Source organism: Oncorhynchus masou, chromosome 11 (assembly GCF_036934945.1).
Source record: "Oncorhynchus masou masou isolate Uvic2021 chromosome 11, UVic_Omas_1.1, whole genome shotgun sequence".
In the NCBI taxonomy this organism is placed as follows: domain Eukaryota; kingdom Metazoa; phylum Chordata; class Actinopteri; order Salmoniformes; family Salmonidae; genus Oncorhynchus; species Oncorhynchus masou.
Genome location: NC_088222.1, coordinates 58426476 through 58488241, shown reverse-complemented (window position 1 = coordinate 58488241; position 61766 = coordinate 58426476). Strand labels below are relative to the sequence as shown.

Here is a 61766-nt window from a genome sequence, read left to right as displayed (position 1 = left end):
AGGAACAGAGTAAATGTAATGTCGTCAAACATATGGAAAGTATGTGTTTGATACCATTCCACTCCAGCCATTACCACAAGCCCGTCCTCCCCAATTAAAGCGTCACCAACCTCCTGTGTTTCAGTCCCACTAAGGTGCCTCATTGTGTTGCGTGTGATTGCCCTCTGTTGGTCTCGGAGAGAACATTATCCTTTAATTTGTTTGGAATGTGGCAGCCTGGTCTCATATCAATTTGTGTGGTTTTTGTTGTTACTCTAGTAGATATCTGACTATAGAAGTTGGCTATAAAGCACAAACAGATCTGGTACCAGGCTAGGAACGTGGGAGGAAAGGAACATCAGTTTATTGAGATGAACCTTAAGTGGCATTCTCTCCTTCATCTGCACTGATATGAAAAGACAGGCTAGGTGGAAACTATACAACAAATGATGCCTGCCGGAAACTAGCTTTCACTTGTCCAGTTCTTTCTTATCAGTTAGACTAGAGATTAGAGTGTAGATGCACCCAGAGAGTGAAACAGAGACCAGGGGTGCATTCAATTAGGTCAGGGGTGGGAAAACTACAGCTCGGATCCAGCCCGCAAGCCCATTTAATACATGGGAGATTGGAGTGGGGGGGGTTATTATTTTGGGACTCCAGGCAACACTTGAACCTCTATAATTTCTACATACTTTCTATATAGTTTTAATGGACCTATATATTTTCAATTCAAATAACTGCCCTTTTTTTCTGGCCTGCAAATAGGTTTTGGCCCCCCCCCCAAAAAAAAAATTGGGTCTCCAAAGAATCTGTGCAGCCCTCCTTTTAATTTTTACATCCCGACATGGGCTTCAAGCCAAAATAATTTCCCACCTCTGAGTTAGGTTCAACATTAGCTACTTGCTTGAAGGTTTGTACTGAATGGCATGTTCTCCCAAAACTGTGCACCGCGTTCATCAACAGCTTTTGAAGAATGTTTGCTCCCATTGGGTGGGTGTAGCCTGATCAAAATGGGTGTGAACATGTGCTTCATGAGAACACCATACACAATCACCCTCTGGGCCACCAGAATCACTCCGTTCTTCAAAATAGTTGTTCAGTACAGTACCCTTTCCGTTAAATTAAACGTTGAACAACGTTCTGTCGTACTGAACGCACCTCTGGGTGGTGTTCATTGGGACCATAGCAAAACGGGAAACAAAATATCTTCTTAGACAACAGATTGAAAACAGGAGGTTCTCTCCGTTTTCCGTGATTCCCTCTGAGAATTCTCTTCGATTTCGTGCCTACTGCAGACAAGTGTTCTCAGAAAATTGAGGCAGAGGCATGTACAGCAATTAACACAGATTCTGGTTTAAAAGGATTCATCAAATCAGTTTTATTTGTCTTTATGGGGTGTCTTTTACAAGTTGCAACAAAATAATTCCTCTCAATCAATGTTTAGGTTACTTAAAGAGCCCATTCGTTTCTCAGATAAGAAATTCCTCAAAAAAGGGCACACTACAAACAAACAAAAACCTTATATATATATATATGTATATATCAAAATCAGATATATAAATATATATGAAAAAATCAGATAATGTTATCAAAATTAACAGGAGGCAGGGAGTGTTGAAGGTAGTGAATAAGCTGCATTTAGTAAATTACACAGCCAAAAGGTGACAGACAGGAGGATGGAAGTCCGAGTCGGGACAGAGAACGTTAACAGTACACCGTGTCCTGTCATAGAGTCTAAATCCACAAAAAAACAAAGCACAGCAAACAAATTCGGAACTTGAGTATATAAAAACTAACCGTGATGGAAGAGAGAAGCACATTGGAAGACCCCCCCAAAGGAGTTGACAAACACCCCGTCTTAAAAAAATATAAGGCCTCCCGAGTGGCGCAGCGCTCTAAGGCGGCGTCACTACAGACTCGGATTTGATCCCAGGCTGTGTCACAACCGTCCGTAACTGGGAGTCCCATTGTGCGATGCCCTATTAGCCTAGGGTTGTCCGAGTTAGGGGAGGGTTTAGCCATGGGGGGCTTTACTTGGCTCATCGCGCTCTAGGGACTCCTTGTGGCGGGCCGGGCGCCTACAGGCTGGTCGTCAGTTGAACTGTTTCCTACGACACATAGGTGCAGCTGGCTTCCGGGTTAAGCGGGCGCATGTTAAAAAGAGCGGTTTGGCGGGTCATGTTTCAGAGGACGCATGACTCGACCTTTGCATCTCCCTCACCCGGAGAGTTGCAGCGATGAGACAAGATCGTAATTGGATATCACGAAATTGGGGAGGAAAACGGGGTAAAAAATAGTATGGGGGATTTTTGAAAAGAAGACGTGTACAGTAGTATTGTACAAAGAGGACAGCGGAAATACAACGGATAAAACGTTTTATTAGCCCAGTTATAGAAATGTAACCCAATTCAGTTTTAACTTGAATCCAGTGGCCAGCCAGTCAGTGGGCCATACCCTCGACACCTACCAGGTCCCTGTGAGTCCCTTGATAAGAGGGACCGGCCCTGTGTGGATATGTGTGAAATCAAAGCAGCAAAACGACTGGAAAAGTAAGCCTAGGGGGCACTGCCCCCAGACCCCAGCTAAATGTTCCACCTCTGCACAGCCATTAATTCTGATCACACTGATAATGCACAACTCAAGCTTCACTGTGCCGAGGCCCCTACATAGACTAGATATGGATGGATGCCGACCTGGGATAAGGGTTGCGTTAGTGGGAAGGGGAGACACTGCCCCATGCAGTCGGGGGGGGGGTTGACTAAAGTGCCTGACAATCTTTGGTCTACCAACCCTACAGGTTGCAATACCACAAGCCATGTCAAAATGAATTTGGAAGAAATCAAAGAAAACAATGGCACAAGCAGGAGAAAACCGCATGCCATTCCAGGTATTTGATATTTCAGAATCCATTGTTTTCATCGTAACTCGTTTCACAATTTTAAAACAAATCTAAGTTATACAGTTATATGTTAACATCTTCATCAAACCCTGAGCAAAGAGAGGAGCCTCCAAGAAGGCCGAACATAAGACTTCATATATTATAACAAAACAAATCTGTCCGGATTAAGAATGAAAATAAAGATGATTAACAGGATATGTGTTTTGCATGCAGACCCTTGAACCCTATGCATGATTAGAAGGCTCTGGATTGGATGGCAGGGTAGGGGGCGGGGGATTTAGCGACACGTCAAGATGCCCTGAGTGTCAAAGTGTCCGAGACCACTAGCTCTCTATAATCCGCCTCATGCCTCACGACGACGTCGACCGTGACCTTGGGGGAAAATGTCTCTGAAATGTCGACGTCAACCACATAAGGTTCCCAAAAGTGGTTGTCCTGTATTGTGAGGTGATTGGTTGTGAGGACATTTGTGACTTTACTTGGGGTACACATTTCAAGATAGTCAAGGACATCTTGCATTAAAAGTAGGCCTACATAAAATCAAGTGCAGTACATAAAATAGGGCTCTGGTCGAATGTAGTGCACTATATAGGGAATAGGGTGCCAGTTGGGAGGGAATAAGGGTGCCAGTTGGGAGGGAATAAGGGTGCCAGTTGGGAGGGAATAAGGGTGCCAGTTGGGAGGGAATAAGGGTGCCAGTTGGGAGGGAACAGGGTGCCAGTTGGGAGGGAACAGGGTGCCAGTTGGGAGGGAACAGGGTGCCAGTTGGGAGGGAACAGGGTGCCAGTTGGGAGGGAACAGGGTGCCAGTTGGGAGGGAACCCTTGTGAAGAGATGGAGAGTCTGTCCTTTAGCCATCACTGTGAGCAGCACATCCAGAGAGCCTTTTTAAAGCCATGATGGCTTGATTGGCCTTGTTAGGAAATGGCCCTGTAGCCTAATTAACCCTGTGTTCCCTGGACTCTTGAGCTGCTGAGTGGAGAGACTAGACACCTGATGCCAGCAACGGCTCATCTAGATCAGTGGTTCCCAAACTCTGGGGCGGCATAATTCTTTTAAGGAACACAGTCCAGCTTTAACAACTTACTCTTGAGAGCTGTAATAGCAGAATGCTAACATTTTTTTAGCTCATAGATATTGTTGTAATTTTTTTGTCACTCAATATCACATGAACACACATTAGACATGGCAAAATGTATAGAACTGCAAAAACATTTGTATTAAAACTGCAAAATTTTCTTTGCACCCCATGACATTTTTTTTTTAAATTAACATAAATAAATAAATTACAATGAATTAATTAATAATAATATATATTTTTTGGAGGGGGACAGAATTGCAGGAAATAAGATTTAAACCTGCATTCTCTCCACCAACAAGAGAGGTGTGAACAGTTAGTCATGAACAGTGCTTGTGCCCATAGAAACAGACGTGGCGCATACGCGGGACATTCCCCAATGCGGGTAAACGTAAAGTAAGGGTACGAGGAGTGAGTGAGAAAGATGGAGACAGGAAGGGAGAGAGAGAAATAGGGAGGACAAGAGAGTGAGAGCGCACAATTAGAAGGCCTGGGATGTTTCTGTATGGAGATCTGTGGTCGCATCAGTCAGACAGACAGACAGACAGATGAGGCATATTGATAAAGCTGGACTCTTTGCCTCTGTCTCGGGGTCCGGGCCAAACCAGACAAACAAGCCCATCGTTTAAAAGCAGCAGTACTCAGCTTCGCTTCCTCCCTTCCCCAGCCTTCTGCCTGCTCTGCTCTTTGCTCCAGCGCCACCCCGGAAGCAGTGGCCTGGTTTGGTCCTTTCCCGGACTGGAGTGTTTCTCAGCAGAAAATGGCTGAGTCTCCACAATGCAGGGGTCTACGGAGTACAGCACTGTCACCACAATGCAACCGTCCACTGGAGAGGAGAGCAGATTCCCTACCATGCCGCAGTTTCCTAAAGAGAGCAGAGTCCCCACAATGCATCAGTCACCAACAGAGAGCAGTCTCCACAATGCAGGGGTCTCCTACAGAGGACAGCAGAATCCCTAAAATGCAACCTAACATGCAGACAGAACGTCAGCGGACAGGGCCACGTTGACAAAACTGATGCAAAGGTGCATCCTGGGGCCCAATACTAAAATAGCCTCTAAGACCAGATAACGTTGATTAAATACATGATGATTTGCTCAAGCTAAAATGTGGTCAGGGCATGTAGGTTTGAAGCAAAGTTGTTTTGGTCCTCGCACAAACACTTCCCTCCATTCTCAAATGTATCCCATTGCCAAGGGCAGCCTTCTTAAGTCTGGTCAGTGATAACTGGAATAATGTGTTGAGTTTCAGCAGAAATAGTGTGTGTGATATTCATGTACCTCTCATGGTTTCAAAGTGTTCAAAGTGCTAACAGAATCTATAGAAGCTTCTCATTATCAAGATTGTATTTCATTTAAAATAAATGTGCATGTGGTAGTGCATTCTCTAAAAACAAACATATTTAGTTATTATTATCCTGTATTTACAGCTATGCGATTGGTGCTCCATGTGAGCAGCACTGATGCCAACAAGCGTCAGTTCCTCCTTGCCACTATAAAACACATGCCGTGGATGGGCACTCTGGCTAAAATAACCAGCACTTCAATTTACTAGTAAATTAGTCAGAATTATCTACAAGTTAACGGTGTTTAATTTATACAGAACTATTGCCTTCATATTTGAAGGCTACGGACAAGTAGGTTAAAAGACGACATAAAACTCTGGGAAAGTATTCAAGGTATTATTGGTTTGTGGACAATATGATAAGATGTATCACATTTAAAGTAACTGGCCAGTGTCCAGATTTCTATGAAATATGACCTATAATTAATTACAATGACTGGAATTGTTTCTTCTCCCCAAAAATGTAATTATGTTAAAAAGCATATTTTCTGTTTTGGAATGGTGTGGGCGGACCCAAACAGCCGAATGGTGTGGGCGGACCCAAACAGCCGAATGGTGTGGGCGGACCCAAACAGCCGAATGGTGTGGGCGGACCCAAACAGCCGAATGGTGTGGGCGGACCCAAACAGCCGAATGGTGTGGGCGGACCCAAACAGCCGAATGGTGTGGGCGGACCCAAACAGCCGAATGGTGTGGGCGGACCCAAACAGCCGAATGGTGTGGGCGTCGACCAGTCAAAAAATATGAATGTGAGTTGGCTGCTGGGATGACATCATCCTCTATGTGGAAATAGCATTTTTTAAACTGTCTGTAGAGCTGGGCGATATGGACAAAAACCCATATCATGATAATGTACAACAAACACACAAAAAAAAATCACAAAAAATGCTCCAATGATAATTCTGCGCTAAATTATAGAAATAAAAATTGGGAGGTGCTCGAGCTGGGCGATATGGACAAAAAGTACTATTGCAATAAATGTAACAATATTGCTCGATAACAAATACAATGATACATTTTTTTTACATTTTTTTTTAATGGACAGTTACTTTACATTAGCGGCAGGGCTCTCGATAATTTATTTTTCAGTGCCAAGTGACACTTGGCAGCCTGACTCAAAAAGTAAGCCATTTCATCTAACATATCCAGGAAATGCATGAGATATCTCGATTTGTAACCTATTAAAATATGATCCAATATTAGCAGGTGTATTTTTGACAACATCTTTGTGCAGATTGGCCTAAAGGCTATATTATTCACCACCTGAGGAAGTGGGAACTCAAAACAGCTAGATTGCTAACTCAAAATAGGATATGGTTGCTTTGTAGAATAAATAATTAGCCTACATGGCTATCAGTAAACGTAGGCAAATGTCCTACAGAACCTTCCCACCGCTCGGCCTAGGCTACATGATGTAGGCATATTAACTGCAAATGGGGCTCTGCTCATCTCCGCTGCATCGAAACCATACTAACTACAGCCTATTCTGGTTGTAAAGTGTTTCCATGAACTCAATTGAGGTGATAAATACATGATATACTCACAGAAAGCTGTGTCTCCTCTCTAACTAGAACAAAAGTAGTTGCTTTGAAAACGGTACCCCCCAATAGCATTTTGAGCAGCGGCCATATGCTTGTGCTTCTCAGAATGCATCTCTCTCTGTGTGCAGTTGGTGTCAGCAGCCAACAGCGAAACAGGGACAAGCAGGGATCAACATAATGCATAGGCTATCACTGTTGACCAAATAATGATTTTAGGACAAACGACAGAATCATTGTTTAGCAAAATACAGAAAATTCCTGGTGTATGCAAAATGCTTCGGTGAGGGGAAGGTAATGTCGATAATTTTCTGCTTATCGTCCCAGCTCTAGATACAATTTTGGGGTGTTTTTCCCCCTCCAATTTATGCTTTGGCCACAAATACAACTATAGGATGAGTCAACATTTGGGTACGAGTTATTAACAGAATATGAACTTTTAAAAGTGATATTTTCACTGGACAGTTACTGAAAAATAAAAAACGGTGGTTGTTTCCTGCTTGCTGACCTGTTCTAAGGAGCCAACCAAGTCGGGGAAAACTCATAATTAATCCCCAGAAAAGGCAATCATGAGTAAAAGTAGAATACATGAAATGAGTGTATGGCCACCATCAAGCCTTTCTTATTCTATTCGACAGTCTTCTGTTTGAAAATAGAGTATAATTTTGGAGCAGGGCCGCATGCAGCTGTGTAATCATCCTGCTCCAGCATCATGCTAGGAACATTACTGGTTTTTAAGTCTAAACATCAGGTTCATCTCTACTACATGGGGTTTTAAATTGTCCTCGCCATTTTCAACCCCGTCTGTTTTATTGCACCAACTGGCACCTACTGGGCCGGTCCCTGGAGAACACAATGTGACCTTAAAAAGGGATGCCCAGTGGTATACAAGCCCCTCCCATGTGGCCACCAGAGGGCAGCATTGACCTAACAGAATCACCTCATCACTCCCACCCCGCAAACTTGACGTCGAGTGACCGTAAAGTCTTGTCTCCACCCATTAAAAGCAGCTTCAGCTGTTGCAATGGAGTCGAACCCGGGAATAAACAAGCCCATTCCTTCTAATGCTGCTACAGCGCTCCCAGAGAAGTCTTGTGTATGTAAACATACGGACAAAGCTTTTGCTAAGCCACCCCCTTTAGGTAGGGAGGACACAGCACATAATATAGAGAGAGGCTCCTAGCTTGTGATGCCCCACCCTGTGTGACACTGAGGGGTGTGGGTTTAGAGAATTCATGTAAACAGACACAGCAGGGCAGCACACCCTGTTGGGCCGTAAACAACAAAGGAGGAAGACGAGCGCGCTGCAGGCACACCGATTGGCCAGCGGCGGCAGCCATGGAGAACTGTGAATGAGGAAACGGGACAATGGGGAGGCGCTCAGGTGGATAAAGGAGGGTGGAGTTCCACAATCCAATCACATTAAATGGGTTTTTGTGTAGCTATGCTGGTGCAAAGAGCTTGGTGCAAACATTTCTCATTTTCTCCTTCAAATGTAGATGAGGTGACACCCGTACCTATCTTAGTTTGTAAACACGCCATTCCACCCACCATCCAGCCTTGTCACCATTACTATCTCCATGCCAAGTGCCCTCTCCCACTCCTCCTCCTCCTCTCCCGCCGGCGGTCTTTTAAAGACTGGGTGGGTGGACAAACACTTCAGAAAATGTGAATCTTCAAGACTTGACATAAAAACCATTGACAAAACAAAATAAATCTACACATTCATCTACACTAACTGATCTTCCAATCAGCAGAGCAAGTAATAGATGAAGTGGAGGGGCCGGGAAGTGTATCAGCCCGCCCCCTCCGAAAAAAGCAAGGACCTCCATTCTCGGTCTTCTTCATATCTTTTAGGGAAGCTCCAGTGTACCACTACAAATATAACCCCTGTCCAATCACTCTAATCCAAGCACACAAGCACACACACAAAAAATGTTTTGAGTAGAGCTTGGACTGGCCATGGAGCGATCAGTAGTATCGAAGCAAAAGGGAAGCATGGGGGAGGAGGAGCAGTAGCAGTACTAGTGGAATCATAGTAGTAACGGTATTTGTGGAGACTGTGGTATGTAGCCGAAGTGCTTCTGCAGTAGAAGTGGTAGTCGATGGTGGATCATTTTCATATAGAGTAGAGAGAACCGAGGAAGAACAGAGAGAGCGCGGTGGTGACGGAGAGAGCTCTCCAGCTCTAATGGTTTCCCTTGGGTTGGTTGTCCGTGAGGGAGGGGGGGCTCGGTGGGGGCAGGGGGAGGAGTGACACTGGCGCTGGTAGAGCCGCCAGCCCTTGCGGCAGAGCAGCACGAACCAGTAGACCTGCGGCGCCAGGATACACAGGCTGCCCAGGTTGACCGACAGTGTCAGGTGGAACGGCACGCCGTAGACAGGGATGCCGTAGTGACGGCCGTAGACCCAGTGCATGTAGGGAAAGAGGGCGATTCGACACAGGAAGAAGCTGAGCAACACCATGCCCCCATTGGCCTTATGGATCCAGCAGTCCTGCAGACCCAGCTGTGAGAAACGATAGGAGAGGAGGAGGATGGAGGGAGAGATGTGTTGGGAGAATATTGAAAGGAGACAAAGAGAGAGAAAAATAAGGTCATTATATGGTCAAACAGTCTTGAAATTCTAAGTGAGCAAAACAGGGCTGGAATCCCTGGACCTGTTCGAATACATTGAAAATACATTCTTCCTTCCATGATGTAATCACTGATCTGAAGACTGGACTGGTGAAAGCTATGAAGTGGTACCCATGCATCATGGTAGATCTGTTGATAGATACACTATTACAGGAAGTGAAGGAGGCATTCTGACAGTGCTCATTTGTGGTCTTGTGTGTTTGGACAGTGGCTCTGCAGTACCCGTCCAGTCCACCAGAGGACACTAAGCAAGAGAGCAGCCCTACTGAATGAAGAGTCAGAAGTCAGCAGAAAGTGAGCTGGAGACCAAGCAGGCTCACTGCTCTTTTAGTGAAACATAAACCAGGAGTGTTTATTAGTGAGTATCTGTATGGATACAAGTACCTGCCAAAATAAAGGAAACATCAACATAAAGCGTCTTCATAGGGCGTGGCCACCATGAGCTGCCAGATCAGCTTCAACACACCCATAGATTCTACAAGTGTCTGGAACTTTATTGGAGGGATGCAACACCATTCTTCCACAAGAAAATCCACAATTTGATGTTTTGTTGATGGAACACGCAGGTCTCAGGCACTGCCGAATCTCAATTGGGTGGAAATCCGATGACAGACACACAGAGGCCGAGACACAGACACACCGAGTTCAGAGACCGACACACCGAGACGCGCGCACACACACCGAGACAGAGACGCGCGCACACACACCGAGACGCGCGCACACACACACCGAGACACACAGACACCGAGGCAGGCAGACACACAGACACCGAGGCAGGCAGACACACAGACACCGAGGCAGACACACACACAGACACCGAGGCAGACACACACACCGAGACAAACAGACACACCGACACCGAGGCAGACACCGACACCGAGGCAGACACCGACACCGAGGCACACACAGACACCGACACCGAGGCACACACAGACACCGAGGCAGGCACACACAGACACCGAGGCAGACACACACACAGACACCGAGGCAGACACACACACCGACGCAGACACCGAGGCAGACACACACACCGACGCAGACACCGACACCGAGGCAGACACCGACACCGAGGCAGACACCGACACCGAGGCAGACACCGACACCGAGGCAGACACCGACACCGAGGCAGACACAGACGCGCGCACACACACCGAGACGCACGCACACACACCGAGACGCACACACACACCGAGACGCACACACACACCGAGACGCACACACACCGAGACAGGCACCGACACCAAGACAGGCACACAGACAGACACCGAGCCAGGCACACAGACAGACACCGAGCCAGGCACACAGACAGACACCGAGCCAGACACCGAGCCAGACAGACAACGAGACAGACAGACAGACAGACAGACACCGAGACAGACACCGAGACAGACAGACACCGAGACAGACAGACACCGAGACAGACAGACAGACACTGAGCCAGGCACACAGACAGACACCGAGCCAGGCACACAGACAGACACCGAGCCAGACACCGAGACAGACACCGAGCCAGACACCGAGCCAGACACCGAGCCAGACACCGAGCCAGACACCGAGACAGACACCGAGACAGACACCGAGACAGACACCGAGACAGACAGACAACGAGACAGACAGACAACGAGACAGACAGACACCGAGACAGACAGACAACGAGACAGACAGACACCAAGACAGACAGACACCGAGACAGACACCGAGACAGACAGACAGACACCGAGACAGACAGACAGACAGACACCGAGACAGACACCGAGACAGACAGACACCGAGACAGACAGACACCGAGACAGACAGACACCGAGACAGACAGACACCGAGACAGACAGACACCGAGACAGACAGACACCGAGACAGACAGACACCGAGACAGACAGACACCGAGACAGACAGACACCGAGACAGACAGACAGACACCGAGACAGACAGACAGACACCGAGACGCGCGCACACACACACCGAGACACACAGACACCGAGGCAGGCAGACACACAGACACCGAGGCAGGCAGACACACAGACACCGAGGCAGGCAGACACACAGACACCGAGGCAGACACACACACAGACACCGAGGCAGACACACACACCGAGACAAACAGACACACCGACACCGAGGCAGACACCGACACCGAGGCAGACACCGAGGCAGACACCGACACCGAGGCAGGCACACACAGACACCGAGGCAGACACACACACAGACACCGAGGCAGACACACACACAGACACCGAGGCAGACACACACACCGACGCAGACACCGACACCGAGGCAGACACCGACACCGAGGCAGACACCGACACCGAGGCAGACACCGACACCGAGGCAGACACAGATGCGCGCACACACACCGAGACGCACACACACACCGAGACGCACACACACACCGAGACGCACACACACCGAGACAGGCACCGACACCGAGACAGGCACACAGACAGACACCGAGCCAGGCACACAGACAGACACCGAGCCAGGCACACAGACAGACACCGAGCCAGACACCGAGACAGACAGACAACGAGACAGACAGACACCGAGACAGACAGACAACGAGACAGACAGACACCGAGACAGACAGACACCGAGACAGACAGACACCGAGACAGACAGACAGACACTGAGCCAGGCACACAGACAGACACCGAGCCAGGCACACAGACAGACACCGAGCCAGACACCGAGCCAGACACCGAGCCAGACACCGAGACAGACACCGAGACAGACACCGAGACACACAACCGAGACAGACAGACACCGAGACAGACAGACACCGAGACAGACAGACACCGAGACAGACAGACACCGAGACAGACAGACACCGAGACAGACAGACACCGAGACAGACAGACACCGAGACAGACAGACACCGAGACAGACAGACACCGAGACAGACAGACACCGAGACAGACAGACACCGAGACAGACAGACACCGAGACAGACAGACACCGAGACAGACAGACACCGAGACAGACAGACACCGAGACAGACAGACACCGAGACAGACAGACACCGAGACAGACAGACACCGAGACAGACAGACACCGAGACAGACAGACACCGAGACAGACAGACACCGAGACAGACAGACACCGAGACAGACACCGAGACAGACACCGAGACAGACCCACCCTTTGAACCCTCTATGCTCCTTTGAGACCTCTCTTCCAAAGTCACTTCGATCACTTCTAGCCATGATAGCCAAAATAATGAGCAACTGGCCATTTTTATACATGACCCTAAACATAAACAATTGCCTCATGGATATGGTCCGATTCTTGGAAAACCTACTTTGAAGCAAGGTAAGACATGTCTCATAATATGTAGTAAAAGGTTCAAGTTTCAAACTATTAAGTAGCTTTATGTTTTCAAAATGCATACTGCCTCCAGCTCATTGCACAGTGGTGCGTGACGCACTGATGAAGCCATCCGATTTTCCACTCCTCTGTATCTGTACGTGTGTGATAAACAAGATTCATAACAAATATACTGTACACGCACCAATTTCATTTCACAACATCATGCAAATTTACCTACAGACTGATATTACCATCAATGAACAGTGTAGATTTGTTTTATTAGCCTGTAATAGCCAGCTATTGGCCAACGAAAACCTTGGTGTGTATACATGGTTGTTATAAGTGGTGATTAGGGTGTTCTAGTGTGTGTGTGCATCTCTCTCACCTGGATGAGGATCTTCCCTAAGGAGACGAAGGGCGTGCTGAGCTCTGTGAGGAACAGGCAGCCAATGAAGTAGTCACCCTGGTCCCTCCTGAAGAACTGAAAGGCACAGGAAGGGAGAAGGCACACAGTTACAAAAATCTGAAACAAGACCATGCACACACAGAAACACACCCACCCAAAATGGTCCTCGGTACTATAGGACTTGTAGGCAAATTGACTTTCCCTAGGGCTGCACATACAAAAACACAAGTCAGGACACAGCTCAATAACACCAACAAGGCTACAAACCAACTTGGCCAACAGAGGTCAAACCAGGCCCAGGGTCATGTTCATCAGGCAACAAACAGAAGAAAATGGACTGAAACTGGGAGGAACTACCTGGACTTTTCCAACAAGAAACACTCACATTTCGTAGCAAAAGGTTTCCGTTGCATGCAACAATGAACAAGACCCAGACTTATGCCATAAGACCAGACGTTAACCTCTTGAGACTAGGGGGCAGTATTTTGATGTTTGGATGAAAAACGTACCCAAATAAAACTGCCTATTTCTCAGGCCCAGAAGCTAGAATATGCATATAATTGCAGATTAGGATAGAAAACACTAAAGTTTCCAAAACTGTCAAAATATTGTCTGTGAGTATAACAGAACTGATATTGCAGGCAAAAACCTGAGGAAAATCCAACCAGGAAGTGCTGCTTTCCTGAAACCTCTCTGTTCCATTACATGCCTTCCCTCCATTTAAAGGGATATCAACCAGATTCCTTTCCCTATGGCTTCCACATGGTGTGAACAGTCTTCAGACATAGTTTCAGGGTTTTATTCTGAGAAATGAGTGAGAATGATCACATCGCGTCAGTGGATAGCTGGGTGTCCTTAGATTTTTGCATGCGCGAGCAGCTTGGAGCAGACCTTTTCTCTCTCTCTCTCTCTCTGTCCTATTGAAAAAGCTACCGTCCGGTTGAAATATTATCGATTATTTATTGTCAAAACAACCTGAGGTTGATTATAAAAAAACATTTGACATGTTTCTACGAATTTTACGGATACTATTTGGAATTTTCATCTGCCCGGGGTGACCTGCACGAGCCTGTGGATTAGTGAACAAAACGTGCCGACCAAATGGAGGTTTTTGGATATAAAAATAACCTTTATGGAACAAAACAAACATTTATTGTGTAACTGGGAGTCTCGTGAGTGCAAACATCCGAAGATCAAAGGTAAGCGATTCATTTTATTGCTTTTCTGACTTTCGTGACCAATCTACTTTGATGCTAGCGGTTTGTAATGTTTTGTCTGCTTTCGCTGTAAAGATTTTTTTAAATCTGACACACCAGGTGGATTAACAACAAGCTACGCTGTGCTTTGGTATATTGCACTTGTGATTTCATGAAAATTAAATATTTTTAGTAATTTAATTTGATTTTGGCGCTCTGCAATTCAGTGGATGTTGATAAAAATGATCCCGCTAAAGGGATCGGTGCGCCAAGAAGTTTAAGGTAAGGGAATAGATCACAATGAGTAAACGAGTAAACGTATGGAGGAGCATTGATGGAAGCTGCAGACAGGGAGGATGCCAAACAGTGTGTTATGTGATGATGAATAAACCAGTAGTGTGTGGGGCTGAGACACCAGTTCTGCCATCTGCCCAATGGAAGAATGACCTGCAGCACAAACTGCTGCCATGTAACACTACACCTACCTACCCCCTGTACCTGCCTGCTGGACCCAGTGTGTGTGTGTGTGTGTTACCTGACTGTGTGGGAGGGAAACGAAGCAGGGAGCAAGGGAGGAGGAGTAGGAGAAGAGGATCACAGCAGCTGGAGCCTGAATAATGGAGGTGTAGGGTAAGGTGATCTCATATCACCATTGAAAGCCACTGAAAACTAAAGATGCCAGGTTTCCAATGCACTTGACCTTCTCTCTACATGAAATGGACACAATTTCTAATTTTACCTTTATTTAACTAGGCAAGTCAGTTATGAACAAATTCTTATTTTCAATGACAGCCTAGGAACAGTGGGTTAACTGCCTGTTCAGGGGCAAGAACGACCTATTTTTACCTTGTCAGCTCAGGGATTCGATCTTGCAACCGTTCGGTTACAGGCCCAACACTCTAACCGCTAGGTTACCTGCCACTAATACGACGTGTGTGTGTGTGTGTGTGTGAGTGAGAGAAAGAGAGTGTGATGGAGCAAGCTAGCGAGATCTCAGGGTTTTCTTTAGCGGGCAATTGCCGGCTTTAGGCCCCCAAGAATAAAATGAAAAGCCTATAAATAAAACTGTTGCCGGAAAAACACATCCCATTGCAAACTAATGCTTTTTAGTAATTGATGGAAATACCAGTTGATGTAAATGCATTTGACCTTCAGGCTTATCGGTATATAGGTTAATTTGCATAATTTAGTGGAATTACTTTAGACTGTATTTTCGTTAGCCATCATGTATCTTATTTATTAACTAACATATCTAACATAACTAACATATCACACAGCATTCAGAGACTATTTTGAGTGGGATTTCTCCTGCAGCTGGAATAAAACATGTGCTTTTAAAAGCCAATTAATTTTCACAACAATTCTAAATGCAACCACGTGCTGAAAACTGTTTTGGTGCAACATTTTTCAAAATAGCTATTATTTTTATTTCTCAACTGGTTATTAAAGCTTGCCTCTCATTCAAGCGCAGGCAACAGGCTATCAGCACATCACTTTACAATGGGGAGCTGGAGGCAGTATGCATTTTAATTTTAATTTTTTGAAATCAGAATGTTTTATTTAATACTACGAGGAATGTCTTACTCTGCTTCAAAGTTACCTATTGGCAAAATCTGACTATGGGAGCAATTATTACTTCATTGGCAGAGCATGAGTTTCAAGTTATGGGGAAGCTTAGAATTTATCCTACCAATCTGTGTGCCAGTTGTGCATTTCTCAAAATCATTGTCACGTGGTCAATCATAAAATTTGGAACTAATGTGAGCTCACACATTACTAATGTGTCCCTCACTAATGTGAGGGACACATTGATACGTGATCCATTGGCGGCTAAAGAAAGATTTTTTCAAATAGTATACTTTGAATTATAGCTTTAACATCGCTCACATTAGATGTTAACCCATATGAGTCTAAGTCCCTGAGGTTCTACTATGGAATTGTTTTACGGTTATACCAAGGACCATTAAGCTCATTGATTTAGAATTTTAAGACCCCTTGAAGTATATATATATATATATTTTTTTTAAATGTATAAAAAATATTTGATAAATTATTTTTGGCCTTACTGCTATTAGCACATACAAATGCATTGAATAACAGATTCACTACATGGAACATCCTATAGTACCAACAAAAATATCAAAAAGTTGTTTTGAAGTGTTTTTTCTATGTTTCCGAGAGATATAAGAACAGGAAACATATACACACACTTTTTGTCTTCACATTTATGTATTTAACCCCAGTAAGACAAGTCTTCTGACACTTGTGGAGAAAACCATTCTGTTTGTAAGAATCTCATCTTTCCATGGAGGGATTACATTAGTAATCAGGGATTGTATTAGTCGTTTAGGCCAAACCGTTTGGACGCTACAGACGATTTTGTAAGAAGGCCGATTTTCGGGATGTTTCATGGTCTGACGAACACCCCTCTTGCTCTGTCACCTTTCACCGCAGATGCGGAAGTGCGACATAGAAAAACAGAGATCTCTAGCTTACATTTACGGATTCTCATGGGGATTTGTGTATTATGCTAATTAGATGGCCACGCTCCCCCAACATTATCAGGACAGAGAAAAACAGAGATCTCTAGCTTACATTTACGGATTCTCATGGGGATTTTGTGTATTATGCTAATTAGATGGCCACGCTCCCCCAACATTATCAGGACAGAGAAAAACAGAGATCTCTAGCTTACATTTACGGATTCTCATGGGGATTGTGTATTATGCTAATTAGATGGCCACGCTCCCCCAATATTATCAGGACAGAGAAAAACAGAGATCTCTAGCTTACATTTACGGATTCTCATGGGGATTTGTGTATTATGCTAATTAGATGGCCACGCTCCCCCAATATTATCAGGACAGAGAAAAACAACAGCAGAATGGTCAGCAGGGAATCTCACCCCTCTCCTCTCTGTTCTCTTGCACGAGAGTGACAGGCAGCAGAATGGTCAGAAGGGAATCTCACCCCCCTCCTCTCTGTTCTCTTGCACAAGAGTGACAGGCAGCAGAATGGTCAGAAGGGAATCTCACCCCCCTCCTCTCTGTTCTCTTGCACGAGAGTGACAGGCAGCAGAATGGTCAGAAGGGAATCTCACCCCTCTCCTCTCTGTTCTCTTGCACGAGAGTGACAGGCAGCAGAATGGTCAGAAGGGAATCTCACCCCCCTCCTCTCTGTTCTCTTGCACGAGAGTGACAGGCAGCAGAATGGTCAGAAGGGAATCTCATCCCCCTCCTCTCTGTTCTCTTGCACGAGAGTGACAGGCAGCAGAATGGTCAGAAGGGAATCTCACCCCCCTCCTCTCTGTTCTCTTGCACGAGAGTGACAGGCAGCAGAATGGTCAGAAGGGAATCTCACCCCCCTCCTCTTGGTTCTCTTGCACGAGAGTGACAGGCAGCAGAATGGTCAGAAGGGTCATATCACTTTATCACTCTCTCCTCCTCTCCCTAATCAGTGACAGGCAGCAGAATGGTCAGCAGGGACTCCAAAACCTGATAAGTTTTCCTGGTCAATAAGTACTGTGCCATTTCGGCACAAACCAAGGTAGTGTGTGTGTGTGTTACTGACCAGGGTGACGGGCAGCAGGATGGTGAGCAGCGCGATGTGGTGGAGCACCAGCAGGAACTCTCGGCGGACAAACGAGTTGACTGTGGTCAACGAGTGCTCCTTATACTCCTCGTGACCCTTGACCCGGAAGCGGTAGTAGTGGCTGAGATACATGGCGTAGATATCGTATGTCATGTAGGGCACGCCGTACCAGATGACAAAGTAGGTGGCCAGCCAGTACCTGAGGGAAAGGGAGGGTTCATTATTTCACACCATTATGCAATGAAAACAAGAGTTTCTTATTTGACGAGTTCAGTGAGTAGCTAAGTTGGCAAGGTCATGGGTTCAATTAATTCCCACAGGGATGACACACATATACAGCGCATTCATTGTACTGTAAATCACTTGGAATAGTGTCAAGTGTTTGTGGCATACATTTTATAACATTACCTCTAGCTAAATGTGGGAATTAAAAAATGTGGAGAGGGTGAAACGCATGACACACACACTACCCCCCCCCCCCCCCGGTCCAATTGGTCGATTACAGCACATTAGTTGTCACACGTGTGTTGTAATGTTACAGGCAAGTGGTAACTCATGCACGCTGGCTCTACACTGCGCTGTGGGGGGGGGGGGGATTAGCAGAACACTGATGCTGGGTTAGGTCAGAAGGTAGCCAGGGCATTGTACTGACTACAGCTGGGCCAGGGTTGGAGGCTGCCCTGAGTCAGTGTAGTCTGACCTAACCCAGCATCAGTGCTCTGCATCAGACTATTAGCATTAGTGTAAATATAATGCCAAGTAGCACTGGCTGAGCCAAGATAGAGATACAGGGATAAGGACGCTAAATGATGCTAGGTTATGCTATGCTAGGCACTGGCTGAGACAGGACAAGGACTCTAATCGAAAATGATGCTGTTAAAACTCAACTGCCCCTGAGAACCAACTTCTCCTGGTTTAAAACTGCCTGTGTGACATTGATGAGTCAGAAGTGTAAATAGGGCCTTCCGAGTGGCGCAGTGGTCTAAGGCACTGAATCGCAGGGCTAGCTGGGTCACTAGAAATTCTGGGTTAGAGTCGCAGCTGGCCGAGACCGGGAGACCCAGCGTCATCTGGGTTAGGGGAGGGTTTGGTCGGCAGGAATGTCCTTGTCCCATCGCGCACTAGCAACTCCTGTGGCGGGTCGGGCGCAGTGCTCGCTGACACGGTCGCCAGGTGTACGGCGTTTCCTCCATACATAGGATAATTTTGTAAGGGAGTTCGTCATGAGTTACTGGATGGTTGAGTTACTTACGAATAAGGCCCAGAAACAACACATTGTGGTCCGCCCCCCGGCCGCCATGTGAACACCAGTCGTCAGGTCTGCAACGCACATTTCACTCAGCAAAGAGGTGTGAAAATGGGCTTCCATAAAGATGGTACACACTTCCAATGCATTTCAACAATATGGAAAGATGCCCAGGAATGGAATCCAACACGGCTGCCTGTCAACAGTCAAACCACTGGTGTTGTTGAGTATGTTAGCCAAGTTGATAGCTGGTACTAGCAAGCTAACAGCTACTTTTCGTTATACAACATGTGATATAGCTAGCCTGGCTCGCTAGCACTATGTTAAGGGAATTTTTATCTATAATGACTAATTATGTATACATTTCAATCAGGATGTACTAATCAGAACACAACATGTTACTGTATATGTATGAATTTTCTTATCTGATCCCAGTACTGAAGTGAATGTGGTCAAGAGTTTAGTAACAATGACGGTCTGTTCCTTGGTACAAATGAATCAGACTGGCTAGAATGCTTATCCACACAAGAAAACCTTGACTCGTAAATTACATTAAATTGGTAGGGAGGCGGATGTGGGACGGCTTGAGACACAGCCTTGGTACTGGAACGGAGATGGCACGGGGTAGTGTTAGAACTAATGACGTCATTTTCAGTTAATAACCTGTGGTAACCTGTATTGTGGCAGTACTCTCTTGAATAAAGGCTGTTACTTGACTTTAAGACCATGGCTCTGTCCATTCCTATAAAATAAGGGTCTTACAAATTCTTATGAATGGACAGTGATTAATTTTAATTGGGAATTTTTTGAACCAACTTTCAAATGAATGAATCCTTTTTGGAGCAGCCACAGCAGTTCCCCCATTTGTTTGTAAACAATTAACAAGCTAGTTAACTACTACATGTTCTTGTCAAACTGTCAGAGTTCAAGCAATATGCCAAGTAAGTCTAAAAAACACTTGAGGGCAAATTATTCTGATTTGACCGTTCAGACACATGGCCAGGGATGATATGTCTTCAACTTCAAACCAACTAGAAATGGAGTTTGAAATGTCACATTCAATGTGCTCATTGGCTGTCCAGACTGCAGGAAAAATAACCAATTCGAATATGCAAATAAATAGGATTAGAGTCACTTCAAACTGCCAATGTGAACACGGCTTTAGTTTACGCCTGTTGTTTATGAAGCATGCAACACATGACATTTGATAAGGTGATTACTAATTAGACAGTACATCACAAGTGTTTAGTAATATGACCCTTCAATAAATGTCACTCTTCCTCGTTTTTCTACAGATGGCCAGAAGAGACCCTGTGTATTCTTCAAACATGTAAGGGAGCCAACGTTTGGCTACCCAGGCTATTTGCATTAAACTCCTTTTTTGTTTTTTGACTCAAATACACACTCACTACCCACACACACATGCATTCAGAAAGCATTAAGACACACACACACACACACACACACACACACACACACAGAAAGCATTAACACACACACTCACTACCCACACACACATGCATTCAGAAAGCATTAAGACACACACACACACACCCATTCAGAAAGCATTAACACACACACTCACTACCCACACACACATGCATTCAGAAAGCATTAAGACACGCACACACACACACACGCACACACATTCAGAAAGCATTAAGACACGCACACACACACACACACACACACACACGACACACCTCCTCTGTTTATCATCCTGATTTCCTAGTCACTTTTATCCCTAGTTTTATTTATGTTCAGTTGAAGTCAGAAGTGTACATACACCTTAGCCAAATACATTTAAACTCAGTTTTTCACAATTCCTGACATTTAATCCAAGTAAAAATTCCCTGTCTTGGGTCATTTAGGATCACTACTTTATTATAGGAATGTGAAATGTCAGAATAATAGTGGAGAGAATGATTTATTTCAGCTTTTATTTCTTATCACATTCCCAGTGGGTCAGAAGTTTACATACACTCAATTAGTATTTGGCAGCATTGCCTTTAAATTGTTTAACTTGGGTCAAATGTTTCAAGTAGCCTTCCACAAGCTTCCCACAATAAGTTGGGTGAATTTTGGCCCATTCCTCCCGGCAGAGCAGGTGTAACTGAGTCTGGTTGTTAGGCCTCCTTGCCCAAACATTTTCTATAGTATTGAGGTCAGGACTGTGTGATGGCCACTCCAATACCTAGACCTGAAGACATTTTGCCACAACTTTGGAAGTATGCTTGGGGTCATTGTCCATTTGGAAGACCAATTAGCGACCAAGCTTTAACATCCTGACTGATGTCTTGAGATGTTGCTTCAATATATCCACATAATTTTCCTCCCTCATGATGCCATCTATTTTGTGAAGTGCACCAGTCCCTCCTGCAGCAAAGGACCCCCACAACATGATGCTGCCACCCCGTGCTTTCAGGGTGTCGATATAGGACTCGTTTTACTGTGGATATGGATACTTTTGTACCTGTTCCCCCAGCATCTTCACAAAGTCATTTGCTGTTGTTCTGGGATAGATTCGCACCAAAGTACGTTCTTCTCTAGGATACTCAACACGTCTCCTTCCTGAGCGGTATGATGGTGTTTATATTTGCGTACTATTGTTTGTACAGATGAACGTGGTACCTTCAGGCATTTGGAAATTGCTCCCAAGGATGAACCAGACTTGTAGAGGTCTACCATTTTTTTCTGAGGTCTTGGCTGATTTCTGTTGATTTTCCCATGATGTCAAGCAAAGAGGCACTGAGTTTCAAGGTATGCCTTGAAATACATCCATATGTACACCTCTAATTGACTGATGATGTTAATTAGCCTATCAGAAGCTTCTAAAGCCATGACATAATCTTCTGGAATTTTCCAAGCTGTTTAAAGGCACAGTCAACTTAGTGTCTGTAAACTTCTGACCCACTGGAATTGTGATATATTATTTCACTTAAAATTCAATGTGTCTGGAAACAATTGTTGAAAAAATTGCTTGTGATGCACAAAGTAGATGTCCTAACCGACTTGCCAAAACTATAGTTTGTTACAAGAAATGTGTGGAGTGGTTGAAAAACTAGTTTTAATGACTCCAACATATGTAAACTTCCGACTTCAACTGTACAGTGTCCTCAAATTATTCATACCCCATTCTAAAATGGATTACATGACACATAATACCACATCTACCAAGAGATGTCCTCCTTTGCTATTCTCTGCTCGACTTAGGGACCTTACAGTGTGGGTAAAGAGATGAGATTGTCGTTCAAAAATCATGTTAAAACACCATTATTGCACAGAGTGAGTCCATGCAATTTGCGAACTTGAACTGAACTTAATTTGCCATAAAGGGATCGAATACTTATTGACTCAAGACATTTAATATTTTTTATTTGTCAATATTTATAAAAACATAAATCCACTTCAACAATATGGGGTATTTATGGCTAACACAATTGTAGGAAAAGTCAAGGGATGTGAATACACTCTAAAGGCCCTGTACCTCACACCTACTATACTGACACTCCAACACACACACACTCTAAAGGCCCTGTACCTCACACCTACTATACTGACACTCCAACACACACACTGTCTATTATTCATCTTGACTGCCTGATCACTTTTATCCCTACTTACATGTACATATTACCTCATATTACATGTACATATTACCTCAACTACCTCGTACCCCTGCACATCGTCTCTGTACTGGTACTCCTTGTATATAACCTTGTTATTGTTATTTTATTGTGTGATCATTTATTTAGCAAATGTTTCTTACTTATCTCTGCATTGTTGGAAAAGGGCTTCTAAGTAAGCATTTCACTGTAAAGTCTACACCTTGTGTATTCGGCACCTGTGACAAATCAAATTTGATAGTTTGATTAACTTACGTATTAATTCGGGTTCACAGTGTGGACCGAACAGAGGTCACCACACCGAACGGTTTGGTACGAATGTGTACAGTTACAACTAATATTTGCACATTGTTATATTAGCATAACACTGCTTCCAGATCATTATGTGAAGTATGGTTTATTCTACATAGAACTGTTACACTTTAAAGTTACCAAAACACTCTAAACTATCTACATAAGTTCAGCAATTGCACTAGTCTCAAATGACTCTTTAGGCTACTGACCGATGCAAAGCTTCCTCCTGAGCGGTATGAGAAGAGTGCCATCCTCCTGCATCTCACATCTGCTTGTAGTTATTGAACTCTGCCTGCTGGAACCAAGGGTTGAGGCAAACTCTGTCCTATCCAGGATGGAGTGTCATGCACTTCACCTCCCTGCCGTGTAACTGCACCCTTCTATAACCTGTAATACATTACATAGATGAAAGGGACTTCATCACCCACTGGAGACATGAAGACAGAACCACACCCAGAGAGCTGTGCATGTCAGTGTGTGCTTAGACAGCCAAATCCTTAGATTCGCCCAAATAGACTAATAGAATGCCATTCTAGTTCTGGTTAGACAGCTGAAGTTGTGCTCTACATACAACTGATTTTTATTTGCTTGGTAAGTGTAGACATACTGGTCTATATTGACATCAATATGATAGTTGCAACATAAAAATGTGTCTTTGTAACAAACACACGGATACATTTTTAGTTGATAAATGGATCTACACTAAAGCTGGGCGATGTTTGTGCAATGTCCACATGTAACCTACACCTGTAGAGATACTAATGCTGGGATTTGTCCCCCGGGAAAGATCTAACGGCGGACATAAGGGGAGATGAGACAAAACTAGCCAGTTATAGAACATTGTGATGTAGGACAGCTGAGCTGACTCAAGACTGGGCATTCAACTCACAGTTGACACGGTTTCAATGGTAACATGTATTTACATGACGAAACGTTAAAACTAAGTTGCAAGCTAATTTTATAGCAAGGTGTTGTAGAACAAGTGTCTTATGAAACACATTCCAAACACTGGCTCCTGCCATAACTGATTTGACAGAAATATCAGCTAGATAAGATAGCGTGGTGATATCTGTAGCTGGCTATGCTAGCTGGCTATGCTAGCTGGCTGCTGTCAGCTTGGCTAAACACAAGGTCAGTGCAGGCTTTAGCTGACACGTCATTCTCTAGATGGTCAGCTGAATACACGACCTGGTAATCCATCTGGCTCTGGGGACTTGTGAATGCTAACCTATTTAAAAAGGTCTTACTCCCATTGGCTACGGCGACATGATCACACAGTCATCGAGAACAGCTGGTGCTCTCACGCATGGTTCAGTGTTGATTGCCTCGAAGCGAGCATAGAAAGCATTTAGCTCGTCTGGTAGGCTTGCGTCACATGGCAGCTCACTGCTGGGTTTCCTTTTGTAATCCGTGATAGTTGTCAAGCCCTGGAACATCCAACGAGCGTCAGAGCCGGTGAAGTAGGATTCGATCTTACTCCAGTATTGACGCTTTACCTCTGATGGCGTCGGAAGTCATAGGCAGATTTCTTATTGGAGTCCCGCTCCTTGAATGCGGCAGCTCTAGCCTTTAGCTCAGTGCGGATACTTCCTGTAATCCATGGCTTATGGTTGGGATATGTACGTACGACGTCATTGATGCACTTATTAATGAAGCCGGTAACTAATGTGATAAACTCTTCAATGCCATCAGATAGAACATATTCCAGTCTGTGCTAGCAACACAGTCCTGTAGTTTAGCACCATCTTTTTAATTGACCACTGGTACTTTCTGTTTAGGTTTTAGCTTGTAATCAGGAGGATCGATTTATGGTCAGATTTGCGAAATGGATTACTTTGTATGAGCCTATGTGTGTGGATTAAATATGATCTAGAGTTTTGCCTCTAGCTGCACATGGCATGCTGGTAGAAATGAGTTTATCATTAGTTATTCTAACTCAGGCGAGCAGAACCTTGATACTTCCCTAATATTAGATATTGCGCACCAGCTGTTAACAGACACACACCACCCAAGGTAGAGCCTGAGTGAGTTCACTCAACCACTGATAAGGGGCGGCAATTAAGCCCACTATAAGCTCTGTGGAAAACCGAGGTGATTTGTTCAGACCACAACTTACCGTTGTCATTAGGTATGAAGAAACGGCAAGATGATAAGTGAGGGAGGTCAGGGTGTGTTCATTATGCACTTATCCAATAAGAAGCTCTTGCTTTTGTGGTCCTGATACTGCTTGCATGAAGCATTGCCGTGTAGCGTAAAAAAACAACTATGCAGACAGAAAGAAAACATGACTTCTTCGGCCGCACTGATTGGAGCACCCGAGTCGAGGAACTCGTCTCCCTGTCTGTTACTGGCTGACCTACCTGTCAGTCATGACGTCACCGCTGCATGCCAACACGACGATGACTCCTGCCGTGGTGGCCATGATGGCGTGGATGGAGGACACCAGCCTGAGAAGGATAAGAAATGTTTCAAAATAGAATGTTACACATTTTAGGAGAAGCTTTAGATTCACTGCAATTAACAGCTTGTTCATCAAATCAAATGTTATTGGTCAAATATACAGGGTTTGCAGATGTTAATGCGAGTGTAGCAAAATTATTATGCTTCTAGTTCCGACAGTGCAGTAAAATCTAACAAGAAATCTCACAATTCCCCAACGACTACATTATACACACAAATGTAAAGGGATGAAGAAGAATATGTACATATAAATATATGGATAAGCGATGGCCGCGCGGCATAGGCAAGATGGTATAGAATACAGTATATACATATGAGATGAGTAATGTAGGATATGTAAACATTACTAAAGTGGCGTTATTTAAAGTGACTAGCGATACCTTTATTAAATCAGTTCATTAAAGAGGCTAGAGATTTGAGTCAGTATGTTGTCAGCAGCCACTCAATGTTAGTGATGGCTGTTTAACAGTCTAATGACCTTGAGACTGAAAAAGAGCTTCTGTCTCTCGGTCCCAGCTTTGATGCAACTGTAATGACCTCGCCTTCTGGATGATAGCAGGGTGAACAGGCAGTGGCTTGGGTGGTTGTTGTCCTTGATGACCTTTTGGCCTTCCTGCTGTAGTTGTCCTGGAGGGCAGGTTGTTTGCCCCCGGTGACGCATTGTGCAGACAGCACTACCCTATATACTGTGCAGTTGCCGTACCAGGCTGCTACCCTAAAGAGAGCCTTGCGGTTGAAGGTTGTGCAGTTGCCGTACCAGGCTGCTACCCTAAAGAGAGCCTTGCGGTTGAAGGATGTGCAGTTGCAGGCTGATACCCTAAAGCCTTGCGGTTGAAGGTTGTGCAGTTGCCGTACCAGGCTGCTACCCTAAAGAGAGCCTTGCGGTTGAAGGCTGTGCAGTTGCCGTACCAGGCTGCTACCCTAAAGGGAGCCTTGCGGTTGAAGGCTGTGCAGTTGCCGTACCAGGCTGCTACCCTAAAGCCTTGCGGTTGAAGGTTGTGCAGTTGCCGTAGGCTGCTACCCTAAAGAGAGCCTTGCGGTTGAAGGCTGTGCAGTTGCCGTACCAGGCTGCTACCCTAAAGAGAGCCTTGCGGTTGAAGGCTGTGCAGTTGCCGTACCAGGCTGCTACCCTAAAGAGAGCCTTGCGGTTGAAGGTTGTGCAGTTGCCGTACCAGGCTGCTACCCTAAAGAGAGCCTTGCGGTTGAAGGCTGTGCAGTTGCCGTACCAGGCTGATACCCTAAAGAGAGCCTTGCGGTTGAAGGCTGTGCAGTTGCCGTACCAGGCTGCTACCCTAAAGAGAGCCTTGCGGTTGAAGGCTGTGCAGTTGCCGTACCAGGCTGCTACCCTAAAGAGAGCCTTGCGGTTGAAGGCTGTGCAGTTGCCGTACCAGGCTGATACCCTAAAGAGAGCCTTGCGGTTGAAGGTTGTGCAGTTGCCGTACCAGGCTGCTACCCTAAAGAGAGCCTTGCGGTTGAAGGTTGTGCAGTTGCCGTACCAGGCTGCTACCCTAAAGAGAGCCTTGCGGTTGAAGGTTGTGCAGTTGCCGTACCAGGCTGCTGCTAAGGTTGTGCAGTAAAAAGAGAGCCTTGCGGTTGAAGGCTGTGCAGTTGCCGTACCAGGCTGCTACCCTAAAGAGAGCCTTGCGGTTGAAGGCTGTGCAGTTGCCGTACCAGGCTGTGATACGACAGTATATCCTTAATTGTGCATCTGTAAAAGTTTAGTGTTTTAGGTGACAGCCTCCTGAGGATGAAGAGGCTCTGTTGCGCACCGTTCTGAGTGGGTAGACCATTTCAGTTAGTCGGTGATCTACTGTCCCGTCAATGTGAATGGGGGGGTGCTCCCCCCTCTGCCGTTGCCGGAAGTCCACGATCATCTTCTTTATTTTGTTGATGTTGAGCGAGAGGTTATTTTCCTGACACCACACTCCGAGGGTCCTCTGAGCTCCTAGGATAGGGCAGTGTGCAGGTGATTGCGTCATCTGTGGACCTATTGGGGTGGTAAGCAAATTGGAGTGGGTCTAGGATATCATAATTTTGCACGACCAATTTTTCAGTTTTTGATTTGTTAAAAAAGTTTGAAATATCCAATAAATGTCATTCCACTTCATGATTGTGTCCCACTTGTTGTTGATTCTTCAAAAAAAACAACAGTTTTATGTCTTTATGTTTGAAGCCTGAAATGTGGCAAAAGGTCGCAAAGTTCAAGGGGGCCGAATACTTTCGCAAGGCACTGTATTTCAAACTTTTTCCAATTTTTAAATCATACATTTAAATGAAGTGCTGAATTGGGTGACATTAATTCGAATAGACACTAACCCTGTCTCTCTATTGACAGCGCTAAAACAGCACATCGTTTCTTAGAGGACAACGATTGGACCGGTTACTTTCTAGACTGTCCAACTGCCCCCCTATTGGAGCAGCTCTAGACTTAATCCTTATAGTGAAGGAAATAAAATGCTAGTAAAACATAGCGACATTCAGTTTGGACTCCAGGCCAATTCAATGGGAACATAACGGGCAGGTGTGACTGACAGGCACTGCAGAGACTTGATATGGATCACCCATCACAAATCTAACCACCATTCATTCTGCACAAATTCAAGGATCAAAACACCAAATAATTCTGTTTCATATGGGCTGCGACCAAAATTGCACCATTATGGGCCCTGGTAAAAATCTAACCACCATTCATTCTGCATAAATTCAAAATGCCCTGGTAAAAAGTAGTACACTAAAGGGAATAGGGTACTATTTCAGACACAACCAAGGAGTTCGCCTTTAAAATGTGGACGAAGGGCTTGTTCAACCAGGCACTCAACTTCCGGCTTAGTATGACAGATCTTGGCATCACTGGCAATATGCAGCTTGAAATCACATTCCTTCACCCTTACCCACAGCCACTCGCTATTCACGCCTTTTATGAATCGCTCAATTTCCAAATTAATAAAGGTGATTGTATTTAGCAGTACAGTAGTCTCACTCCAGGCTAGGTCAAAAGAGGGAGAAGGCACACAGAGCCATTTCCTGTTGAGACCTGCTGCTCCGGAGGCTCGCACCCTTCTCCACAGACCTTCGTTTCATATTGCAGCTTTAATAGGCCTATCATTTCTTTCCTATGGACAATAAAGTATCTATCCATCTATCTAGTATTTATTAGTGTTGTCACAATACCAGAATTTTGACTTCGATACCATGACGATACTCGCTACCACGGCAACAAAATAAGACATATCAGCCTAAGTCACAGAATGGCACTTGACCCAGCCAGAAACTCAGCTACTGCTCTGTTTAATCATTGGCTATCTTTTTTAAAAATTACGTCAACATTTTTCAAAGACAGCAATGTATTCATTAAAAATCTATTTGACTTTGGTAAAAGCAATCTAACAACATAAATGGTAATCCTTTATTTGAATGGTAACTCTATTGATAGCCCAAATTCAGTGTTCAGATAACGGTTTCAATACAGCCCATTCCTGAATCTCTCTGCAATTATCAGTGGTTTGGGAGAATGTCCTTTTAAGGTAGCCACAATTTCATCATATGATTTATCCCTAGGTTTTTCAGGTGGTACTAGGCTGCACAGTAGATTGAATGTTTTTCCTCCCATAACAGTCAAAAATGTTGACACAACGACTTCTGCTAGAATTTAATTTGCCAACACAAAGTACTCAAAACATTCTGTGTAAGAACTCCATTGTTCCACAGATTCATCAAATGTTCCTATATTTCCAACCAAGGCAGACATTTTTGGTTTATTTTTCTTTCTCACACTTTTCAGACGGTCCCTTACTCCGAGACCCCTTTTTTTCTTATTTTAACTCATGATGACTTCACTTTCTTCCGCAGCTTAACTCTTCCTATCCATTGAGGCTCTCGTTGCTGGGACATCACAAGCTAGCTAGCATCACTTGACTGGCTAGCTCCACGTTTTGTTTGCGTATTTCTACAGCGGGAAAAAACTCAGACTTTGACAAAGATAATGAGCCCAAACGTGAGAACGTTTCTTCCTTGTCGCCAGTTTTGTTGTGTGGCACACTGTATAACTTATACAACTAATATATGGACAGGACATGAGTAGAAATTAACGTGGGCATTGTTTAATGTGTTTAACAGTTAGAACATTCCATGCATTTCAACGTAGGTAAGCAAGGGGGGTTTACAGGTGCCCTAAAGGGACAAAACTAGAATATCAATACACAACAAAGGGATATATCTGTTCCTGGTTCATTTTTTTTGGAATGGGGCATGCTTATTTAAGATGGTGAGGAAAGCACTTAAAGAATAACCAGGCATCCTCTACTCTACTGGAAGATGATTTAACAAAGGAGCATTTGTGAAAAAAGCACAATCGTTGCACGACTGTGCCTAACCATAAACACCAATGCCTTTCTTAAAATCAATACACAGAAGTATATATCTTTAAACCTGCTTATTTAGCTAAAAGAAATCCAGATTAGCAGTCAATATTAACCAAGGTGAAATTGTGTCACTTCTCTTCCGTTAATTGCACGCAGAGTCAGTGTATATGCAACAGTTTGGGCAGCCTGGCTCATTGCGAACTAATTTGTCAGAATTTTATGTAATTATGACATAACATTGAAGGTTGTGCAATGTAACAGGAATATTTAGACTTAGGGATGCCACCCGTTAGATAAAATACCGAACGGTTCTGCATTTCACTGAAAGAATAAACGTTTTGTTTTTGAGATGATAGTTTACGGATTCGACCATATTAATGACCAAAGGCTAATATTTCTGTGTGTTATGTTATAATTAAGTCTGATTTGATAGAGCAGTCTGACTGAGCGGTGGTAGGCAGCAGCAGGCCCGTAATCATTCATTCAAACAGCACTTACGTACGCTTTGACAGCAGCTCTTCGCAAGCACAGCGTTGTTTATGACTTCAAGCCTATCAACTCCCGAGATTAGGCTGGTGTAACCGATGTGAAATGGCTTGCTAATTAGCGAGGTGAGCGCTAATAGCGTTTCAAACGTCACTCGCTCTAAGACTTGGAGTAGTTGTTCCCCTTGCTCTGCATAGGTAACGCTGCTTCGAGGGTGGCTGTTGATGTGTTCCTGGTTCGAGCCCAGGTAGGAGTGAGGAGAGGGACGGAAGGTATGCTGTTACACTGGCAATACTAAAGTGCCTATAAGAACATCCAATAGTCAAAGGTATATGAAATACAAATGGTAGAGAGAGAAATAGTCCTATAATTCCTATAATAACTACAAGCTAAAGCTTCTAACCTGGGAATATTGAAAACTCATGTTAAAAGGAACCACCAACTTTCATATGTTCTCATGTTCTGAGCAAGGAACTTAAACATTAGTTTTTTTACATGGCACATATTGCACTTTTACAACACTTTGTTTTTGCATTATTTAAACCAAATTGAACATGTTTCATCATTTATTTGAGGCTACATTTATTTTATTGATGTATTATATTATGGTAAAATAAGTGTTAATTCAGTATTGTTGTAACTATCATTATTACAAATGAATAAAAAAAATTGACCGATTAATCGGTATCGGCTTTTTTGGTCCTCCAATAATCGGTATCGGCGTTGAAAAATCATAATCGGTCGACCTCTAGCTTGTAAGCATGCATTTCACGGTAAGGTTGTATTCGGCGCATGTGACAAATAAAATGTAATTTGATTAAGCATTTTTGTTAACTGTAATTTTGTTAGTTATGCTCCAACTTTCCCTCCACCTTGTGCTAACATCAGTTCTTAATAAGTATTGGTTCTAATAGTTGAAGAGAACTGTCATTCTAACAGCAGAAATGGGGCAGCTGAAGCAACCAAGATAAATGCCTTCTGATGTGACCATGGCTCTCTCAATCACTGTGGAGGGAACAATCCCCGAATCAACTCAGTGATTTCTAAACAAATGTGAAAATGGCCCAAGAGAGTGTGGTTCAGTTGGTTGGAGGAGCATGGGGCTTGGAATAGCAGAGCTGTGGGTTTGAATTAGTTGTTGTATTAGCCACATTTCAAATATCATTTTATTTGTTACATGATTCGTAAACACGTAACAGTGAAGTACTTAGACCCTTCCCTTCCCAACAATGCAGAGAGAAAGAAAATAGAGAAATAGAAAGTAAAAGACAAAAAGTAATAATAGATACATATTAGGGCTGCATTGACAGGGACCTCAAGATACGAAATTATCACGATACCATAGAATCGCAATACGTATATGTATTGTTATTCAATACTGCGATTTTATTGCTATTTGATCTTCCAAACATATTGCTTACTACGCTGAACAAAAATATAAAGTGCAACATGTAAAGTGTTGGTCCTCATGTTTCATGAGCTGATTTATTTTTTTAATCCCTGAAAATTTCCATACAATCCGCTTATTTCTCTCTATTTTTTCACAAATTTGTTTACATCCATATTGGTGAGCATTTATCCTTTTCCAAGATAATCCATCCACCTGAAAGGTGTGGCATATCAAGAAGCTAATTAAACAGTATGATCATTACACAGGTGCACCTTGTGCTGGGGACAATCAAAGTCCACTTTAAATACGCCGTTTTGTCACAACATAATGCCACAGATGTCTCAAGTGTTGAGGAAGTATGCAATTGGCATGCTGACTGCAGGAATGTCCACCAGATAATGTAATGTTAATTTCTCTACCATAAGCTGCCTCCAACGTTGTTTTAAATAATTTGGCAGTATGTCCAACCGGCCTCACAACCGCAGACCACGTTTCCATGCCAGCCGAGGACTTCCACATCAAGCTATTTCACCTGTGGGATCGTCTTGATGGGGAGGGTGTTGTAACACAGTCAAATATTTTGTTGCATGTTGGTACAGCTACAGCTGACTAGCACTAGCTAACGCTACCAAGCAACAACAAAAATTGATTATTTTTACAAATCAAAGTACCAATATAATATCATCCAAAATAATAGCATGATATGCAACTATCGATTTCTTCCCCCATCACTACCATATATAGCTTAATAAATACGTCTCAACTGTATGTTTCATTGAATACAAGTGTTCACAAAAGAACCATTTTATTAGAACTATATTATTCCTGCATTGGCCAATAGCCACATATTGTGGAGCACGAGCTCCAAGTGTGTAATAATGTTTAGATTTGATAAATGGTTGTACAAAAGGACCTATAATGGAGCGAGCAGGTTGCATCTATGGTAACTAAGTGCAGCAAAACACTTTTCCCCCCCATACTCTTACCTTAAAAGAGTCAATGCGCCACAAGACCTGATGAACATTAACACCGGCTACATATGCCCCACCCTGCAATATGCCGCAGCTCATGGACCCAGGCCTAGTCTGGTGACCCGGAGCATATTCAGAAGAGAGCATGCATGCCGCATCATCCTAGGAGGATACTCCAGTTATACTGAGGCACTACTGACCCTGTCTCTACCCAGGCTTCTTGAAAAGGAGGACACAGCTCTGCAGACTTCGCTGTCAGCCTCCTCAACTCTCCATTCAGAGACTATCTACCCCCTGACCGAAACACAGCAACAGGTAGGAACACCCGCTGCCAAAATCAACTGACAATCCAAAAGTCAACAATACAGAAGGTCACCTATCCCATACCTCTGTTCATTAATTAGTCACTAAGATCGCTGGACCTCAATTAATAATTGTATAATTTCTATACATTTTTGTATTTTGTCAACCTCTTAAATCATCCATATTTTGTATGCGCAATGATTTCAGTTTGTATTGACTGCTATGAGTATATCATTCTTTTTACTTTACTGAACACACTCACATGACCAAATGTATGTGGACACCCCTACACCATTGCTGACAGGTGTATAAAAATCTAGCACACAGCCCTGCAATCTCCATAGACAAACATTAGCAGTAGAATGGCCTTACTGAGCCCAGTGACTTTCAACATGGCACCATCACAGGAAGCCATCTTTCCAACATGTCCGTTCGTCAAATTTCTGCCCTGCTAGAGCTGCCTGGTCAGGTGTAAGTGCTGTCATTGTGAAGTGAAAATGACGCGAAGTGGTAGGCCACAGAAATGGGAACACTGAGTGCTGAAGCGTGAAGAAATCATCTGTCCTCGGTTACAACACTAGCTAACAAGTTCCCAACGGCGTCTGGAAGCAACAAGCCCATGATTTTGGAAAGAGATGTTCGACGAGCAGGTGTCCACATACTTTCGGTCAGTATCTATCCATCTTTAACTGTATGTTTCAGTGGATAAGCATGTTGACAAAATAACCATATTATAATTCATATGAAGCCTATATTATTATGTTAAGCATGGCTACGAACAGTGTGGCTACATAGGTGATCTTATGTTCTTCCCATGATGGAAAGACCTGGGCCTATCCTGCCTGAACACACCAATAGGAGGAGGCCTTCACATCAGTCCCACACACATGGTGCACTGCAGGTGGAGATACGGTCATTTCCATGTAAAGGGACCCATGAGCACCAACATGTGAAAATGGGTTTCAAATTTAAGCTAAGAGTCTATATAGAAAGTCTACATCTCCATTAACTTATTTTTTTAAAACATTTTTGTTGCATTACAAGGTGGGATTGAACAATTTAATTGTATTTTTTTGTCATCGATCTACACAAAATACTCCCTAATGTACATAATCTAACTTTTGACAAATGAATACTAATTTAATAACTCAAATAGTAGTTGCATAAGTATTCACCCATTTTGCTTAGGCAAGGCTAAATTAGTTCTGAAATAAACTTTGTCATAACAAATCACATAACTGTGTGAAATAATAGGACTTTTTTTGTCCCCCATACATACAACAACTGTAAGGTCCCCCAGTCAAGTACTGAATTTAAAGCACATATTCAACTACAAAAGGCCAGGGAGCTTTTCGAAAGCCTCAAAGAGGGGCAGTGATCAGGAGATGGGTAACAATAACAAATCAGACACAGACTATATCTTTAAGCATGGTCAAGTTAATAATTACATTGTGGATTATGTATTAAGCCACCCAGACACATCAAAGATGCTGTAGTCTTTCTGAACTGAGCTACAGGACAGGAATGAAACTGCTTATGGATGTCACCATGAGGTCATTGGTGATATAAAAATGTCTAGAGTTCAATGGCTGTGATGCGAGAAAGCTGAGGATGGATCAACAACATTGTAAAAAAAATGGTTCGGCATACATTTTAAGTGAAATCAGTCTCACCACAATGAAATTGTCCACAAAACACCACTTTACCCACGTGACACAAACCCCGACGAATGCTGTTCACAACGGTCTTGAGGGGAGTTGGGGCAAATGAGAATAAAACTGTTATTGTTCATTACAAATGTCAGTACCATTCTTCTACTTAACATTATAGAGGGGATATATACTACATGACCTTCTGAGAAAGCTTTCCACTAGATGTTGGAACATTGCTGCAGGGACTTGCTTCCATTCAGCCATGAGCCTTAGTGAGGTCGGGCACTGAGGATGGGCGATTAGACCTTGCTCGCAGTGTTCGCGGTGTTCCAATTCATCGCAAAGGTGTTCGATTGGGTTGAGGTCAAGGCTCTGTGCAGGCCAGTCAAGTTCAAGTCTAGCAGGGCAGAAATTTGACAAACTGACTTGTTGGAAAGGTGGCATCCTACGACTGTGCCACGTTGAAAGTCACTAGGCTCTTCAGTAAGGCCATCATATTGACAATGATTGCATGGCTGTGTGCTAAATTTTATACACCTGTCAGCAACAGGTGTATCTGAAATAGACAAATCGAATCATTTCAAGGGGTGTCCACATACACTATATATATGAAAGTATGTGGAACGAGAAATGGTCTGGTCTAATCTTGTTATAGAATCTGTATTTTTGAAAATGCCACTGCCTAAAATACCGCCAGAAGGAGCAGCACACTGCAGCTTTTCCAGATGCTCACTGACCCTTTAACGGGCAGGTAAAACAAATACAACACATACAGTAGCAGGCCAAGAGATCGTTAAAAAAAACGTATATGAATTAACTATCAATTAGGTTGCTGATGGGCATTCATGATAACATTTGTTGTCTTTTTGTAACCTAGTCTACGTTATTGCAGCCAGATAATGCCCGATAGCTTCTCCCGCTATCGGGATATGTGACATAATCAAACTGGTAAGGCATTCAAGGCTGACTTGACGGGGTTACTGAGCTAGCTATTTAGATATGTATCCCCCGAGGCATCAACACATGCGTTTAAGAAAAGCATTTTCCGTTAGATGAGCATTAGCGAATTAATAGGAGCGTGATTAAGGCCAAGCGATCGGCTCAGTATACTGTAGTTCAGCACTTTACATTGCATAACTCAGCCACCACAGCGATCGAGTTTGAAGGGGAATGATCAACGAGCTAGAGAGTGACATGGTACAAATGAGCATCGAACTCACCCCTGCGCATGTGATTGTGTAATTTTGACCAAGACGCAGCAATATTCCCATGGTATTACTATGTTGTAATTCACAGGGCTAGCCACCACCGTTATGATAACGCAGCCTACAATAACATTATCGGGTACGACAATGGCCATGACGACATATCAAATGTACAAATGCATAATTTCTAATCTAATATCTTTCAGCACTGTTTGAAATAGCAACGGTGGCTAATTCGGTTAAAACCCACGGCAAGCCAGAGACTCAGCAATTTGGTGTATCAGCTTGCATGGTCGTACTAGCTAGCATAGCCTCCTAGGGCCAGCTACTGCTTGACCAGCTATGTCCAGGATTAAACGTTTACCATCTGGGAAAAAAATAATAATAATTACCTCTCGCTGACCAGTACAACGTCTGCATCGGTCCACTGTTTGAAAATGGACGGGAGTACCCTCCGAAAGACGAAGAAGAGTCCGGGAAAAACTACGACGCCGCAAGCCAGCACTTGCAACATCCTTGCGCTTCTCCCACTATCGACCTATCTATTATTATAATATGGGTCGAGGGCTGCAAGATGTATTTTACACACCGCGTTTCACACCGGCGACTGGGATTCGCCGTGTTTGCTAGACAGCATTAGTGCTCACGCCACAAGATCCAGTCACCGGTGACCGCTGCGTTTTTTCCCTTGCCTCAGCAACACCACACTGTACACACAACCTAGCTAGCGAAGGTACCCGGTGATTGATTGGTCTTCACTCCTGGCGCAAAGCCGGTAACGTTAGACAGCACGCTAACTACATGCCGCGGAATACAATTTAATATCGAGGTTTGGGAATATTCTACCAGAAAAAAACTGGGGGAAAAATAATACATATGTGAATTAAACCGAGGCAAGGTTTGACCTACGCGTCGGTTTCTCCGAGTTGGGGTACCTTGCTATGCGAACTATCAACGACTCCACAAGCGCTCTCTTATCAAAGATGTGGATAACTTAACCAAGACAGACCACAGCCTGTCGTTTCAAATGAGTCATAGTGGGCAGAACAAGCAAGGAGGTGGGCAGAGTCAAGCACGAGCTAGCAAGATCCTATTGGCGCGTTTTAGCTGTATTTGCATATTTCCGATAGGGAACGCCTTCTCCATGCGTGTGTGCAATATATCAATTCCCTTTGCACTTCTAAACAACGCAATTTAAAAAAACTTCAGCAAAAGGTAAAGTCTAGAAAACTTAGTCCACTGTTTGTAACAAATTATACAAACAGTGACAAAATGTGCTATATCAGCCAAAATCCATCTTGTTCCATCTTTCCCACTTCTGGCCACTGGACTTCCTCTCACTAACATGTTTGGTAGTGTGTGAAAACGCCAAGCGGATGCTTCACATTTACACTTCCGCTGAAATATCTGTGTAATTGTTCCATCTGTGCGGTTATTCATGACGGTGCAGAGATCCGACAAGCAATGTGGACAAGGCGCATTCCGCAAGACAGCGCCATCTAGGCAGTAGCGGACCTGTGCTGCCCATATAGGCATAGTTCACCCTGATCATTTTTAATTTACTGTAATTTTGTTTTAGAAGCCTACTCTTACTGTACACATAATTAGGCTAGGCAATGTTGCAAAATTATTCATTTTTGCAAAAACACGCAATTTAAAGAGGACATGTACAAGAGGACATGTACATTAGTGTCCAGTTTGAGAAACAGACACCCCACAAGTCCTCAACTGGCAGCTTCATTAAATAGTACCCGCAAAACACCAGCCTCAACGTCAACAGTAAAGAGGCGACTCCGGGATGCTGGCCTTCTTTTGCCCACGTTAATCTTTTATTTTTATAGGCCAGTCTGAGATTAGGCTTTTTCTTTGGAACTGCCTAGAAATTCAGCATCCCGGAGTCGCCTCTTCACCGTTGATGTTGAGACTGGTGTTTTGTGGGTACTATTTAATGAAGCTGCCAGTTGAGGACTTGTGAGGCATCTGTTTCTCAAACTAGGCACTCTAATGTACTTGTCCTCTTGCTCAGTTGTGCACTGGGGCATCCCACTCCTCTTTCTATTCTGGTTCGAGACAGTTTGCCCTGTTCTGTGAAGGGAGCAGTACACAGTGTTGTACGAGATCAGTTTCTTGGCAATTTCTCGCATGGAATAGCCTTAATTTCTCAGAACAATAATAGACTGACGAGTTTCAGAAGAAAGACCTTTATTTCTGTCCATTTTGAGCCTGTAATCGAACCCACAAATGCTGATGCTTCATATATTCAACTAGTCTAAAGAAGGCCAGTTTTATTGCTTCTTTAATCAGACCAACATTTTTCAGCTGTGTTAGCATAATTGCAAAATAGTTTTCTAATGATCAACTAGCCTTTTAAAATGATACACTTGGAATAGCTAACAAAATGTACCATTGGAACACAGGAGTGATGGTTGCTGAAAATGGGCCTTTGTACTAGAGGTCGCCGATATCGATTATTAGAGGACCAAAAAAAGCCAATATCGATTAATCGGACGATTTTTTTATTTTTTTCATTTTGTTATTTTGTTTTTGTTTTTTTGTTTGTTTTTGTAATAATGACAATTTCAACAATACTGAATGAACACTTGTTTTAACTTAATATAATACATCAATAAAATCTATTTGGCCTCAAATCAATAATGAAACATGTTCAATTTGGTTTAAATAATGCCAAAATGAAGTGTTGGAGAAGAAAGTAAAAGTTCAATATGTGCCATGTAAGAAAGCTAACGTTGAAGTTCCTTGCTCAAAACATGAGAACATATGAAAGCTGGTGGTTCCTTTTAACATGAGTCATCAATATTCCCAGGTAAGAAGTTTTAGGTTGCAGTTATTATAGGAATTATAGGACTATTTCTCTCTATACCATTTGTATTTTATATACCTTTGACTATTGGATGTTCTCATAGACACTTTAGTATTGCCAGTGTAACAGTATAGCTTCCGTCCTTCTCATCGCCCCTACCTGGGCTCAAACAAGGTACACATCGACAACTGCCACCCTCGACGCAGCGTTACCCATGCAGATCAAGGGGAACAACTACTCCAAGTCTCCCGTTAACTAGCTTGCCATTTCACATCGGTTACACCAGCCTAATCTCAGGAGTTGATAGGCTTGAAGTCATGAACAGCTCAATGCTTGAAGAATTGCGAAGAGCTGCTGGCATAACGCACGAGAGTGCTGTTTGAATGAATGCATACGAGCCTGCTGGTGCCTACCATTGCTCAGTCAGACTGCTCTATCAAATCATAGACTTAATTATAACATAATAACACACAGAAATATGAGCCTTAGGTCATTAATATGGTCGAATCTGTAAACTATCATCTCAAAAACAAAACGTTTATTCTTTCAGTGAAATGCAGAACCGTTCCGTATTTTATCTAACGGGTGGCATCCATAAGTCTAAATATTTCTGTTACATTGCACAACCTTCAATGTTATGTCATAATTACGTAAAATTCTGGCAAAGTAGTTCGCAGCGAGCCAGGCTGCCCAAACTGTTGCATATACCCTGACTCTGCGTGCAATGAACGCAAGAGAAGTGACACAATTTCACCTGGTTAATATTGCCTGCTAACCTGGATTTCTTTTAGCTAAATATGCAGGTTTAAAAATATATACTTCTGTGTATTGATTTTAAGAAAGGCATTGATGTTAATGGTTAGGTACAGTCGTGCAATGATTGTGCTCTTTTAGCAAATGTGCTTTTGTTAAATCATCCCCCGTTTGGCGAAGTTGGCTGTCTTTGTTAGGAAGAAATAGTCTTCACACAGTTCGCAACGAGCCAGGCGGCCCAAACTGCCGCATATACCCTGACTCTGTTGCAAGAGAAGTGACACCATTTCCCTAGTTAAAATACATTCATGTTAGCAGGCAATATTAACTAAATATGCAGGTTTAAAAATATATACTTGTGTATTGATTTTAAGAAAGGCATTGATGTTTATGGTTAGGTACACGTTGGAGCAACGCCAATCCTTTTTCACGAATGCGCACAGCATAGATTATGTGCAACGCAGGACACGCTAGATAAACTAGTAATATCATCAACCATGTGTCGTTAATTAGTGATTATGATTGAGTGATTTATTGTTTTTTACAAGATAAGTTTAATGCTAGCTAGCAACTTACCTTGGCTTCTTACTGCACTCAGTTTTTCACAATTCCTGACATTTAATCCTAGTAGAAATTCCCTGTCTTAAGTCAGTTACAATCACCACCTTATTTCAAGAATGTGAAATATCAGAATAATAGTAGAGAGAATGATTTATTTCAGCTTTTATTTCTTTTATCACATTCCCAGTGGGTCAGAAATTTACATACACTCAAATAGTATTTGGTAGCATTGCCTTTAAATTGTTTAACTTGGGTCACATTTTTCAGGTAGCCTTCCACAAGCTTCCCACAATAAGTTGGGTGAATTTTAGCCCATTCTTCCTGACAGAGCTGGTGTAACCGAGTCAGGTTTGTAGGCCTCCTTGCTCGCACACGCTTTTTCAGTTCTGCCCACACATTTTCTAAAGGATTGAGGTCAGGGCTTTGTGATGGCCACTCCAATACCTTGACTTTGTTGTCCTTAAGCCATTTTGCCACAACTTTGGAAGTATGATTGGGGTAATTGTCCATTTGGAAGACCCATTTGCAACCAAGCTTCAACTTCCTGACTGATGTCTTGAGATGTTGCTTCAATATATCCACATAATTTTCCTGCCTCATTATGCCATCTATTTTGTGAAGTGCACCAGTCCCTGCTGCAGCAAAGCACCAACACAACATGATGCTACCCCCGTGCTTTACGGTTGGGATGGTGCTCTTCTGTCTTGCAAGCCTCCCCCTTTTTCCTCCAAACATAACGATGGTCATTATGGCCAAACAGTTCTATTTTTGTTTCATTAGATCAGAGGACATTACTCCAAAAAGTACAATCTTTGTCCCCGTGTGCAGTTGGAAACAGTAGTCTGGCTTTTTTATGGTGGGTTTGGAGCAGTGGCTTCTTCCTTGCTGAGCGGCCTTTCAGGTTATGTCGGTATAGGACTCGTTTTACTGTGGATATATATATTTGTGTACCTGTTTCCTCCAGCATCTTCACAAGGTCCTTTGCTGTTGTTCTGGGATTGATTTGCACCTTTCGCACCAAAGTATGTTCATCTCTAGGAGACAGAACGCGTCTATTATTTGTACAGTTGAACGTGGTACCTTCAGGCATTTGGAATTTGCTCCCAAGGATGAATCAGACTTGTGGAGGTCTACAATTTTTTTTCTGAGGTCTTGGCTGATTTCTTTAGATTTTCCCATGATGTCAAGCAGAGGCACTGAGTTTGAAGGTAGGCCTTGAGATACATCCACAGGTACACCTCCAATTGACTCACATGATGTCAATTAGCCTATCAGTAGCTTCTAAAGCTATGACATAATTTTCTGGAATTTTCCAAGCTGTTGAAAGGCACAGTCAACTTAGTGTATGTAAACTTCTGACCCACTGGAATTGTGATACAGTGAAATAATGTGTCTGTAAACAATTGTTGGAAAAATATTACTTGTGTCATGCACAAAGTAGATGTCCTAACCGACTTGCCAAAACTATAGTTGGTTAACAAGAAATTTGTAGAGTGTTTGAAAAACGAGTTTTAATGACTCCAACATAAGTGTCTGTAAACTTCCAACCTCAACTGTATCTTACATTACACATATCACATGTATATACTCTATTTTATACCATCTACTGCACCTTGCCTTTGCCGCTCAGCCATCACTCATCCATATACTTAAATCTCTTTCACCCCTTTAGATGTGTGTGTATTAGGTAGTTGTTAACATCTGCTAACCGTGTGTAAGTGACCAATAAAATTTGATTTGATTGCATGCGATGGAGGGCAGTAGTGAGTGGAGATTTGCATGCCCAGGGGGTGGGTACGGTGGGGTGGGGACAGGGTTGCGTTAGTTGCGTTCCGGCTGTGGCGCTCACTGAGTGGGGAAGGGCCCGTGGTGTGACCCACAGGTCACCCAATGCTGCTGAGTCCACACAGGATTCCCTTTGTTCTCCAGTCTGCAGTGCTTGGGATGTCACAGCCCCTAATCCTGCCCCTGCCCCACTCGCACCCACACACACACACAGTCGTGGTGTGATCATAACAATAACAACATACATATCCTGAGGATGCATTTATTGTAGCTGTGGATTTTAACAAAGCTAATCTGAAAACATGGCTCCCTAAATTTTATCAGCATATTGAATGTGCGACACGGCTGGCAGCATTCTGGACCATTGCTACTCTAACTTCCGTGATGAATATAAAGCCCTCCCCTGCCCTCCTTTTGGCAAATCTGGCCAAGACGCCATTTTGTTGCTCTATTAAAACCTTCCCCAACCAGAAACCGTGGATAGATGCAGCATTCGCGCAAAACTGAAAGCGCGAACCACTGCTTTCAATCATGGCAAGGCGACCAGAAACATGACTGAATACAAACAATGTAGCTATTGCCTCTGCAAGGCAACCAAACAAGCTAAGCGTCAGTATAGAGACAAAGGAGAGTCGCAATTCAACGGCTCAGACACGAGACATATGTGGCAGGGTCTACAGTCAACCACAGATTACAAAAAGAAAACCAGTCCCATCACGGACACCGACGTCTTGCTCCCAGACAAACTAAACAACTTCTTTGCTCGCTTTGAGGACAATACAGTGCCACTGACATAGCCTGCTACCAAAACCTGCGGGCTCTCCTTCACTGTAGCCAACATCAGTAAAACATTTAAACGATGGGCCAGCAATGCTGCTGGCCCAGACGGCATCCCTAGCCGCATCCTCAGAGCATGCGCAGACCAGCTGGCTGGTGTGTTTACGGACATATTCAATCAATCCCTATCCCAGTCTGCTGTTCCCACATGCTTCAAGAGGGCCACCATTGTTCCTGTTCCCAAGAAAGGTAAGGTAACTGAGCTTAACAACTATCGCCTCTTAGCACTCACTTCTGTCATCGTGAAGTGCTTTGAGAGACTAGTCAAGGATCATATCACCTCCACCCTACTTGACACCTTAGACTCACTCCAATTTGCTTACTGCCCCAATAGGTCCACAGATGACGCAATCGAAATCACACTGCACACTGCCCTAACCCATCTGGACAAGAGGAATACCTATGCAAGAATGCTGTTCATCGATTACAGCTCAGCATTTAACTCCATAGTACCTTCCAAACACATCATTAAGCTGTGCAACTGGGTCCTGGACTTCCTGACGGGCCGCCCCCAGGTGGTGAGGGTAGGAAACAACATCTCCACCCCGCTGATCCTCAACACTGGGGCCCCACAGTTCTCAGCCCTCTCCTGTACTCCCTGTTCACCCACGACTGCGTGGCCATGCACGCCTCCAACTCAATCATCAAGTTTGCAGAGGACACTACAGTGGTAGGCTTGATTACCAACAACGACGAGACTGCCTACAGGGAGGAGGTGAGGCCCATTGGAGTGTGGTGTCAGGAAAATAACCTCACACTCAACGTCAACAAAACAAAGGAGATGAAAGGAAACAGCAGAGGAAGCACCCCCTTATCCACATCAACGGGACAGTAGCGGAGAAGGTGGAAAGTTTTTAGTTCCTCGGTGTACACATCACGGACAAACTGAAATGGTCCACACACACAGACAGCGTGGTGAAGAGGGCGCAACAGCTCTTCATCCTCAGGAGGCTGAAGAACTTTGGCTTGTCACCAAAAACACTCTCAAACTTTTACAGATGCACAATCGAGAGCGTCCTATCGGGCTGTATCACCGCCTGGTACGGCAACTGCTGTAAGGCTCTCCAGAGGGTAGTGAGGTCTGCACAACGCATGCCCTCCAGGACACCTACACCACCCGATGTCACAGGAAGGCCAAAGAGATCAACAAGGACAACAACCACCCGAGCCACTGCCTGTTCACCCTGCTATCATCCAGAAGGTGAGGTCAGTACAAGTGCGTCAAAGCTGGAGAGACAGAAGCTATTTTTCAATCTCCAGGTCATCAGACTGTTAAACAGCCATCACTAACATTGAGTAGCTGCTGCCAACATACTGATTCAAATCTCTAGCTACATTAATAATAAAAAAATGGATGTAATAAATATCACTAGTCACTTTAAATAATGCCACTTTATATAATGTTTACACACCCTACATTACTCATCTCATATGTATATACTGTGCTCGATACCATCTACTGCATCTTGCCTATGTCGCACGGCCATCGCTCGTCCACATATTTTTATGTATGTTGTGAAATAGTTAGATTACTTGTTAGATGTAACTGCACGGTCAGAACTAGAAGCACAAGCATTTCGCTACACTTGCATTAACATCTGCTAACCATGTGTATGTGACCAATAAAATATGATTTGATTGGATTGACACACACACAAACAGGCATATACACACAGATGAGGGCTATGTCTCTGTCACGTCTAATCAAGGTGGGTGGAATCAGGCGCAGAGAGCAGATAGCGATATAAAGTTTTATTCTCCGGTGAACAAAATAAACAACGGTCAACCCAAATACAGACAGGGTGAATATATCCAACACAGGATAAAGACTAACCGGAGAATAACAAACAGCAAACACCGACAGACAAAACGAAATGACAAAATAAACAATCCTGCACAAAACAAGGGCGGGACAACCTACATTAAATACAGACACTAATTAACTAAACAACACACAGGTGAAACCAATTAGACAAAACCAACAGATACACGAAAAAGGGATCGGAGTGGCTAATAGGACGGTGACGACGACCGCCGAGCACCACCCAAACGGGCAGGAAGTCGTGACAGTCTCTCTCTCCCCAATTTCATTTAATTACATTTCAATATAAGGGGCCTTATTGGCATGGGAAACATATGTTATATTTAAAGTACAAAAGTGTAAATAAATAAACATAAATAGGGGTTGTATTTAAAATTGTGTTTTTTCTTCACTGGTTGCACTATTCTTGTGGCAACAGGTCACAAATCTTGCTGCTGTGATTGCACACTGTAGTATTTCACCCAATAGATATGGGAGTTTATCAAAATTGTATTTGTTTTCAAGTTCTTTGTGGGTCTGTGTAATCTGAGGGAAATAATTATGTGTCTCTAATATAGCCATACATTTGTCAGGAGGTTAGGAAGTGCAGCTCAGTTTCCACCTCATTTTGTGGGCACATATTATTTCTCTTGAGAGACAGGTCTGCCCATGGCAGCCTTTCTCATTAGCAAGACTTTGCTCACTGAGTCTGTACATAGTCAAAGCTTTACTTAATTTTGGGTCAGTCAGTGTTCAGGTATTCTGCCAGTGTTTCTCTCTGTTTAGGGCCAAATAGCATTCCAGTTTGCTCAGTTTTTTGGTAATTCTTTCCATGTAGTCCTTGAACTCAGGTGGCAGCTGCACGTCGATATTTCCTTGGGCACTCATATCCGTGCTGAACCAAGCAGGCAGTAGAGGAAGATGGCTCAAGCGATGATAATCTGTCTCACTGTCGATTGCTGGATCCTGAACCGATGGGCCAAATCCTTCTGCTTCAGACCCAGCGACAGATGAGTAATAAACAAGAAGAACTCGTCGATTGATGGCAGGGTTTGAACATAAAGAAAACAGTTTTAGTACAATAAAGTCCTTACATTCGGTACATAGCACAAAAAGTAAATAATGTTGAACAGTTACAGTAAGATCAAATAGCATTCTCTATTAAGTACTGCATTTAATGAAGTTGTCCCGTACTGGTTTTCTTCAAGTAATACTTGTTTCAGATGGATTGGTGCTTGTGACTCTTATAAACTTGGTCTCTGCTGCCCGCTCAATCAAGTGCCAGAAGGCCATCAGGTGGGTGTAGTTTGCAAATCTAAAGACAGACCCAGAGTATTTGAATACCAAAAAAGCTCATCACTATTTTTGCCCATTTTCTCTAAGTATTAAGTAGCACTAGACATGACCTAGCTGCTATTGTAGCCTGTTTTTCTTATTAGTGCAATTCGTACTGGATTTCACAGCAGCTATCATCACAGCAGTGAATTTGTTTTAAATTGTCCTTATTTTTTAACCTGGGAAGTGGACTAAGAACCAAATCTTATTTGCAGCAATGACCTGGGGGTTAACTGAAAACTAATGTAAAGACAATATACATTCAATGTGCCTACTTATGCTAAGATATGCTAGCCAAGTTTTAAATAACAATGAACATGTTCTTTAAGGTAACATGGACTTTGGAATAATAATAATTCATAATAAACAATAGTAATGCAGGATAATAAATCATTAATGTACCTTGTGTAAAAACGTATATCCTCGTCAGAACCAGCAAATCGCTGTAGACCAAAGCCGGGTTGTGCGGTCAGTTTCTCCAGCTTGGCTCGAAGCTCCTCAATTTCTCTTATGTACTCATGGTTTGCCAGTAGGGCCATGTTCGGGGACTGCACAGTAATCATATGTCTGGACCAGATCAAGACGGCACAGTCCATAGGCAGCGCACCTTGTTCTTCATCCTCCTCAGTCGGCGCAGGAGGTTTCAGTCTTCATTCCCAAACACCAGGTCTCTTTTGAATGTGCCTGTTCCACTCGAAAACTGTAGGAACAACACCTCTTTTTAGGTATTGTCGCCACACAATTTTTCCCTCAACAAAGTCACTCTTGACGAAATGTGTACTACACACCTTTGCGCGTTTGGTGACAGTAAAGTAGTCACGACGTTCTGCCCCCAACCTCCGCTTCCTGAGCTCTACATCGACTGGGAAACTACGGAAGCTCACAATACCATTACATTTTGAAGAACCTGAACACAGACGCACTGAACAATGTTCATTAGCACGTCCTTCGCGGGGCTGTCATTTGAACGTAGGCATAGCAAACTATTTCAGTCACAAATGCATCGACGACTGTTAGCTAGCTAATAAGCTAACGGTAAAAACAATAGCGTAAATCGCTCCGGAAGTCAGCAACCCGGTAGGAAGTAAAATAGAATGTGGGAGGCGCTATAATGCATAGAGCCTATTAGGATCTGGCTAAAAATAATTCAATAAGTTAAAGAACCCATTGCCTTTCATGGTTGTGAGGTCTGGGGTCCGCTCACCAACCAAAAATTCACAAAATGGGACAAACACCAAATTCAAATAAAATCAAAGTTTATTTGTCATGTGTGCAGAATACAACAGGTGTAGACCTTACAGTAAAATGCTTACTTACAGGCCATAACCAACAGTGTGATTTTTAAGTTTAACTAAAAAGGTATTAGGTGAACAATTGATAAGTAAAGAAATAAAAACAATAGTAAAAAGACAGTGAAAAATAACAGTAGTGAGGCTATATACAGGGCTAAATGAGGTAGGTGGTGGGTGGCAGGACACAATGCAGATAGTCCAGGTAGCCAGAGTGAGGTGTTTTCTTCCTACAAGTCACACTGTACCTTTAAGGGCATGTTGGGAATGTCACCACATGGAGCTGTCACTTATGTGTCATCGTTGTATGCTGAATCTGTGAGTGACGAGGAGATCTTCAAGTAGTCTGGAATTATTTCCTTACTCACCCCTGACATCGGCGTTATGGTTAGAAAAGGGCTTTCTCGTAGATGATATTGTTCCGTGCAAGGTCTACCAGCCAGCCTTTCTGTCAAGACACACACAGATACCAGCGCATGAGGTTAGGGAGACCCAATCCATTGCCAGGCTGAGAGTGCATGTTGAATGAATGATCCACAGAGTAAAGGAGCATAAGCTGTTTGACACAGTCATCCCCCTGACCATCTCAGGCAGCATCAACCAATTATTTGCAGTGGCGTGCCTGTTATCTTGGGTCAGAGCATAGGCCAAGCCAGTGTAAATGTACATGTGTTTATTTGCTAGCAGCAAAATAATAATTTGTTTATCCATGACATGTATCAATAATTTGTATTGTAGTGAATATCTGTTTGTGTGGATCTTGTATTGGCTTTAATTAGGCAGAGTTTAGGGGTGGGGGAAAGAAATAATTTAAACACAGAATAGCCAGAATGAAAGTTTGAATAAAATATTAGAGGTGTAATTGATTAACTGAACTGTTGAACATTTGCTGAAATACATTTACATCTATTCTACTGTAGTTTTCTTCACAAGAACATCAAAACGTATTTTTCATGATAGCACTAAACTTGGCACACATTCAGGTGCGAGAGACACTTCTGAAAGTGGTGGTCAAAAGAAAAGTGATCAACCTTCTCTCAAAGTTTTTGAAACCTGTAGATCTTTATATATCCTTTCAACTTGGATGTCCTCATGTGCATAGATGACAGTCACACCACCTACAACCTGTGAGAAGGATTTGACTTTGCACCTACCAGTAGTAAGCATGAGATCACTTCAACTTCAGCTCTCCATTCTATATCTTCAGGTAAGGACATCAGCTCTCCATTCTGTACAGTGCCTTGCGAAAGTATTCGACCCCCTTGAACTTTGCGACCTTTTGCCACATTTCAGGCTTCAAAGAATCAACAACAAGTGGGACACAATCATGAAGTGGAACGACATTTATTGGATGTTTCAAACTTTTTTAACAAATCAAAAACTGAAAAATTGGGCGTGCAAAATTAAAAAGAAGCTCCGCTTCTGGGGGAGCATTCATTTGTTTAAAGTTGGTTGAGAACTTGGTGCCTAAATCAGTCTGTGATGGTAAATAGACGGCTGTGAAAAATATAGATCGGTAGATAGTGTGGTCTACAGCTTGTCATAAGGTACTCTCCCTCATGCGAGCAATACCTCAAGACTTCTTTAATACTAGACATCACGCACCAGCTGTTATTGACACAAAGACACACAGCCCCAACCCTTGTCTTACCAGACGTAGCATCTCTGTTCTGCCGGTGCATTGAAAATCCCTCCAGCTCTATATTATCCGTTTCGTCGTTCAGCCACAACTCGGTGAAACATAAGCTATTACAGTTCTTAATGTTCTGATGGTAGGATAATTGTAATCGTAGGTCATCCATTTTATTTTCCAATGATTGCATGTTAACAAGTAGAATTGATGGCAGTGGGAGTTTAGTCGCTCGTCACGGATTCTCAAAAGGCAGCCCGATCTGCGTCCTCTTTTCCTCCGTCTTTTCTTCATGCAAATGTATCTGGGCCTGTTCCCGGGAGTATTTCTTTCTTGTCTGAAATGTTAAAGGAAAAATCTTATTCCAGTTCGTGGAGAGTAAACCTAGTTCTGATGTCCATAAGTTATTTTCGGTCATAAGAGATGGTAGAAGCAACAATATATACAAAATAAGTTTAAAAAATAATTTATAAACAATGCATAAAAACGAACAAAATATCACAATTGGTTACGGATTGTAAAATGCATACAGTTGAAGTCGGAAGTTTGGATACACCTTAGCCAAATACATTTAAACATTTAAACTAATCCTAGTAAAGATTCATTGTCTTAGGTCAGTTAGGATCACCACTTTATTTTAAGAATGTGAAATGTCAGAATAATAGAAGATAATTATTTATTTAAGCTTTTATTTCTTTCATCACATTCCCAGTGGTTTAGAAGTTTACATAAACTCAATTAGTATTTGGTAGCATTGCCTTTAAATTGTTTAATTTGGGTCAACCGTTTTGGGTAGCCTTCCACAAGCTTCCCACAATAAGTTGGGTGAATTTTGGCCAGAGTTGGTGTAACTGAAGTTAGGTTTTGTAGGCCTCCTTGCTCGCACACGAGTTTTCAGTTCTGCCCACAAATTGTCTATAGGATTGAGATCAGGGCTTTATGATGGCCACTCAAATACCTTGACTTTGTTGTCCTTAAGCCATTTTGCCACAACTTTGGAAGTATGCTTGGGGTCATTGTCCATTTGGAAGACCCATTTGTGACCAAGCTTTAACTTCCTGACTGATGTCTTGAGATGTTGCTTCAATATATCCACATCATTTTCCTGCCTCATTATGCCATCTATTTTGTGAAGTGCACCAGTCCCTTCTGCAGCAAAGCACCCCCACAACATGATGCTGCCACCCCCGTGCTTCACGGTTGGGATGGTGTTCTGTCTTGCAAGCCTCCCCTTTTTCCTCCAAACATAATGATGGTCATTATGGCCAAACAGTTCAATTTTTGTTTCATCAGACCAGAGGACATTTCTCCAAAAAGCACCATCTTTGTCCCCATGTGCATTTGCAAACCGTAGTCTGTTATTTTTATGGCCATTTTGTAGCAGTGGCTTCTTCCTTGCTGAGCGGCCTTTCAGGTTATGTCGATATAGGACTCGTTTTACTGTGGATATATATATTTGTGTACCTGTTTCCTCCAGCATCTTCACAAGGTCCTTTGCTGTTGTTCTGGGATTGATTTTTCATCTCTAGGAGACAGAATGCGTCTCTTTCCTGAGTGGTATGATGGCTGCGTGGTCCTATGGTGTTTATATTTGCGTACTATTGTTTGTACAGTTGAAGGTGGTACCTTCAGGCGTTTGGAAATTGCTCCCAAGGATGAACCAGACTTGTGGAGGTCTACAATTTCTTTTTCTGAGGTCTTGGCTGATTTCTTTTGATTTTGCCATGATGTCAGGCAAAGAGGCACTGAGTTTGAAGGTAGGCCTTGAAATACATCCACATGTACACCTCTAATTTATTTTACCTTTATTTTACTAGGCAAGTCAGTTAAGAACAAATTCTTATTTTCAATGACGGCCTAGGAACAGTGGGTTAACTGCCTGTTCAGGGGCAGAACGACAGATTTTGTACCTTGTCAGCTCGGGGATTTGAACTTGCAACCTTTCGGTTACTCGTCCAATGCTCTAACCACTAGGCGACACTGCTGCCCCAATTGACTCAAATGATGTCAATTGTAAGTAAGAATTTCACGGTAAGGTCTGTTGTATTCAGCGCATGTGTCAACTAACATCTTATTTTATTTGAATTGAATTGTTCTGAGAGCAAAAGCAACTCAATATTAGAAAGATATACCACATTTTTTGCACACTCAGTGTATAAAAACAAATGAGCATTGAGTAGTGAATTTAGTGTGATTTATTTGAAGGTGCTTATGTGGTAGGTGTGAGCAATTGTGACTGTTAACTCTTTCCTCTTCTTTTATCGTCAGCCATTCTCTATGCATACATTCTCCTGGACCTGCGGAAAACACACCCACCCCAACAACACCACCTACGAACCCAGAGGCTACTAGTACCGATGTGTCCAGCTTCGCATCTTCCACTGCTGATACTTACACCTCTACTCCAGTGACCGACACAACATCTAACCCCACAGAGGCCACCCCCACATCCACCCAGGCCAACGAGGGAGCCCCAGAGCCAGTATTGTCAACTGGCCAGACAGTGAGTGCAACGCACACAGACACACACACACAGACACACACTTTATCTATTCATTAACAGAACAGAGGAAGGGGGAACCCAATATTGAACCATGAAAAGTGATAACACACTGGTTTATTGGCCATCATGTTTGTGTGTAACCAAATTAATTCAAATGCTACTATTCAAATTACTCTATTAGGCGGGAGCAGCAGTCCCAACTGCCAAATCAGAGGACAAAGTAGGTAAATAGATACAAAATGATGTAAAAGCGAAATAAAGTACAAATAAAACAGACAAACAAGGAGACATACATCTGTCAATGAAAATGCCTGCTCCAGGCTACTCTGGCAACTGCAATCGTTTTTAAAATATTTTTTATAAAAAAGTCCAAGTAGTCCTCCCTCATTCAGCCATTTACTTCCATTTGGTTCTTATTTGACCTGGTTGTACTGTAGGTACAGTGCATTTGGAATGTATTCAGACCCCTTGACTTTTTCCACATTTTGTTATGTTATAGCCTTCTACTGAAATTGATTAAATCGTTTTCTCCCTCAATCTACACACAATGCCCCATAATGACAAAAAAACAAAAAAAATTAGAAATATTTATTAAAAAACTGAAATATCACATTTACATAAGTATTCAGACCCTTTTCTAAATACTTTGTTGAAGCACCTTTGGCAGTGATTACAGCCTCGAGTCTTCCTGGGTATGACGCTACAAGCTTGGCACCTGTATTTTGGGAGTTTCTCCCATTCTTCTCTGCAGATCCTCAAGCTTTGTTCAGTTGGATGGGGAGCTTTGCTGCACAGCTATTTTCAGGTCTCTCCAGAGATGTTGGATTGGGTTCAAGTCCGGGCTCTGGCTGGGCCCCTCAAGGACATTCAGAGACTTGTCCCAAAGCCACTCCTGCATTGCCTTGGCTGTCTGCTTAGGGTTGTTGTCCTGTTGGAAGGTAAACCTTTGCCCCAGTCTGAGGTCCTGAGTGCTCTGGAGCAGGTTTTTATCAAGAATCTCTCTGTACTAGTCTCCTAGTACCTGCTGCTGTAAAACATCCCCACTGTATGATGCTGCCACTACCATGCTTCACCATAGGGATGGTGCCAGGTTTCCTCCAGACGTGAAGCTTGGTATTCGGGCCAAATAGTTCTATCTTGGTTTCATCAGACCAGAGATAGTGTCGTATGTTTTTTTCCCTCAACACCACGTTCCATCAATTTGTGTAGCAGACCCTCATGCCAAATTGAGTCAAAAGCTTTTTTAAATCAACAAAGCATGACAAGACTTTGCCTTTGTTTTGGTTTGTTTCTTTGTCAACTAAGGTGTGCAGGGTCATTACATGGTCTGTCATAAGAACAAGGCTTCCCTGCTAAAAAGGGTTGGAACCCAGTGTAAATCAATGATGTCTCTAGCCTCCCATGTGGTGCAATGGTCTAAGTCACTGCATCGCAGTTTCCAGTGCTTGAGGCGTCACTCCAGACACGGGTTCGATCCCAGGTTGTGTCACAGCTGGCCATAACCCGGAGACCCATAAGGCGTCTTCCTGATAGGCGAGGGTTTGGCTGGCTGGGATTTCCTTGTCACGTGTCGCTCTAGTGACTAAAGCTGGAGAGTGTTTCCTCCGACACGATGAGACAAGACTAACTACCACAATGGGGAGAAAAAGTGGTAAAAATATAAAATAATTCAGTTCAACACATCAAACTAATCAAATGTCTTGCTTTGGTGGAGGTGCTCACTAGATTAGTGTCGTAGGTGCAACAGTGCGTGAGGATGGTTCTGAAAGATGTGCCAGGGCTGTCTCGATCTCCTCAAGTACCAAAAGAAAGCACGGAGAGTCCAGCGAGACAAGGCCTATTTCATGGACCCTGGCTCAGCAACAGACTCCACACAAGTCCTCAACTGGCAGCTTCATTAAATAGACCCTGCTGAACACCAGTCTCAACGTCAACAGTGAAGAGGCGACTTCGGTTCCTCTGTCCAGTGTCTGTGCTCTTTTGCCCATCTTAATCTTTTATTTTTATTGGCCAGTCTGAGATATGGCTTTTTCTTTGCAACTCTGCCAAGGTCAGCATCCCGGAGTCGCCTCTTCACTGTTGATGTTGAGACTGGTGTTTTGTAAAGTACACAGCGTTGTACGAGATCTTCCGTTTCTTGGCAATTTCTCACATGGAATAGCTTTCATTTCTCAGAACAAGAATAGACTGATGAGTTTCAAAAGAAAGTTATTTGTTTCTGGCCATTTGAGCCTGTAATCGAACCCACAAATGCTGATGCTCCAGATACTCAACTAGCCAGTTTTATTGCTTCTTTTTAATCAGAACAACAGTTTTCATCTGTGCTAACATAATTGCAAAGGGGTTTTCTAATGATCAGTTAGCATTTTAAAATGATAAACTTGGATTAGCTAACACAACGTGCCATTGGAACACAGGAGTGATGGTAGCTGATAATGGGCCGCTGTACACCTATGTAGATGTTCCATTTAAAAAATCTACCGTTTCCAGCTACAATAGCCATTTACAACATTAACAATGTCTACACTGTATTTCTGATCAATTTGATGCCATTTTAACGGACAAAAATGTAGGAATGAATTTGCTGCATCATTGGATGTAAGTGACAACAACGAAAGCGATCACTGTATAGTTAAAGTATTCTACCTATGAACAACATAGTTATCTACAGTTCATTTTTGTCAATGGAATAGGCCATGCAGCTACAGGTGAACCTTTGATTGTTTCTTTGTTTATTACAGTTAGGGTTATCGTTAGGCATTGACCCCAAATTCTTAAGGTTAGTCATTAAGGGTTAAGGGTTTGGGATAGGCTGAAAACCGAAATATCTAAAACAACTTTCCATCACTGGATTAGAACATGCAACCTTTGGAATCGGAGGCAGCTGCTTGTGCCCATCCACAACGCCCCAGCAAAACCGAAACCTACTTGAACGTAACAGCGCTCACTGTTGCTCCTAGTGGCCGGTTTCCACATCTCCCTCACACATGGATGTGCGTCTAATATTGACTTCTATCACGGGTGACCTGCTTGTTTACAACTACTTCTGGTACAAAGTCAAAGAATTGTGACCACCATGTACGCCTCACAAAAGACCTCATCCAACATCAAGGGGCCCCATGTCCAGTTTGACATTGCACAGGAAGTCAGCAGGACCATTGGAGGGCAGACAGACCTCATGCAGTGATTTGATTAAGACTGTGAGCAGAAGTCAGTCTGGAAAGCCCTCAATCTCAAGTAGATCTGAGGACATCAACCATATAGAAAGTGTGCTTAATCAGAAGGTGTTTGCTTTGACCGCTGGCAGGTTCTACCCAAGCGTCCAGAACTTGCAAATAAACCTGTTGCACAAATTGGACTATGAGGACCCAGTGTTGTGGATCAGCAACCACAAACTGAAAATACACCGTGAAAAGAACAAATGGTCAGTTAGAGAAGTAATGTAAGAGAGGAAATAAGACAGTACTGTAACCAATGACAATGTAGACTCACAAAAGGTGAGTCATTGGTTGCGCTACATTCTTGGTTGAATTAATTTGTAATTCTTTTAACTGAAAATATTCCATGTACCGTTTCTTACCATTTACTTGTGTAATTACTTAAAATAATGTTACGTAATTACTTAAAATAATGTTATGTACTGTTAGCATTATTTCTGTTGTTGCTGTCTGAAACTATAGGAATGCGTTGTATGGGCTGTGATGTGTACACCATGCAAGAGCAGTAACAAATGCTATTTCACTATTTTTGGGCCAAAACTGGGGGGGGACCCACACCTTTTCTACTTTGAAAGTTGTGTAAAGTTTATAGTAGTATACTTTGTTACTTATTTCATCCAAATAAGGCAACTACTAATTACAATAAAGTCATACAATCCACTGAGCATTAATGTTTACAAATCTGGAATATTTATTGAGGAGAAAAGTGAAAGATCTAAAATGCTATGGGTGACAGGTCACGTCTTGGCCCAAAAATATTTAAGCTAATTGATTTCTTTACAGATTTCTTTACAGTGTGTGTATGGCATATGTTCTACTATTCCACAGCTCAATGGTAAAAGGGCCTGTTTCCACAACAATAATATCCTAAACTACATGTCTTTTAAAGTGTTAAGCAGATGAGACCTACAGTATTAATCAACATGTAAAAGTCCTCATATATACACAGTCATGTTTGCAAAAGCCCCAAGTTGTCCCAACACTGAATCATAATCATGACCACTCAAGTGTTCATCATCCCCAAACACCTCTATGCTGATAGAGGGTAGGGCTATTGTATCCCTCATGACCACCCAAGTGTTCATTATCTCCAAACACCTCTATGGTGATAGAGGGTAGGGCTATTGTATGCCTCATGTCAGTAATAGGCAGAGCAGAAAACATTTCCTAAATTCAGAAAAGAAAGGGAATTGCACTCAGAATATTGTCTGTTTTGTCAGGGTTACCGCCATTGGCTGATGCGCAATAAACAGAGACACTCCCATGAACACCTGTGTGCGCCATCTCAAGTGCAAGGTCATGTAATTTCTCTCTCAGGCATGTCCTGTGCTCTTCACTGACCAGCCTATATCTGGGTTGTTGTTGTTGTCCTATATGCCTCTCCAAAAGACTTGAATTGCCCTCACATACATCCTTGCAGTTGCACGAGGTAGCACAATTGTCATCCCAGTCATGTTTGGGTGATTATTGGTTGCATGACCTCATCAAAGAGCTGTAACAATTTCACCCGCTTGCATCTGGTGCTGTTTGATACATACGCTTTTATCTTATTTGAAACCAACACGCTGTCTTCAATGGTATAGGATAAGTGAATGTGAGCTTGTGCCGTCCCTCCCTGCTCTTCCATGTGCCTGCATGTAGGACTCAAGGTCTTGAGGTGGTCCAGAGTTGACGACATGACACCCTTAAAGTCTACCCCCATTCCCAGTGCTGAAGTATCCATCACAACTCAGATTAGATTACTCATCTTTCACGGCTGCGATGAGTTTTATGTGCTCTGGCATCTGAGTGGTACGCCGAAAGCCTTTTTCCATTGTGTCCTCTGCTCCTCTTGGATGCACATTTCTCCACAAGGAAATGCTGAAAAACCTGGTTACACAGCAAATAACAGTCTTCAATTCTCTTACAGTATAATGACAGTCCTTGAGGTCTCAGGCCCCTTTGACTCCAACTCTGTGAGCAACCATGAAAACGTCTCTTCAGGGTCAGATGACATCTTCTTCACGGCCAGACAGATGTTGTTCCTGTCAGGATTTTTCACCACCTCAACACATTGCTGCATGCCCAGGTGCTTCATTGTGCTCTTTCTTGTAGCCTTGAAAGCTGTAGCTGTGACAGCCAATACATGGACTGGAAGGAAGTGGCCACAGCTGTCCAACCACTCCACACCACTTCCAAAAGCAGCCTCCTACCCCTGTGCCTTACTACTGCCTTTATAGGAAATGGGATAAAAACATGAAATTATCCATTAGTTGTCATAATAAAGGACTAAATAATAATGGTTCAATGACAACATTGTCATGTGAAGGTAGAGCGTGGCCTTTATTCATTTAAAGGAGTGTCATTTTAAGAGGAGGTCCAAAATCATTTAAAAAAGTGATATTTAAACTAGAATGCACAGAAACACACTGATCAAAGAATCGGCATGTTTCAGGCATCACGCATTTTACAAGTCAAATAATCAAATCACATTTTATTTGTCACATGCACTGAATACAGCAGGTCTACAGTGAAATGTTTACTTACAAGCCCTTAACCAACAATGCAGTTAAAAAAATAAAAATAAATGAAGTATAAGAAATAAACATAACAAATAATTAAAGAGCAGCAGTAAAATAACAATAGCAAGGCTTTATACAGGGGGTACCAGTTAGTCAAGTTAATTGAGGCCAAATGTACATGTAGGTAGAGTTATTAAAGTGACTATGCATAGATAATAACAGAGTAGCAGCAGTGTAAAAGGGGGGGGGCAATTGCGGTCGGAGGCAGAGCAGTTGCCATACCAGGCAGTGATGCAACCAGTCAGGCAGGATGCTCTCGATGATGCATCTGTAGAACCTTTTGAGGATCTGAGGACCCATGCCAAATCTCTTCAGTTTCCTGAGGGGGAATAGGCTTTGTCGTGCCCTCTTCACGACTGACTTGGTATGTTTGGACCATGTTAGTTTGGTGATGTGGACACCAAGGAACATGAAACTCTCAACCTGCTCCACTACAGCCCCGTCGATGAGAATGGGGGCATGCTCGGTCCTCCTTTTCCTGTAGTCCACAGTCATCTCCTTTTATCTTGATCACTTTGAGGGAGAGAATAAGGGCAGTGTGGAGTGCAATAGAGATTGCATAATTTGTGGATCTGTTAGGGCAGTATGCAAATTGAGTGGGTCTAGCATTTCTGGGATAATGGTGTTGTGAGCCATGACCAGCCTTTCAAAGCACTTCATGGCTAAAGACGTGAGTTCTACGGGTCGGTAGTCATTTAGTCAGGTTACCTTAGTGTTCTTGGGCACAGGGACTTTTCCACATTCTGTTGTTACAAAGTGGGATTCAATGGATTTAATTGTCATTTGTCAACGATCCACACAAAATACTCATGTCAAAGTGGAAGAAAAATTATAACATAAATCTTGATTAGATAAATATTCAATCCCTAACTCAATACATGTTAGAATCACCTTTGGCAGCAATTACAGCTGTGAGTCTTTCTGGGTAAGTCTCTAAGAGCTTTCCACACCTGGATTGTGTAACATTTGCCCATTTATTCTTTTCAAAATTCTTCAATCTCTGTCAAATTGGTTCTTGATCATTGCTGGACAACCCTTTTCACGTCTTGCCATAGATTTTCAAGCAGATTTAAGTCAAAACTAAAACTTGGCCACTCAGGAACATTCACTGTCTTCTTGGTAAGCGACTCCATTATAGATTTGGCCTAGTGCTTTAGGTTATTCTCTTGGTGAATTTATCTCCCAGTGTCTGGTGGAAAGCAGACTGAATCCAGTTTTCCTCGAGGATTTTGCCTGTGCTTAGCGCCATTTAGTTTATTTTTTATCCTTAACAACTCCCCAGTCCGTAATGATTACAAGCATACCCATAACATGATGCAGCCAGCACTAAAATATGTTGAGTGGTACTCAATAATGTGTTGTATTGGATTCGCCCCAAACATAACACGTGGTATTCAGGACAAACAGTGAATTGCTTTGCCACATTTCTTGCAATTACTTGTTGCAAACAGGATGCATTTTTTGAATATTTTTATTCTGTTCAGGCTTCCTTTTCACTCTGTCCGTTAGGTTAGTATTGTGAAGTAACTACACTATTGTTGATCCATTCTCAGTGTTCTCCCATCACAGCCATTAAACTCTGTAACAATTGGCCTTATGGTGAAATCCCTAAGCAGTTTCCTTCCTTTACGGTAACTGAGTTAGGAAGGACGCCTCTATCTGTGGTGACTGGGTGTATTGATACACCATCCAAAGTGTAATTAATAACTTCATCGTGCTCAAAGGGATATTCAATGTGTGTTTTTCTTTAATTTTTTATCCATCTACCAATAGGTGCCCTTCTTTGTGACGCGTTTGAAAACCTCTCTGGTCTTTGTGGTTAAATCTGTGTTTGAAATTCACTGCTCGACTGAGGGACCTTACAGATAATTGCATGTGTGGGGGTACAGAGATGAGGTAATCATTCAAAAATCATGTTCAACACTTATTTCACACAGAGTAAGTTCATGCAACTTCTGTGTCTGAAGCACATTTGTACTCCTGAACTTATTTAATCTTGCCATAACATAGGGGTTGAATACTGATTGACTGAAGACATTTCGGCTTTTAATACATTTATAAAAACACAACATAGTTACTTTATTGAAGAAGAATATACTTACTATGACTGTCGCACCAGAGGAGGCTGGTGGGATGAGCTATAGAAGGACGGGATCATTGATTCCACCTTGCTCTCTCTTAAGATGAATGCACCAGAGGAGGCTGGTGGGATGAGCTATAGGAGGACGGGATCATTGATTCCACCTTGCTCTCTCTTAAGATGAATGCACCAGAGGAGGCTGGTGGGATGAGCTATAGGAGGACGGGATCATTGATTCTACCTTGCTCTCTCTTAAGATGAATGCACCAGAGGAGGCTGGTGGGATGAGCTATAGGAGGATGGGATCATTGATTCCACCTTGCTCTCTTAAGATGAATGCACCAGAGGAGGCTGGTGGGATGAGCTATAGGAGGACGGGATCATTGATTCCACCTTGCTCTCTCTTAAGATGAATGCACCAGAGGAGGCTGGTGGGATGAGTTATAGAAGGACGGGATCATTGATTCCACCTTGCTCTCTCTTAAGATGAATGCACCAGAGGAGGCTGGTGGGATGAGCTTTAGAAGGACGGGATCATTGATTCCACCTTGCTCTCTTAAGATGAATGCACCAGAGGAGGCTGGTGGGATGAGCTATAGGAGGACGGGATCATTGATTCCACCTTGCTCTCTCTTAAGATGAATGTACCAGAGGAGGCTGGTGGGATGAGCTATAGAAGGACGGGATCATTGATTCCACCTTGCTCTCTCTTAAGATGAATGTACCAGAGGAGGCTGGTGGGATGAGCTATAGGAGGACGGGATCATTGATTCCACTCGAGCCAAACAATGAAGCGGAGCCAAACACATTGTAATGGCTGGAATGGTATTAATGGAAACAACGAGCCCATCCTCCTATAGCTCCCCCCACCAGCCTCCTCTGCAATGCACTAACTGTAAGTCGCTCTGAGTAACAGAGTCTGCTAAATTACTAAAATGTCAAATGGAAATGTAACCCAGTGACACAAAATCGCAATTGAATCTATTTTAAATTCAGGCTGTAACAACAAAATGTGGAAAAGGGGTGTGAATACTTTCTGAAGGCACTGTATGCGGAAACTCCAGGGCAGACAGCCAGGATGACAGCCGGGATGGTGGACTGGAACATCCCAATACGAATCACAAATGCAGTGAGCCAGCGGAAGGTCATGTTGGATTGAAGCAGTCATATTGGACGAGCAACGAATCAAAGCTTACTTCTTAATAATAAAGGAGGTGACTTAAGTGTCCAATCCTGGAGGCACACGTTATACCGCAAGTTATAACTGGTCTATAAATCAGCTACCAAAAACTAAAGCTTACATTCACCATAAATATTCATAGTTGATATTTCCACCTATTGTAGCTCTGTGTTTAAATGTCCTAATGCTTTTTATTTGTGTATATAGTGCAGACAATTGACTACTTGTATTCCACATTTTAGCAATTTCAGAGCAATATTTGATTACATAAGATTTTGTGGCCCACTCTCCTTCAAGCCAGGCATTATTTTGCAGTTTAGAAGGTGTTTAATTTAGAGCCGATTACAATAGCCACAACATTAAAAAAATAAATGTTTAACTGTATGTATTTCTGTCAGGCAGCACCCTACAGCACTGAATGAGAGCACATTTGACTTGAAAAAAAAGTGTCTATTAATCAGCTAACAAAAAGTAAAGCTTTACATTCATCATAAATATTCATAGTTGATATTTCTGCCGGTTGTATCTCTGTGTTTACAGGTCTATATTTCCAAGATGAATGAAGATATTCTAATGCTGTTTGTGCATGTAGGGCAGACAACACACGACTTGTACTGACATTTTTGCAATTCTAAGGACAAAACATAAGCACCCCCCCCAAATTATTATATGTGATTAACGTCATGGAATGTGTTTACAAATCCGAGCACCGAGAAAGTGATGTGCACGTGTGTGTGTATAGAATGTATATTGTGTAGAGTAAAGCGAATATTAGCAACTGAGTGTATATAGTTGAAGTCGGAAATTTACAAACACTTACGTTGGAGTCATTAAAACTGGTTTTTCAACCACTCAACAAATTTCTTATTAACAAATGATAGTTTTGGCAAGTCGGTTAGGACATATACCTGTGTGCATGACACAAGTACCTTTTCCAACAATTGGCTTTAGAAGCTTCTGACAGGCTAATTGACATAATTTGAGTCAATTGGAGGTGTACCTGTGGATCTATTTCAAGGCCTACCTTCAAACTCAGTGCTTCTTTGCTTGACATCATGGGAAAATCAATAGAAATCAGCCAAGACCTCAGAAAAAAAATTGTAGACCTCTACAAGTCTGGTTCATCCTTGGGAGCAAATTTCCAAACACCTGAAGGTACCACATTCATCTGAAAAATAATAGTACACAAGTATAAACACCATGGGACCACGCAGCGTCATACCCCTCAGGAAGGAGATGGACGTACTTTGGAGTGAAAAGTGCAAATCAATCCCAGAACAACAGCAAAGGACCTTGTGAAGATGCTGGAGGAAACAGGTACAAAAGTATCTATATCCACAGTAAAACGAGTCCTATACCGACATAACCTGAAAGGCCGCTCAGCAAGGAAGAAGCCACTGCTCCAAAACCGCCATAAAAAAGACAGACTATGGTTTCCAACTGCACATGGAG

The 61766-nt window shown here is 43.1% G+C and overlaps 1 protein-coding gene and 1 long non-coding RNA gene across 2 annotated transcripts; both read right to left on the bottom strand.

Annotated features, from left to right (window-relative positions):
• Positions 1 to 1326: 1326 nt before the first annotated feature.
• Positions 1327 to 36918, bottom strand: LOC135548884 (ceramide synthase-like). Its single transcript, XM_064978945.1, has 5 exons — positions 36353 to 36918; positions 25493 to 25579; positions 17946 to 18165; positions 13159 to 13254; positions 1327 to 9345 (listed from the first exon to the last, which is right to left on the bottom strand). Exons 1-5 carry the CDS (start codon positions 36472 to 36474, stop codon positions 8809 to 8811), a joined length of 1062 nt encoding a protein of 353 aa, XP_064835017.1. The 5' UTR covers positions 36475 to 36918; the 3' UTR covers positions 1327 to 8808.
• A 7536-nt stretch (positions 36919 to 44454) lies between these two features.
• On the bottom strand, positions 44455 to 46923 carry LOC135548883 (uncharacterized). The gene is made up of 2 exons (XR_010456901.1): positions 46256 to 46923; positions 44455 to 45833 (listed from the first exon to the last, which is right to left on the bottom strand). It is a non-coding gene; the product is annotated as an uncharacterized LOC135548883 (long non-coding RNA).
• Between the last annotated feature and the right edge of the window lie 14843 nt (positions 46924 to 61766).

Bases quoted from the DNA above. Each gene is read 5' to 3' on its own strand.
- LOC135548884 (XM_064978945.1), bottom strand. From the start codon at position 36,474: ATGTTGCAAGTGCTGGCTTGCGGCGTCGTAGTTTTTCCCGGACTCTTC. The intron at 18,166-25,492 runs GTAGGTCAGCCA...CCTTTCCCTCAG, and splicing joins GGTGACGTCATGACTGACAG to GTACTGGCTGGCCACCTACT. The intron at 9,346-13,158 runs GTGAGAGAGATG...CGTTTCTCACAG, and splicing joins TAGGGAAGATCCTCATCCAG to CTGGGTCTGCAGGACTGCTG.